At 44.6% G+C, this 72089-nt stretch overlaps 2 protein-coding genes across 2 annotated transcripts; one reads left to right on the forward strand and one right to left on the reverse strand.

Annotated features, from left to right (window-relative positions):
* Positions 1–15100: 15100 nt before the first annotated feature.
* On the forward strand, positions 15101–53885 carry KIF18B (kinesin family member 18B). The gene is made up of 16 exons (XM_073656426.1): positions 15101–15322; positions 16423–16766; positions 18237–18394; positions 19464–19568; positions 25743–25853; positions 27458–27655; positions 29565–29741; positions 30926–31000; positions 31082–31191; positions 37770–37896; positions 44873–44955; positions 45986–46203; positions 50053–50656; positions 51355–51450; positions 51665–51768; positions 51948–53885. The coding sequence occupies exons 2-16, from the start codon at positions 16457–16459 to the stop codon at positions 52073–52075; spliced, it is 2604 nt and encodes an 867-aa protein (XP_073512527.1). The 5' UTR covers positions 15101–15322; positions 16423–16456; the 3' UTR covers positions 52076–53885.
* On the reverse strand, positions 21207–23397 carry LOC141173156 (uncharacterized). The gene is made up of 2 exons (XM_073657792.1): positions 23098–23397; positions 21207–22886 (listed from the first exon to the last, which is right to left on the reverse strand). Exons 1-2 carry the CDS (start codon positions 23297–23299, stop codon positions 21253–21255), a joined length of 1836 nt encoding a protein of 611 aa, XP_073513893.1. The 5' UTR covers positions 23300–23397; the 3' UTR covers positions 21207–21252.
* Positions 53886–72089: the final 18204 nt, after the last annotated feature.

Here is a 72089-nt window from a genome sequence, read left to right on the forward strand (position 1 = left end):
CGGCCATTAACATTAATGAGCAAATTCTCAGGTAACAGAGACGGCATCTTATCTGCTGCTCTCTACAAACCTCCAGACCAAGATTGAAATCAAATATCGTGGCCAAGAATGCGATCAGACATCATTCAGCGCTCACTGATATCACTAGCAGACAATTTGATGTTAGATCTTTTGGCTACCAGGATTGGGAAAAGTGAAACTTTGCTTTGAATGGAGAGTATAAATTTTGATAAAATAAATCTAAAAAAAGCAAAAAACAAGGACTTAAAGAGATTATTTCCATCTTCACAAATGAGTATTGTCGGATAGTGCTTGTCAATACAATCAATTTGGCAATTTGCTCCTTGTTAAAATTTTCAGCCGTTCTTGAGATATTAACATTTTTCTTTTGTTTACATCAGGTTGCCTTGGAAACCGACCACTGATGTTAGACCTCAGAAAATGCACAAACACTTTTCTAATGAGATTATAAGCACTGTTTTTGAAGCTAGAACACACTGTTACCTACTAATCCTGGCCAGCTTCAGTGCAGTGGTTACAAACTAGACAGCAATGGTGGTCGGTTTCCTAGGCAACAAGCTGTAAACAAAATAAAAGTGTTAATATCTTAAGAACGGCTGCAAATTTTAACAAGGAGTAAATAACAAAATTGCTTGTTTTTACATGCACTATCCGACAATATTAATTTGTGAAGATGGAAATAATCCCTTTAAGTCCATGTTTTTTGCTTTTTTTAGACTTAGTTTATCAAAATTTATACTCTCCATTGAAAGCAAAGTTTCACTTTTCCCAATCCTGGTAGCCAAAAGATCTAACATCAGATTGTCTGCTAGTCAGATCAGTGAGCGCTGGATACAGCAATATATGAAGATGAAAAATAACCCTTTAAAGGGGATATCACTTAAAATCATATTGTATAACAGAGAACGGTGTGGATCTTTGAATGTTGATCTCTACTGATTCCATAATAGAAGGAGCCATATTAATCTGTACAAACCCCCCAACTAGAGATGAGAGGATCCTTTATTCCAAAGTTCGGTTCGGATACCAGAACTCTACCCAGACTTGAACCAGAACCCGAACCCAATAGAAGTCAATGATAAGCTGAACTTTGGTACTATAAAATGGTCATAGTAAGGGCGGCTAGGGGTCTCTCTCTCTCTCTCCAGTACGAACCCCGAACTTTACAGTTCAGGTTCGCTCATCTCTACTCCCAACCTCTTTGTTATAGGTGTGTTTTCTTGAAGAGAACCTGTTACCAGGTTTTACACCTATATAACTATTCCCACCACATTGTACAGTCTTGATACATTCTTATATCATCGGTGGTGGTCTCAGGACCCAGACCCCCACCGATATTCTTGCAATTAAAAGAAGAACAACATATAAAAATAATAACAAATGTTTAGTTACTTTTTAAGCACCTTTAAGAACTTTTTTTTTATTTTGGACTGTACACCCTTTTAGCCTAATTTATCAATATATGGACAGTATCTACAAAAACATATCTGGAAATGATGACTTGTCTTGGACAGTCACCTATATACCAGAGTATCAATAATGTCAGGGATAAATAAGTAATTAAAGGGGAATTTTCAAGTTTAAAAGTTATCCCTTATCCATGGAATATGAAATAACTTCATATTTCTTTCCAAACCCAAAGGAAAAGTAAGAGTGAGGACAATTCAGAGATTGTGATGAGAATTTTTACTTCCGGAGAGTCCTGGAAGACACAGCGAGCTCTGCCGTACTGTGATGACTCCTGCAGCTTTAAAAGATTATCTCATTAATAAGTGGGAATCTAAATATGTGTCTAAGACCGTGTTCTAGGGAAGACGTGGAATAGATTAAGCAGGATCCGATGTGTGAAACTCTGATGTTAATGTTTACAAGCCAAATACTAACATGAGGACATCATTTTCTACTTGTCTACTTGGGTGTCTTCCATGAGATTCTCTTGAAAAATTAGAAATTGGCAAAAATAACTGTTCATCAAAGGGGTCGACTTCATGGTTCATGTCTGAGCAAAGTCCACATCACGATACCTCCCGAGAGTCCCTACTTTGGTGGGACACTCCCTTTGTTTTGACATGTCAGATGTTTGATAACCTGAGAAGGACCTGAAGCAGCAGAATAATAGAAAAGATAATTTTTGCTCCTCTTTTTACTTCTGAAATTGATTTATATAAGTATTGTATCGTGTAAAAATGGCCACACACATAAAACTTTTCTTGCTCGAGGCCAATTTGCCATAGTGTTACACGCACACCGCTAAGTTCAGATAGGGCGAGACGGGTTTCATGAATTCTTTGGAATCCTGGGGGAACCGTTACTCAGGGCGACCATAGGCTGCAGCTTCTCTCAGGCACACGATAGATTCAATTGCTGAGCAGACACATCTGACAAGAGTCTTTTTCAACAGTTTAACAGTGGAATTTAATCTGAAGCACGGCCAGTGCAATTCAGGGATATAAGAGCAACACTCTTCATTACAGTACAGTAGTTTCTTCACAAGGCACAGTATTACAGTCTCTTCAGTAGCATAATTCAGCATAGATTAGATCTCTTAGCAGCACACGTCTATGCATACATAACCACAGGCTTTTCCTTCATAAGGACACAATAGTGCACAGCATTCTTTATCCTGCATGGAGATGGAGGGGGGGAGAGTTTGATGAGGGAGATGATCCCTGTGATACAATTCCTTCCAGTCCTTATCTTCCTGCCCGATAATACTCTGCACGGTTAGTTCAGGGGGTTTATCTAACCTGTGTTTAGTTACTCTCCTGATCCGAGTTCCGTTGCCTTCTCTCAGATCCAGATAACACACTGTAGTGTCGGCGTCTCTGCCTCCTGCCCGGCAGAGATGCCGATCCCCTCACCGCCGTGATCCCGGTCTGGCGTCCTTCGGTTCCCTCGCTGCACCTGCCTGGGTGCGCAGATCCCCGGGCACTGTACTTAGAGCAAGCGCGCGCTCCCTCTTAAAGGGGCCACGCGCGCCATCCTAAAGAGTCACCGGCCAATGTCCGGAGGACTGCCCCTATATAAGGCACCTCCTCCAAAATAGAGGTGCCTGTGCAAAGTTGTAGATTTGTGTTCTTACACTTCTCCAGCCCTCAAGTCCCAGTGCTGCCCGCCAGCCTGTCCATCAGCCATGCCCCCCAGCCTGTCCATCAGCTGTGCCCGCCAGCCTGTCCATCAGCCGTGCCTGCCAGCCTGTCCATCAGCCGTGCCCGCCAGCCTGTCCATCAGCCGTGCCCGCCAGCCTTTCTACCAGCCAAGCCTGCCTGCCTACTTGGATCACTTGTCTGTCTACCTGCCGTGACTGTCGGTTTCAGCCATCAGTCCTGTGGGAGTCACCTGCTCTCACACGAGGTCGGTCCCAGAGTGGCACCTGGTCCACCTTCCTGGTCCCTCCTTGGTTCACAGAGTCGGTTAAGACGCTGTGTAGCCAGGGTCGATCCGGGTAGGCACTTAGTTACGCCCCTCTGGTCCCTCCTTGTATCACAGCACAGAGATTCCTCTACCCAGACCTGTAACAGTTTGCACAGGAGATGGAATCCGGTGGCTCCCAGGCTCCTTCGCTCTCAGACCTGTACAAAGAGGTCTCCCGCCAGAGATCTCAACAGAACACTATCCTGTCCTATCTGTGGACTGTCAACTCCTGCTTGGATGCGCTGTCCACCCCGACTGTGTTCGCCTCTAACCAAGCGGCATCCGCTTCGGCAGCATCTCAACCCAGTAGCCTTGTGACACCTGGCTTAGGACCCCGGCTATCTGCTCCACCACGTATTGGCGGTGATCCTGCTCTATGTCGGGGCTTCCTCAACCAGTGCACACTGCACTTCGAGCTATTGGCCCATCAATTCGCTTCTGACCTGGCTAAAGTGGCATTTATCATGTCTCATCTCACAGGAGAGGCATTGGCGTGGCTCAACCCCCTATAGAATAGAGGGGATCCCCTGGTGTCAAATCTTCAGGCTTTCCTTGGGCCTTCCGCAGGGTTTTTGATAAACCAGGCCGCACATCCTCGACTGCCTCCTCTCGTCTTCGTCTTCCTGCCAGGGACAAGCGTAAGTGAAGCGTTTTTCACATGCATTTCCGCATGCGGGCTGTCAAGCGCTTTCGAATCGATTTTAGCATCACTTGGAAAGTGCTTGACAACTTGGTCACACTATATAAATCCATGCAACCGGCATGGATTTATATAGTGTGACCAAGTCATAGTAAAAGAATGGTAAAAAATAAACATTATACTCACCTTCCGATGGCCCCCGGTCTCCTCCGGTGTGTCCGGTGTGTTGGGCGGCTCACGGTGGTCTTTAAAGACCTTCCATGATGTCATTTAGTCATGTGACAGGTCACGCGACCGCCGACGTCAGCTAGGACTCATCACTATGGAGACCGGGGGCCATCAGAAGGTGAGTATAATGTATTTTTTTATTTTAAATACTTTTTTTTTTTTACAGGTACTATGGTACCCGGGTCTGGAGGAGAGTCTCCTCTTCTCCAGACCCAGGTACCATCCGCACATTGAATCGCTTAATATCCGCATGTGCACATGTAGTCATGTGAATATTAAGCGATTCAATGCAAGTCAATGGCGGCGAAAACGCCGTGATTACGCAAAATAATTGGTAGTGCTGCGGATTTTTACGTAATGATAATCCGCAGCGGAAATTTCCGCAGCATGAGCACAGCACATGCGGATTATCATTGGGGAACATAGCAGACCTTCTACCAAGCGTTTTTTAAGCGTTTCTGCAGTGGAATTGCCGCTGCGAAAACGCTTAAAGAACGCATAGTGAGCACACAGCCTAAGATGGGCAAGTCTCGCCAGGAGGTCCGCCGCGCTGAGGGCAGATGTTTCTACTGTGGCAGTTCGGAACACCTAATCCGCTCATCCAGAGAGACGGGGAAACTCCAGTGCCTAGGATCGCTTGGAGAGGTCGTCCTGGGCAAAAATTCTTCCTCTCCATCCCTGACTCTGTTGGTATCGATAACCTGCGAGAAGATACACTTATTTGAGACTGCCTATCTGGACTCCGGTGCCGCTGGGAATCTCATCCAACAGGCCTTTGCGGAACGGTTTCAGATCCCTACCCAACGTCTTTCGGATCCGTTAGCAGTTTCTTCCATGGATGGGAAGCTTCTTTCAGAGTCCATCTTGTTCGTCACCGAGCCTGTAGTTCTTCAGGTGGGAATGCTACACTCGGAGAAAATCTCCTTCTACGTGCTGTCTGGCCTCTCTCATCCTTTGCTGCTGGGACTGCCTTGGCTACAGAGACACAAGTCAGTCTTGAATTGGAGCTCGTGTGAGGTGCTCCGCTGGGGACAGGAGTGTCATAAGACCTGCTTGGTTCCTATCTGTCCTGCTCGACCTCCGTCCACTCCAGTTAACCTACCTGGCTTGCCGACACCTTATTGGTCATATGCGAATGTCTTCGACAAGAAGGAGGCCGGGACACTACCTCCTCATAGGCCGTATGACTGTCCCATCGACCTCATCCCTGGTGCTTCACCTCCTCGTGGTTGAATCTACCCTCTGTCATTGGCTGAGACCCGTGCCATGTCTGAGTACATTGAAGAGAATCTTGCTAGGGGATTTATCCAGAAATTCACCACACGGGCTGGAGCAGGATTCTTCTTTGATAAGAAGAAGGACGGCTCTCTTCGCCCTTGTATCGACTATAGGGGTCTAAATCAGATTACGATCAAGAATAAGTATCCTCTGCCTCTCAATTCGGAGTTGTTTGACTGCCTAAAAGGCGCAAAGATCTTCACTAAACTCGATCTTCGTGGCGCATACAATCTGATCCAGATTTGCCAAGGAGACGAGTGGAAGACGGCATTCAACACTCGAGATGACAACTACGAGTACCACATGATGCCCTTTGGACTCTGCAACACGCTAGCTGTCTTCCAGGAGCTGGTAAACGACATCTTCTGAGATCTCCTATACTCATGCATGGTAGTTTACCTGGACGATATCCTGGTGTTCTCCCCTGATTTGCCTTCTCATCGGAGAGACGTTTGACAGGTATTGCAGAGGCTCAGGAAGAATCATCTGTATGCCAAGTTTGAGAAATTCATCTTTGAACAGACTTCTCTTCCATTTCTGGGATACATAATCTCGGAGACTAGGCTTAGGATGGATCCCGAAAAAGTGTCTGTTGTCCTAAAATGGCCTCGGCCTGAGGGGCTCAAGGCTATTCAGCGGTTTCTGGGATTTGTGAATTATTACCGCCTCTTCATTCCTCATTTCTCTTCCTGGACTGCTCCCATCTCTGCCCGGACCCGCAAAGAGGCTAATCCCAAGGAATGGACTCCCGAGGCGGAAAGTGCCTTTGTGTCCTTGAAGCAACCTTTCTCTTCTGCTCCGGTGCTACATCGTCCTGACTGTAACAAACAGTTTTTCCTCAGGGGCCGGAGCAGTACTCACTCAGAAATCCTCGTCTGGGTGAATGGTGACCTGTGGCTTCTTTTCTAAACTCTTCTCCCCTTCCGAGCGCAATTACTCAATTGGAGATCGGGAGCTGCTTGCCATCAAATTAGCACTAGAGGAGTGGCAGTTCTTACTAGAAGGGGCTCTGCATTCAGTGGTCATCTACACAGACCATAAGAATCTTGCCTACTTGCAGTCTGCTCAAAGACTAAATCCTCATCAGGCCAGATGGTCTCTATTCTTCGCTCGCTTCAACTTCACTCTTCATTATCGCCCGGCAGACAAGAATATTAAGGCTGACGCGTTCTCCCGCTCACTCCTGTCTACCGATCAAAAGGAGGAGCCTCTAGACATCATTGTCCCCTCCAGAATAATGACTGTTGCCCCATTGGACCTGTCTCATCTTCCTCCTGGTAAGACCTTTGTGGCGGCTCCGGATAGGAGGAGGGTCTTACTCTGGGGTCATTCGTCCAAACTGGCTGGACATGCCGGTCAAAGGAAGATGCTTCTGTTAATTTCCCGACATTATTGGTGTCCGACTCTGCGCAAGGATGTTGCGGATTTTGTCTCTGCTTGCTCTTCCTGTGCCCATAATAAGACATCTAGGCAACTTCCGACTGGTTGACTTCTTCATCTACCCGTGCCTTCCACTCCCTGGCAACACATCACTATGGATTTCATCACGGATCTTCCTGTATCAGTCTGCTGTACTGTCATATAGGTGGTTGCTGACCGCTTCTCCAAAATGGCTCATTTCATTTTCGTGCCAGGTCTTCCCTCTGCGCCTGTGCTGGCTAAAGACTTCATCCGTCACATCTTTCGTCTCTACGGCCTACCTCTTCATATTGTCTCAGATAGAGGAGTTCAGTTTACTTCACGCTTTTGGAGAGCCACGTGCAAGCTGCTGGATGTCTCCCTGGATTTCTCTTCAGCCTATCATCCTCAGTCCAATAGCCAGGTGGAAAGTATCAATCAGATCCTAACTAGTTTCCTTCGGCACTTTGTCAACGCTCATCATAGCGATTGGGTAGAACTTCTGCCTTGGGCCGAGTTTTCTTACAAAACCATGTGAGTGAGTCCTCAACCAAGTCTCCGTACGGTCAGCATCCCAATATTCCGTTTCCTGTTTCTACTTCTGTGGACAATCCATCTGCGGAGTCTCTCATTAGAGACTTTTCTGTGATTCGGGAAGACACTAAACCTGCGCTGCTACAGGCCTATGAAGAAGCATGCTGATAAGAGACATCTGGATCCGCCTCTATTTCGTCTGGGAGACAAGTTCTGGCTTTCCTGCAAATATGTCCGTCTCAACATACCATCATACAAGTTGGGCCCGTGGTTCATCGGTCCTTTCGAGATTCTGAACCAAATAAATCCAGTGACATACAAGCTGAAACTCCATACCTCCTTACGGATCCCCAATTCCTTTCATGTGTCTCTCCTGAAGCCTGTTGTCCTTAATCCTTTCTCTGACGATCTAGGTACCACTCCAGCTCCAGTCTCCGCTGAGGACGTCTTTGAGGTACAGAACATTTTGGCCATCAAGAGGGTAAGAGGAAAGACTTTCTTTCTTGTGGATTGGAAAGGGTTTGGTCCTGAGGAGAGGTCTTGGGAGCCCAGGGAGAACATTCATGCTCCTCGTCTTCTAGAAAAATTCCTTGCGGGCTTATAGAAGAGGGGGCGTAAAAGGGGGGGGACTGTAGCATCGGCGTCTCTGCCTCCTGCCCAGCAGAGACGTTGATGCCCTCACCGCCACGGTCCCGGTCCGGCGTCCTCCAGCTCCCCCGCCGCATCTGCATGGGGTGCACGCACCGGCACAGATCCCTGGGCACTGTACTTGGGGCGCGCGCGCTCCCTCCCTCTTAAAGGGGCCACGCACGCTGTCCTAAAGAGTCCCCAGCCAATGGCTGGAGGACTGCCCCTATATAAGGCACCTCCTCCAAAATGGAGGTGTTGTGCAAAGTTGTAGATTTGTGTTCTTACATTTCTCCAGCCCTCAGGTCACAGTGCTGCCCGCCAGCCTGTCCATCAGCCGCGCCCGCCAGCCTATCAGCCGTATCACAGCACAGAGGTTCCACCACCCGGACCCGTAACACACACTAACTTTCTCTTTGGCTTCAGCCAGACTACAATAACAACTTCCCCACAGTACCTCTAGGACTCTGCTAAAACACTCCCTGTCTCCTGTGACTGTGTTAACCCCTCCAGTTGCTGGATGCTTCTGAAGCACAACACTTCCTGTCTCCTGTGCTTGTGTTATTTGTAATAGTTGCTGGATGCTTCTGAAGCACAACACTTCCTGTCTCCTGTGCTTGTGTTATTTGTAATAGTTGCTGGATGCTTCTGAAGCACAACACTTCCTGTCTCCTGTGCTTGTGTTATTTGTAATAGTTGCTGGATGCTTTTGAAGCAACAGCACTATTTCTTCATGTCACAATAGTGAACCACTTACAATAAAATTTAAAGGGTAATTTCCATCTTCACTGATGGATATTATCAGATATTTCTTGTAAAAAACAGCACTTTTGCAATTTACTAGTTAGTAAAATTTGCAATCGTTCTTGAGATATTAACACTTTTTTCTTTTGTTTACAGCTTGTGGCTTGGAGACCGACCACAGCAGCTGTCTATCCTATAAGCTCTGCGCTGAAGCTGGTCAGGATTAGAAAGTAACAGTGCATTCCAGCTTCAAAACTGTGCTTACAAGCTCAATAGAAAAGAGTGTGTAAGCACTGTGCATGTTCTGAGGTCTAGCAGTGGTGGTCGTTCTCCAAGGCAACGAGCTGTAAACAAAAATGTTAATATCTCAAGAACGGCTGAAAATTTTAAAAAGCAGTAAATTGCAAAACTGCTTCTATTTACAAGCCCTATCCAACCATGTCCATTTATGAAGATAGTGACAAAAAATGTGTAATTGGGGGAGAAAGGTTGAACTTGAAGGATCTTCGTTTTTTTTCAACCTATGTAGCTATGTAAGATGGAAATCATCCTTTAAAGGAATATATGCCATACATATCTGACAGGTCAAGTCCTGGAAGAGGAACCTGTATGGGGAGAATGGACGTCCCCTTCTAACCCAATAAGTACTTCATAAAAAGGATCAGGAATGTTGAGTTTCAATATGCCCAATCGTTTTCTTCTCAGGGGGAATAATCCGCTATCAGAGGTGTCTGGCAGCAGTTTATTCCTCTCTCCCTATAAAGAACAAATGGATGCTCGACCAAAACCCAGCATGCATGTGTATGGAAGGGTCAGGGGAATAGCTGAGATCTGAATGAGTATTCGCCCAAAAACATTTGCAAACTTGGAATTTGGGGCTTTTTTAATACAACCAAAGTATTATAGCATCCGTTTTATAAAACGCATGATACACTATATACAGTGGGGAAAATAAGTATTTGATACACTGCCGTTTTTGCAAGTTTTCCCACCTACAAAGAATGAACAGGTCTGTAATTTTTATCGTAGGTACACTTCACCTGTGAGAGACAGAATCTAAAAATAAAAAAACAGAAAATCACATTGTATGATTTTTACATAATTAAATTGAATTTTATTGCATGAAATAAGTATTTGATCACCTACCAACCAGCAAGAATTCTGGTTCTCACGGACCTGTTAGTTTTTCTTTAAGAAGCCCTCTTACTCTGCACTCATTACCTGTAGTAATTGTACCTGTTTTAACTTGTTACCTGTATAAAAGACACCTGTCCACACACTCAATCAATCACACTCCAATCTCTCCACCACGGCCCAGACAAAAGAACTGTCTAAGGACACCAGGGACAAAATTGTAGACCTGCACAGGGCTGGGATGGGTTACAGGACAATAGGCAAACAGCTTGGTGAGAAGGCAACAACTGTTGGCACAATTATTAGAAAATGGAAGAAACACAAGATGACTATCAATCTTCCTTGGTCTGGGGCTCCATGCAAGATCTCGCCTCGTGGGGTAAGGATGATTCTGAGAAAGGTCAGGAATCAGCCCAGAACTACATGGGTGGACCTGGTCAATGATCTGAAGAGAGCTGAGACCACAGTCTCAAACAATACCATTATTAACACACTACGCCGTCATGAATTTAAATCCTACAGGGTATGCAAGGTCCCCCAGCTCATGCCAGCACATGCCCAGGCCCATTTGAAGTTCGCCAATGACGATCTGGATGATCCAGAGGAGGCATGGGAGAAGGTCATGTGGTCAGATGAGACCAAAATAGAACTTTTTGGTATCAACTCCACTCGCTATGTTTGGAGGAAGAGGAAGGATGAGTACAACCCCAAGAACACCGTCCCAACCGTGAAGCATGGTAGGGGAAACATCATTCTTTGGGGGTGGCAAAATGGTCAGTGTATGAAATACTTATTTTCCCCACTATAGAAGTGTACATATTTATAAATACATACAGTATCTATATAGATACATATGCAATATATATTACAGAATTAACAGAAAACAGATGTGCACGGTTCTCATTATTTCTATTGATGCTGTATTATAAACATCTGCAGATCTGGACTGGACATGCTAATATCTTCTTCCGTCTTTGACAGCAGAGACACACATCAAAACGGAGCTCCACCTATTAATTTGGCAATAATTTTAGGTGCCACTGGCAGAACATGAGTCCGGTTGTTCTAATTGTTCTAGTATAGGTACAGCCTATTCCAAGTGATAGAAAACATGCGGCGACTTAATGAATACCGCCATCATTTGCTCTATTAAATGAGGTCATGGTACGAATAACGCTCAGTAAAATCAGGATAATTGAATACATAACAAATGCTTTCCTTCCCATATGGGTCAGTGGTCCGCGTGTCTGTGAAACGCTGCTCGTGCCGGAGATTGGTTCAGTTCACTTGTAAGTGCAATAAATAGGCTCTGCGCAAGTCTGAGAAGTTGGAGAAAACTTTTTTGTGGAGGAAGGCTTTAGTCAATTTGAATTTTCCAATATTAAATGGGTTGTCTACTACAACCCCTTCTGAATCTCTATGTTTCCCCTCAGTAGAATAATAACACCTATACCCACCTCCGATGCCTGCGCCATTCCATTGGTGTCATCACTGGCTCTCCCAGGGCTCCCGTGACATTGTTATGTCACGTGAGCCCCGCGGCACATCAGCCATGGCTTCACTCGCCTACGGACGTAATTGACATTCGGAGGAGGTGAGAAAGCAGCAGCTATCACTTTCACCGGATGTCTTGATTTGTCCAAAGGAGAGGTAAGTGATTGGCAGCAGGGATCGCATGACATAATGTCACAGGAGCCCTGGGAGAGCCAGTGATGACACTGCTGGAACGGCGCCGGCATCGGTGTTATTATTTTACAGGGAGGAAAAGGAGATTCAGAAGGGGTTGTATGAGTAGTGGACAACCCCTTTAATTTAGTTTAACCCCTTGGAGTCCACACAAACAAAAAAAGGAATTTTTTTATGCTAAGATATGTTTATTGTGGAATGTTGCATTGTGCTGTACATTTGTTTTGATGCCCCTGCCCAGCACATTGGTTAAGAGCAGGCAAGCAGCTGCAAGCAGCGTTGTCACCATCTCCTGTCTATGACACCAAAACTTACAGTCTGCTGCAACCATACAGCACTCCACTATAACCATACAGCGCTCCACTATAACCATACAGTGCTCCACTATCCCCAGCAGTCCCACACACAATGAATGCAGCGGAGGTCGAGCATGTGTGCCTTTGTTTTATTCAAGACAAAACTGTAGACTCCGATTCCAAGGATCCAGAGCCCTGATCATGGTCGACCCAGCGTTCGGACCCCCAGCGATCAGTAAGTTATTCCCCTACTTAAAAGTTTTCAGAATAACCCTTTAATGCAAGGGTTAAAATGTTGTTATTTATACTGCACGGTCAAGGTCACAAAAAAAAGGGGGGCAAACATTTTTTTTTCATCTTACCCTCTTTAAAAATAATAAGTACCCCAGAATTGTGCCGTCCTAACATATAAATACTTCAATGTACATTTAAAGGGAATCTAAAATTCAAAGTAAACCCCCGGAATTCATTAAAGGGCTCTTAAAGGGGTATTCCATCTCCAAGATCCTATCCCAATATGCAGTAGGTGCAATAATAATACAACCCCTGGCAAAAATTATGGAATCACCGGACTCGGAGGATGTTCATTCAGTTGTTTAATATTGTTGAAAAAAAGCAGATCACAGACATGGCACAAAACTAAAGTCATTTCAAATGGCAACTTTAGGGCTTTAAGAAACACTAAAAGAAATCAAGATAAAAAATGTGGTAGTCAGTAAGGGTAATTTTTTTCAGACCAAGCAGAGGGAAAAAATTATGGAATCACTCAATTCTGAGGAAAAAATTATGGAATCATGAAAAATAAACACACAAAAGAACACTCCAATACATCACTAGTATTTTGTCGCACCACCTCTGGCTTTAATAACAGCTTGCAGTTTCTGAGGCATGAACTTAATGAGTGACAAACAGTACTCTTCATCAATCTGGCTCCAACTTTCTCTGATTGCTGTTGCCAGATCAGCTTTGCAGGTTCGAGCCTTGTCATGGACCATTTTCTTCAACTTCCACCAAAGATTTTCAATTGGATTGAGATCGGGACTATTTGCAGGCCATGACATTGACCTTATGTGTCTTCTTTCTAGGAATGTTTTCACAGTTTTTGCTCTATGGCAGGATGCATTATCATCTTGAAAAATGATGTCATTGATGTCAAATGATGCCAAACATCCTTTCAATTGATGGGATAAGAAAACTGTCCAAAATATCAATGTACACTTGGGCATTTATTGAAGATGTAATGACAGCCATCTCCCCAGTGCCTTTACCTGACATGCAGCCCCATATCATCAATGACTGTGGAAATTTGCATTTTCTCTTCATGCAGTCATCTTTATAAATCTCATTGGAACGGCACCAAACAAAAGTTCCAGCATCATCACCTTGCCCAATGCAGATTCGCGATTCATCACTGAATATGACTTTCATCCAGTCATCCACAGTCCACGACTGCTTTTCCTTAGCCCATTGCAACCTTGTTTTTTTTCTGTTTAGGTGTTAATGATGGCTTATGTTTAACTTTTCTGTATGTAAATCCCATTTCCTTTAGGCGGTTTCTTACAGTTCGGTCACAGACATTGACTCCAGTTTCCCCCCATTCGTTTCTCATTTGTTTTGTTGTGCATTTCTTGTTTTGGAGATATATTGCTTTAAATTTCCGGTCTTGACGCTTTGATGTCTTCCTTGGTCTACCAGTATGTTTGCCTTTAACAACCTTCCCATGTTGTTTGTATTTGGTCCAGATTTTAGACACAGCTGACTGTGAACAACCAACATCTTTTGCAACATTGCGTGATGATTTACCTTCTTTTAAGAGTTTGATAATCCTCTCCTTTGTTTCAATTGACATCTCTCGTGTTGGAGCCATGATTCATGTCAGTCCACTTGGTGCAACAGCTCTCAAGGTGTGATCACTCCTTTTTAGATGCAGACTAACGAGCAGATCTAATTTGATGCAGGTGTTAGTTTTGGAAATGAAAATTTACAGGGTGATTCCATATTTTTTCCCTCAGAATTGAGTGATTCCATAATTTTTTCCCTCTGCTTGGTCAGAAAAAAATTACCCTTACTGAGTACCACATTTTTAATCTTGATTTCTTTTAGTGTTTCTTAAAGCCCTAAAGTTGTCATTTGAAATTTCTTTAGTTTTGTGCCATGTCTGTGATCTGCTTTTTTTCAACAACATTAAACAACTGAATGAACATCCTCCGAGCCCGGTGATTCCATATTTTTTTGCCAGGGATTGTAATAATATTGGAAAATACCTCCAATTAGAAATGTAGTATAGTTCTTCTGATTCGCTATGTCACTTACCACATGTGCAGGGCATTGCAGTATCTTAGGTATCCATTGTTATGACCACTCATATAGTGAATTAGTTGTGAGTGATCATAACCATGGATACCTAAGCTACTGCAATGCCCTGTACATGGGGTAAGTGACATAGCGAATCAGAAGAACTATCCAACATTTCTAATTAGAGGTAATTGCTAATATTATTATTACTATTACTCCTACTACATACTGGGATAGGATCTTGGAGATGGCAGTAATCCTTAAATTAATTTGGCACCTCTTCTGAGTGGCATGCGACTCTGTATGCCGCGCCAGAAACGCTACTCCAGTCAGAGACCTGAGAAGCATTTCTGGCGGAAAAAAACACTGCCATTTTTCAGGAATGGGAAAGGTCGGGCATCGTCCCACCCTGCTCCACCTTCACCCCAGCTCAGCCATTTCTGTGGAGCTGATCCGAAGTGGGTTTTTTTTGGTGTTGCACATAAAATTTGCGATTTTTCGAAGCTTTTAGCCCACTTTCGTGGCGTAAAAGGACTATAACAGGCACATGTTCCTCGTGTGAAAAAAAAACACTGATAAGAATACACACGTGAAAAATGCACATTTGTGTGAGCCAAGAGAAGCGCCATAGCAACCATGTATCACCATTGAGAGGGGAATATATATATTTTTTTCAAAGTATAATAAATGCAACCTCATTAGGTTTTCCTACAATTAAAATAACAACTGTATTGATTTTTCATCAAAAATACTGCAGCCCAATGAGCAGCATCTAAACGCAACAAAGGACTACAACTCCCGGTACGCACCGCGATTTTCAATACGTCACATCCTCACCTATCAGCGCAGAGGACTGATCGTCCAATCAGAGTCCGCGGAAGGAAGAGCCCGCTTGATTTGAACTGTATTGTGTCGGAAGTGTGGTGGATGGGGGCGTGGCCTGCGCTGCTGCTGGGAGACACCATTGCTGATAGAGCGGAGGATTGATGGAGAGTGGAGACGGTGTTACCCGCTGTATTTATACCAGGTGAACGGTCACATGGGCAGGTGGTCACATGACGCTGTGGTCACTGCAGTGGAGCAGTGCTGTAGCCCCCCCGGCACTGCGGTGACTCCTACCTCCAGGACTATGGCGCCTGAGCTAGGCGGTGCCGGCAGATTCCCGCGGCAGCTCTGCTCCCTGTACACGTCTGTGGTCACGTCAGATACCACACAGGCTTCTATTGACTTCTATGGAACTCCGCCTTTAAGTGCTCAATACTGGAATATGGCCATTGCTTTCTATGGAGGAGGGTGTGTGTCTGCCCTGACTGGCTGGAAACCTCCCATAGGGGTCAATAGTGCCCGGCAAACATTATCCAAACTGATATTGTACATTATATAGTAGAAAATCAATGTAAAAATAAGAGGGGACCTATCATCTCTGTTATGGCACCTGATCTGGGACTATCTGCAATTAAGAACGCCCCCTACCCCCAAAACCAGACCCCCCACCCCTGTACAGTAGAATCACTTTGCATAAACTCTAAAATTTAGCAATTAGCCCCAAGTCCAGGGCTACCTAGCGACTTTGGGGGTGCAAGATGAATGGTGATGTGGCCGCCAATCATCGCTCCATGAGGACCAGCGGCCTACTTTAGGGTTTTATTTCGTTTTACAGCCATGTTGCCTTTCTAAAATGAAATCCCATCAATGTTTTTGTCGTGTGGTTCATTCAAAAGTATATGGGCACCTTAAAGGGGTTGTGTCAAAATGAATGTTCAGTAGCGCACCACTCCCTTACCTTCTGGCGCGGTTGCCACGGGCTGAGAGTGGGGGGGCGGGGGTTGACGCCGTCTCCCCGGCTTAGGGTAGGGCGCATCTCTGTAGTATGGGAGAATTGTGGCCCGAGACTGGTTAGATCCAGCAATGCGGCCAATCTTTAAAGCATAGGGATAAATTGCAAAAAGTTGCTTGTTTGTAATTTCACCCTTTTTAAAGGGAACCTGTCTAGTCCCCAACCTGAAAGAGACGCAGTGTGCACATAGCCTTAATGTGACGTCATCAGTGTGTACAAGGTCTTCACCCAGGGACCTGGATGTAAGCTAGGGGGCCATAACCAAAGACCCTTTCTATCATCCCCCTCAGGACCGTCTGACTCCAGCTGCCATATAACTTTAATATGGCCACCGAAGAGGGGAACGTCTCCGTGGTGGTCCGTGTCCGTCCCCCAAACTCCAGAGAACAAGAAGGAAACCAGAATTCAGTAGTGCAAGTCGTGGATCACAACATCCTGATATTTGACCCCGAGGAGCCCGACACATCCGGCGTCTTCTCCAACCTCCGAGGTCATGAAGGAACGAGGCGTAAAGGAAAGGACCTGAAGTTCATATTCGACCGGGTCTTTGATGAAAGGAGCCTCCAGAGAGACGTGTTTGAACACACGACCAAGCAGATCCTCGACGGAGTCCTGAACGGCTACAACTGTTCTGGTAAGAGATCAAGTTATTTTACCCTTTATCCTAACCCAATCTTTGTTTGCTAATCGTGTGTACATCATGGAGCCGCCTCGTCCCTGTTATTAGGGCCGTTTACTGGGTATTGAATTCATGTGAGCAGTAATCCCCAACAATGGATTTATTTTGAGCCGCCGGCCGTGTAACCATCACGTCTGCTTGTTCTCAGCTACGCTTCATTAACGCCATAGTCAATAATCCCGGCCGTCTGTTATTCATTGCGTCTCGTCCGGTGGTACGCGGCAGCGGCGTCTGCTGCTTTGTAACCGCCGGTAGACAAAGTGGTCGGAGACTGATTGTTAGTCTGTCAGGAGAGGTGTTTACAGAGTCACGGTCGTCAGCGTCGGGTTATTGGATCCCGTCTTTGTGCGACTGCATGGAATGTTCCCCATGTAGTCACCGGTATTGTATTTAATCCCCGTAAAAAGGTTTAATTCAGGCAGGAATTCTCTACAAAGGTGAGTGCTGATCCTAAACATCAGATCGGTCAAGGTTGGCCACCCGGCACCACCACCGGTCAGATGTAGACGGCATTATGTGTAGGGGTTCGATATAATAAAGCTCCAACTTGCCCAATTCTCCTTTTTCCTGACGTACGCCGGACATCTGTAGCCAATGTTTAGTAGTATTGATCGGTGGACGGGACTGGTCCTAAGACCCCACCGATGGCTGAAAGGAAGGAGGGCAAGAAGAGCTGAAAGTTTATAGCTCAGCTCGTCCGCTAAGGATGCGCCGAAAACTTCTGTGTGGTCAATGGGGGTCCTGAAGCCCCACAATCTAAAGTTATTGAAAATCTCAAAAGTTAAGTCATATTTCTTTTCAATAAGGGGAGACCTGCTACTGGGAACTTATATGGTCAAGCTTACTTAAAGGGTTTTTCCCATCTTTATAGATGGATCTTGTTGGATAGAGCTCGTAGAAACAAGCACTTTTGCAATTTACTGCTTATTAAAATTTGCAGCCGTTCTTGAGATATTAACATTTTTCTTTTTTTTATACCTCGTTACCTAGGAGACCGACCACCGCTGCTGTCTAATTTCTAAGCACTGCGATGAAGCTGGCCGGGATTAGGAGATAAAAGCGGTCCTAGCCAGCTTCAAAGCAGCGCTTACAAGCTTAATAATAAAAGACTGTGTATGTTTTGATGTCTAGCAGCGGTGGTCGGTGTCCAAGGTAACGAGATGTAAACAAAAGAAAACTTTTAATATCTCAAGAACGGCTGAAAATTTTAAAAAGCAGTAAATTGCAATATTGCTTGTATTTACAAGCTTTATCAGGCAATACCCATTTCTGAATATGGAAAAAAAAACCTTTACGGAAGACCCATTATTTTTTTTTTTCGTCCATAATAAGAGTTTTTTAAAAGAAAAAAACATACCCAATGACACTTTACCTTTTGCATGTGAACAATTTATTGCATTTCCGTCTTTGATTTTATTTTTCTAGTTTTTGCTTATGGGGCCACTGGAGCGGGGAAGACTCACACGATGCTGGGAAGTGAAGCCGACCCTGGAGTCATGTATCTCACCATGATCGAACTCTATCAGCGGATAGAAGCCGTCAAGGAGGAGAAGTCGTGTGAGGTTCTCATCTCCTACCTGGAGGTAAGACCTGACTTCTACCAGAAGTCATAACATTTCTATTTTCTTCTGGGACGGTTGTAGTTGTAGTTTTGACATTTAGTTTTACCATATAATGTGCTGTAAAAAAATTCCAGTGGGGTGAAATGCAAAAAAAAAAACCCCCAAAATGTCCTCTTCTCTATGAAAAGGCAATTTGCATATTAAAATTTCTCAGAAGAGCATGCATGGCCTATAAGTCTCCTTACACTGGCATGCCAGGCTTGGTTTGTCACACTCCTCAAGAAGAGATGTTACCCCATAGACCTCAGATATGTCACTGTCTACAAGAAGAGACTTTACCCCCTTAGACCCCAGTCAGAGGCCTCAAATACATCCAAATCAGATCTCAAATTCTTTGCACTGAGGAGGGGCAAACGCCAAGAAACACGTCTGGTTTGTTTTTTTATCCTAAGTCATTTGGCAACGCTTGTTTATATGGTCGATATTGACTTTTAGGATTGCTTCTTCCAGTTGGTGGCATTATATTGCCTCTGAAGAGGCAATTTGCATATTTAAATTTCCCAGAGGAGCATTGCATGGCCTTTAAGTCTCCTTACATTGGCATGTCACTCTCCATAAGGCAAGATGTTACCTCTTAGAACTTTGGGAAAAAAATTGCCGTGTGGCTCAATTTTTCTGAAACCTGTAGTTTTATTTTAAGTGCTGTATTTACGGCACGTGGTCTTGGGCTTTAACCCCGTACTATTTGCAAAGTTACAGCACAGGGTTAAAGCTTCTGCTCCTGCAATCTAGCAGGAGCAGGTCCTGTCGCTGGCCGTCATATACCGCCAGGGATCCTAATGATAAGACAGAAGCTTTTTATTATTGTGTCTGTAGAGCTATAGAGCGCTCAATGATGCTTCTGTAGGATCTGCTGATCGCTGGGTGCTTGCACAACTTAACCGAGCTGCTAGATCCTAGAAGATCCAAATCGGCTCTTCTGGTGGTGGGTGACATAGCACGAGATGGTTTGGATGCATGTATGGCAAATGTTGGGAAAGAGGTTGAAGAAATTGCCCGAGTAGTTTATTCTTTCGCTTTGGTTTTTCAGGTCTACAATGAGCAGATCCAGGACCTCCTAGAACCCAAAGGGTTTTTGGCAATCAGAGAAGATTCTCAGAAAGGGGTTGTAGTTCAGGGCCTCTCCTTTCATCAGGTAAGTGATTCCGCGTCCATCTCCAAAGCCCAAGCCTGGTGTGATCATGTCGTTCATTAATAGCAGTGCTGGCAGTGGGCTTGTGCGCTGGTTTATACAATGGGGCCACTTTTTTTGGAAGTAAACATATTCATTAAAGGGGTTCTACGGTGATAACTTGTCCTTTTTATCCCCATTAGAATGGAGGGCAGTGCCCACACTCGACCTCCGCTCCATTCATTCCCTATGGGGCCGCCCTGTAGAGAATGAATGGAGGGCAGTGCCCACACTCGACCTCCGCTCCATTCATTCCCTGTGGGGCCGTAGCAGTATATATTACGGACAATCACAGGTTAAAAAACTTGAACCATTTTGTGCAGATTTTCTGGGAAATCTGCAGCAGAAAAGGCTCGTGTTCACATATCCAATAAAGATGTATTTTGGAAACTTGCACCTCCTGTGCCACAAATGGGAGTGTGATTTGTACAAATTGTTTAGATGTATCCACAATATTCCTTGTGATGCACACACTTAGTTTTCCTTCCACTGTACTCTATGGTGTCTTTTTTTTATTGGAATTTTTTTTCTGGTCTTTTGGGCGTTTGTGTTTTATTTGTAAACCATCTATAAAAGCTTATATCCTTGCTGGCCATTATCCACCGCAGTGCATCAATGTGTTATACTTCTCTTATCAGCCTGGTGGGATTGGTTCTGGGCAGATAGACATCTAGACAAAACTTGGAGATACAAAATCTTTGTGAAAACTTCTTTTGTCATTCCTGGTGACCATAAACCCTTTATCTAATATCCCCCACAGGGACCTGCCATCCATCCTTTTGCCTTACCCTCTATTGCTATAAACCCTTTATCTAATATTCCTCATGGGGGCTTGCGATCCATCCTTTTGCCTTACCCCCTATAAACTCTTTATCTAATACCCCCCACACACAGGGACCTGCTATCCACCCTTTTGTGTTACCCTTTATCTAATATCTCCCACAGGGATCTGAAATCCATCCTTTTGCCTTAGGCTATGTGCCCACGATGCAGAAATGCTCTGGATTTTTCCTGAGCGTTTCTGCATCTCCCTGGCAGAAAAAACTCATGCGGATTGCACATGCGGATTGCACATGCGGATTGTACATGCGTTTTCCTGCCAGGGACAAGCGGAAGTGAAGCGTTCACTTGCATTTCCGCATGCGGGTTGACAAGCACTTTCCAAGCGATTTTTAGCATCACTCAGGGTGGATTTGATTTAAATCGAACGGATTTAAATCATGATTTAAATCACGATTTAAATCAGTAGTCAGTAAGGCTTGATTTAAATCAGTGATTTAAATCAAAGTTTCTACCTAAACTAGTTCTTGCTACTTTACTTTAACATGCAAGTAGATGAAGATTTTTAGAATCACTTTTTATATTACTTTTTTCTCCTCAGTTTAATGGGTTAATCATTCATATTTGGACACCACTGTTCTGTTGTACTTAGAAAGGAGAAAAATAATCCTGACCTTAATAACAATTTAAATAGATTTATTCAACTGAAACAATAACAACATTACAGCATAAGCTATTTGCTTAAACAAACATCCATGTTTGTTAACTAATTTGGCTAAACAAAATATATATTTTAAGAAACTTAGACTGTCAGCTCAGCCGACACATGAAAAACTTAAATACTACTGTCCCTGCTGTCCTCTGTAGCTCACTCGTCGTCATCTTCATCATCATCTTCTTCTTTGTTCCTATTCATAATCTGGAAAAGAAAAACAAGCTTTCCTGCTTTATTGGGTCCCAACCGATTTCTCAATTTAGAATGAATGAGTCCAAAGGAAGAGAATATTCTTTCAACGCCTGCAGAAGAAGCTACTGCTGTTAAAAGTGAAATCATTACTTGAACAGTCTCTAAATCCAAGTGCTTAAGTGACTTCCACCAGTTTACTGGTGTGACCTTCCTTAAAATATCTTCAACAAACATATATTTCTTGAATGGTTCCCACTTAGCTCTGAAGTTTATTATAGTTGGCATTAAAGATGGATGATTGCTGGATACCCATGTCATAGCTAACTCCTCTTCCTCAGCACTTAGGTTTTGACCCTGATATTGGATATTGACAATAGTTGCCAAAAAATGAGCTGGAGTCAGTGCTTGTCCCATTCGTTTGTTTACTGCTGGTAATTTAATTCTGTCCATGTGTAGTTCTGTTTTTAAGTGTTCACTCAGTTCCTTCCAAATTTCAACAGCATCCGCAATAAAGCAGCTATTTTTCTGTATTTTGTTTAAAGCTTGAGAGATGGGTTTCAGGAAGCTCAGCATATGTTCAACATTTCTCTTAAGCCCAATGTTGAGGATTTTGGACGTGACAGTGCCATCTATTTTATCTCGATTTTCTTCACAAAGTGTCATCAGAATAGGCCAGTTTTTGATATACTGCTCAAAACAGTCCACCACAGAGTTCCATCTAACATCTTGTGGGAGCGTTAGCTTGGTTCCACCCATCCTTTTCAGAGCTGCTGCAGCAAAATGATTATTACGGAAGTAGTTAGCAATTTCAACAACATTAGCCTTTATTTCTGGAACACTTAAGTCTTTGGCTAAGAGGTGCAGCAAATGAGCACTGCAACCATATGTTATTAGCAGCTTTGTATTCCCTCCCTGCTCTTCTAAATTTCTTCTCATCTTGGATACGTTTGCAGCATTGTCAGTGACCAAACTGCGTACTAGACATTTGAATTTTTGTTCACATGTTGTTATAGCTTTTACTGCCACTTCTTGTAAGTATTCTGCTGTGTGTGCATTTCCTGACGTATCAGTTGTTTGTGCAAGGAAGACTTTACCTTCTTCTGTTGTTATACAAGCACATACAATAGGATCATTGTGGACATTACTCCACTCATCAATACTTAGGTTAACAATTTTACCCTCCAGAGCTGTTGCACATTGCTCCATTTCTCTGTCATACACTTGATCCAGCAGTTTCCCTGCAACATCAGCTCTGCTGGGTGGACTGTATCCTGGTCTCAGTGACTGAACCATATTAATGAAATGTGGGTTCTCAGTCAGACGGAAAGAAGAGTTCATTGCATAAATAAACTGGGCAATTTTTTCATCAATCAACTCTTTTTCTAATCTGCTAGTTCTTATCACAAATCTATCTATGGTGGTTCCAGGAGGTAAAGGTTTTTTCTTCCTTTTGGGTGATGGTGATATGTGGCTGTGGGTGTCTGATGATGATGCTGCTGCTAATGAAGCACTATCCTGGATGGATAACTCTGAAACTGTAGAACAGGATGATGGTGATCTTGGAGGTGGATAGTTTCCAGAATCCATGAATTCCCCTAAACAAAAAAAGTCAATGCTGTTATTTTATTGGTTATACAATTTCTGCTTATTGTACACAACACATCACTTCCCCTGCCCCAAAAGGAATATTTGTTTTTCTTCATAACTGTACCAAATGACAGTAACATGCAGTAATAATAAGAAATATAATTTTTCTCACACATGACAGTTCAGTCTTTAGAAATAGGATTCAATAAAAATGTTTACCAACAGATCCTGCCTGTTCAGAAGTGTTTCTTTGGTCATCTTCATCACCGCACTTCTCATGATGTTGCCTCATTCGCGCCACCAGGCCTTGCATCTCTTTGTTGCATCGTTTGCATTTTGCACGCATGCCTGCCTTACCGATAGGCGAAGGAGCTTCATTAAAATATTCATAAACTGGGTCTCTTTTACGGCCTGCTACCATTATAAGGAAAGAATGTAATAAACCTCAGATTGTACACACAAACAGATCCAGACTTGTCTGTCTGTGGCTATGCTGCAGTATTGTGCTCAAAGTTTCACTTTCATTTTCTTGTCTGTTTGCCCTTCCTCCTCACACTTAGATTCACATTCTTCTTGTGTTGTGCAGATCTATTCCACTCCAAACAATCAGAAACATATTGTCTAACTTCTTGGACTTGGCACTGAAGGGGTTGATTCTGTATTCATAGGTTTGTAGAACAATAGGATTAAGGTCTTTTTCTCAACTCTGTTCATGTTGTAACATTTTTGCCGTGAAGAAGAGGCTGGGATCTCTGCGGAGTCAAATTCAGTTTTGAGAACTGCGTAAGTAAAGCGAGTGTCTGTGATAATATAGGAGAGAAACTGCCCACTAATCCTTCAGAAACCTCTGGAAGAGCATGGCATTGTGAATGTTTCACATATACAGCCTTTATTCTACTGAGTTAAACAACTCAGCTTTATCTCATGATGGAAGAACCTTTGGATGGTAAAATATTTTCCTCAAAAAGCAGTTTATTGAAAAAAATCCGATTTAAATCAAAAAAATCCGATTTAAATCAAAAAAATCCGATTTTTTTTTGATTTTTTAAAAAAAAACATTGATTTTTATCCACCCTGGCATCACTTGGAAAGTGCTTGTCAACTTGGTCCCACTATATAAATCCATGCAACGGGCATGGATTTATATAGAGTGACCGTAAAAGAATGGTAAAAATTAAATCTATACTTACCTTCTGATGGCCCCCGCTGTCTTGCTTCGCTCCGTGCTGGCTTGCCGGCAGCTCGCGGTACACTACACTGAAGGACCTGCCATCACATGACTATGACGCCAGCGCAGGTCCTTCAGTCCACCGCCATCCGCCGGCAAGTGAAGACAAGCACACCGCGGGCCATCAGAAGGTAAGTATCATATTTTATTTTTTATTTTATTCTTTTTTTTTTTTTTTTTTTTTTTTTACAGGTACTATGGTACCCGGGTCTGGAGGAGAGTCTCCTGTCCTCCAAACCCGGGTACCATCCGCACATTGGAACGCTTGGATTCCACATGTACAGATCCAGTGATGCAGAATCCATGCGTTCCAATGAAAGTCAATGGCGGCGAAAACGCTGAGCTTCCGCAAAATAATTGGTAGTGCTGGTTTTTTTTCCGCAATGATAACCCGCTGCGGAAATTTCCGCAGCATGTGCACATGCGGATTATCATTGGGGAACATGGCAGGCCTTCTACCATGCGTTTTTTAAGCGTTTCTGAAGCGTTTTTGCCGCTGCGGTAACGCGTAAAAAACGCATTGTGGGCACACAGCCTTTCTCTCTATCATTATAAACCCTTTTTCTGATATCCCCCACGGGGAACTGCGATTCATCCTCTTGCCTTACCCTCTATCGGTATAAATCCTTTATCTACAACCCCTGGCAAAAATTATGGAATCACCGGGCTCAGAGTATGTTCATTCAGTTGTTAAATGTTGTTGAAAAAAAAAAGCAGATCACAGACATGGCACAAAACTAAAGTAATTTAAAATGGCAACTTTAGGGCTTTAAAAAACACTAAAGGATAATGCATCCTGCCATAGAGCAAAAACTGTGAAAACATTCCTTGAAAGAAGACACATAAGGTCAATGTCATGGCCTGCAAATAGTCCGGATCTCAATCCAATTGAAAATCTTTGGTGAAAGTTGAAGAAAATGGTCCATGACAAGGCTTCAACCTGCAAAGCTGATCTGGCAACAGCAATCAGAGAAAGTTGGAGCCAGATTGATGAAGAGTACTGTTTGTCACTCATTATGTCCATGCCTCAGAAACTGCAAGCTGTTATTAAAGCCAGAGGTGGTGCAACAAAATACTAGTGATGTATTGGAGTGTTCTTTTGTGTGTTTGTTTTTCATGATTCCATAATTTTGTCCCTCTGCTTGGTCTGAAAAAAATTACCCTTACTGAGTACCACATTTTTTATCTTGATTTCTTTTAGTGTTTCTTAAAGCCCTAAAGTTGCCATTTGAAATGACTTTAGTTTTGTGCCATGTCTGTGATCTGCTTTTTTTCAACAACATTAACAACTGAATGAACATCCTCTGAGCCCGGTGATTCCATAATTTTTGCCAGGGGTTGTAATATCCCCCACAGGACCTGCAATCCATCCTTTTGCCTTACCCTCTATCGCTATAAACCCTTTATCTAATATCCCACACAGGGAACTGCGATCCGTCCTTTTGCCTTACCCTCTTTCACTAAAAGCCCTTTATCTAATATCCCGCACAGGGACCTTTTGCCTTACCCTTTATTGCTCTGTATGTTGGAGGAGACATGTGGCACATCTTGGATTCCAGCTAATAGATTATGTAATTAGACATATTTCCAAAAATCAACAGATTTTCTAATAGTTTTGTTTTCTTGATATGCAAAGCCCAAATCTGCAAAGCAGCTACTGCAAATGTTGGCTAACGGAAACCTGAATCGTACGCAGCATCCGACAGACGCTAATGCAACGTCATCCCGCTCACACGCTGTTTTCCAGGTAAGTTTTTTTTACTTTTAAATTCACTAACTTTTATTTTTTTTTGTCCCCATCCCTTCCACTTCACTCGTTGTATTCCTTCTTAGTAGCCCAATTTCATGAGTCATTTTGACGAAAATTAGGCTTAATGCCCTTTTGCGTTACGGGCAGTTCAAGGGGTTTTCCGGTGAAAATAAGTTAGGTGATAGCTTATCGATCAGTGGGGGTCCAATCGATCGGCTGAACGGACACTTTTATCCTGAAAGTAGCGGCAGAGCTCATGCTTGACCGCTGCTCCATTCATTCTCTATGGGGTTCACAAGCGTTGCATTCAGCTTTTTCCAGCAGCCTCATCAAGCGGCGATGGGGTGTCCAACCTACTGCTTCATTTTCTAACAGGAATAAAAATTGAAAAATTTTTCCTCCTGCCTATTGGTGCGGGTCCAATAAGAGTCAGACCACCACCGATTAGAAAGCTATCGACTATCATATGGAAAAGTGATGACTTGTTTTCTCTGGACAACCCCTTTAAAGAGTTGGAAACTAAGCAGTGTAAAGTCAATCTATCCAGTACTTATCCCCGCCCTATAAGGCTTGATTGATATCCCTGAGGAAAGGGCTTATAATGACATTCCCTGTTCTCAGGGTTGTCAATCCAGCCTGAAAATGCATGTACTTTATAGCCCACCCACCAGCGACAAGGTGACGTCATCGGATGGACCCTAAAGGCTGGCATGCACATTAGATGGCTGTCGGACGATCGTTCGGCAAGCAGCCATCTTGGCTATCTCTTCCGTACACTGGAGCACTTGTTCGGCCAAACCCTTCTGTGTTCTTTATTAGAGAGCTGTCTAGCATAGGTTGATCTACGGGAGAACAAAGTGATCGGCAATTCAAAATCCGATATTTCTGATCGATCGAGGCTACGTTCACACGTGACCGCAGTGTGGTTTTTTTTTTCTATGAACTACAGGATAACATTATCATTCCAGACAGCTATCAGATCCTTTGCCACTCAGTATAAGCCCCCCATGTAATGTAGCTAAGGATACAATTTATGCTCTATGTATGATAGCAGTGATATAGTAGGATGAGTTCATACGATGATTAGCTGCAGAGATGTATACTATTTGTCTATATTATCTTTGCATGCTGTGTGCAGATTTCCCTAGTATCTTAAGTCACAGCTTCAGCCTGTCTTCCCCTGCCTCCTGCTTGTAAGAAGTGACAGGACAGGGAGAAACCTTTCACAAGCAGGAGGCAGGGGGAGTTGGTCAGACGCTGTTTCTCATGATATTGATGACCTATGCTAATAATGAATAGGCACTGATCACTGATGGACGGAGCTGTGGTGTTCCACATAGTGCACTAGTTACATATCTGTCCACTAGCTTCAGCTGGTAATAGCTGATCAGTCGGGGTGGCCCCCACCACCAATCTGATACTGATGACCTATGAACATTAGATCATCAGTATCGTCGTAGAGGGAAAACCCCCTTCTGATGTGTTTTTGCAGTTATTGTCACAATGCTCAATAGATTAAAAAGTTTCAACCATCTTTTCAAACTTGCATGATGCCTGACCTGTGACCACCCCCCCCCCTCATCTTGTCTGTTCTCTTCTAGATTTATGTCAAGCAGAAAGACCGTACAGCCAGCATCAACCAGGACATTCGCGTGGCCAAAATGAGCCTAATTGATTTAGCCGGGTCTGAACGAGCCTCGACCACCAACGCTAAAGGCGAGCGGCAGAGAGAGGGCGCCAACATCAATCGTTCCCTCTTGGCGCTTATAAATGTCATTAATGCGCTGGCTGATGCCAAGGTACCCGCCGTCCTTTCATCTCGCATGCCTTTGGTGCTTGGCGCTGATTTTTTTCATATGATCGCGTTGCTTGATTAGTATCTTGTTGTGTTCAGAGAGTCATGAAAAAGCCTTCAGCGTCTGCTGTGTATTAATTTAATCTGCAGTTCCTGGGCACAAAGCAAACAAGAGTAATCTTTTCCTTGCGTAGACCGATGGGACACTTGGCGCAGATTCGCTCTGTTTATGTTGAGATGTTCCACGACTAGAGGGACAGCATCACATCTGTAACACATGGTTCTTGTTTGTCACTTTTTATTTCCTTCAGGACTGTAGAACTCCCAAGAACTGTGTTTTGGAGATTTCCCATATTGTCTGTGATTCTATAAATACGACTCGTTTCTTCTTCCTCCAATATATTCTATTTCCGATTTTTAAAGGGGTTGTGCCACCAATATTGTTGAGCAAATCTATCATTGGTCTAGTGCTGAGACTCCCTCCAATCATGAGATCGAGGGTCACGTCTTCCCCTTTGGAATGGAATAGTAGTGACAAGTACTAGTTTATTTTCTATGAGAACGGTGGTCCATCCATGAAAATGAATAGAGTGGTGGTCACCCATACGAATTCACTTGGATTTTGGGACCCATCAGCTGGCCCCCCACAATCATACATTTATCATTAGAGTTGGTACAAATCCATTGGCCACTGTCGTGAGATCCGACTCTTACCTGTCGACATTTGTCGCTCTTCTGTTGACTGGCCGATTAATCAAAAGAAGAACCGCGGATGCTTCAGGGCTCCCATCAAGTGTCATTGTTGATGGACTGGGTTGTCCTCTGGATGAGTATTCTATGTCTTTCATGGGTTAACCCCATTTAAAGACCTTTTCCCACCACCGTAGATAATTACATATTTAGATGTTCTGATTTCAGCCCATTAACACATCTTTATCGCTCGCCAATTGACTACTCCCAAGTCGTTCTGTAATCGTTAAAAGGTTGAACTCTCACTGATCTTGGGGATCTATTGTAGAATGATGAAAATACCTCTTTAACTACTTTCGGACCACCCATAGACTATAAAAATATCCAGGTAGTCCACTTTGTACTGTGCAGTGACATCCTAAAACGTTACTTCATAGTATATCAGCTGCAGAAGATTGGGGAACCGGCTGCCAGACACAGCCAGACTCCCCATAGAGAGGACAGAGAGGGTTTATTACTATCTCTGCCTTCCCAATTGCTGTATACAAAAGGATGAAGAAGCCCTGTGTATGCAGTACAGGAAGCACTCACAGTGCTTCTTTTTCCGAACCCAGAGATCACGTGATGGCTGGGTGTATGGAGAGAGCAGTAGATGCTGGGTGCTAGTAGACTTGATCAGCTCTGCTATTCAGGAAGGAGGTTAAGTTTCTTCCTCTGTAACTGGGGCTAATATACACAGAAGGAAATAAATATTTGATCCCTTGCTGTTTTTGTAAGTTTGCCCACTGACAAAGACATGAACAGTCTATAACTTTAAGGGAAGGTTAATTTTAACATTGAGAGATAGAATATCAAAAAAAAAAAAAAAACAAGAAAATCACATTGTATAAATTAAATAAATTTATTTGCATTTTGCAGTGAGAAATAAGTATTTGATCCCTCTGGCAAACAACACTTAATGCTTGGTGGCAAAACCCTTTCTTTTCTTATAACTGTGTGTTGTACTGTTCCTCTGTTATACTTCTTAGAAGTTTATGAATAAATTGACAACTGGGTGTTATCCTTCCCATACCTCGGGGGCGTGTCCCTACACAGCGTAACTGTTCAGCAGTGATTGGGCAGTGTCAGGTTATGTAGGGACACACCCCCAGCTGGTGTCTTTCTTCTCTTTTTCCATCTTTAGCGACTTGTCATTGTCTAATACACATTTTCTTCTGTTGTAGAATAAGAAGACTCACATCCCCTACAGGGACAGTAAACTCACCCGGCTCCTGAAAGACTCCATTGGAGGTAACTGTAGGACAGTCATGATTGCCGCAATCAGCCCTTCGTGTCTAAGTTATGATGACACCTATAACACGCTAAAGTATGCCAATCGGGCCAAAGAAATAAAGTTATCGGTGAGTTCAGAAGAGAAGAAAACCTGTCACTAGGTGAAAAGTGACCATTTTTATTCATCCCCAATGCTCCCTTGAGTACCCGTTTATTTATAGGAGTCCAGAGATGTCTTTTTTATTTAATCATTTTTTAATAGTCTTTACTAAGTGGGTGTGGCTCAGGTTCCTCATGGGCGTGTCTTTAGGCTGCTCTGCATAATTACCCTGTTAGCCACGGGCATTATTATTAATAATTATATATATTATTAAGCCCATATCTCTGAAACCATATGGGGGATTTTTAAAAAAAACAAAAAGTGGAAAACTCAGGGGAGCAACTGGAATAAAGTAAGAAGAAAAACTTGTCACATTTAGCTTCTTTAAAGGTGCCCTGAATCTAGACATTAAAGGGCTTGCATTCTAGTGAATCACCCCACGTGCATCATAAAATAAAATGTTGCTTTCCAAATTGGCACCCATCCTCCGATGTCAGCGCTGTGACCCGGGCAGTCAGTTGACATTATGTCCTTTGACCGCTGCAGTTAATCATTGTGCACTGTTCTGCTGCAACCTTTCTATATTCCATCAGTGTCTAATAGTGGTCAGCCCCTTTAATATTCTGCTAATCAGTTCCATCTACAGTTGGTGGCTGACTGATGCCACATCCCTCTCAGTCAAGCGGCGTGACTTACAATATTTTGCAGGGGGAGGCTCCTGCCGCAGAAGGGGACGGGTGGGGAGGCTCCTGCCGCAGAAGGGGACGGGTGGGGAGGCTCCTGCCGCAGAAGGGGACGGGTGGGGAGGCTCCTGCCGCAGAAGGGGACGGGTGGGGAGGCTCCTGCCGCAGAAGGGGACGGGTGGGGAGGCTCCTGCCGCAGAAGGGGACGGGTGGGGAGGCTCCTGCCGCAGAAGGGGACGGGTGGGGAGGCTCCTGCCGCAGAAGGGGACGGGTGGGGAGGCTCCTGCCGCAGAAGGGGACGGGTGGGGAGGCTTATTTTACAGCCACATAATGACAGGGAGGAAGAGGAGGTTTTGAGACACTACCTATTTCTCAGTTTTGCTTGTAATATTAAATATAAAAGCATTAGAGAAAAGGAGGAAATTAAGTGCTGATATTTTGAATTTTTGGATATAAAAAGGTAATAAAATCCCAGAAGACCCTCTTTTTCTTTTCATTTACTGTTATTTTTGTTTTGTGTCGTATATAGCTGAAGAGCAATGTGATCAATTTGGACTGTCATATCAGCAAATATGCCGCCGTGTGCGAGGAACTGAAAGCGGAGGTGGGATGCCTGAATACAGCCCTGGTGGTGCAGGTAACAGGGCGGCGGTCAGTCCTGACATTTTGCCTCTTCTATGAATAGGTGGCTGAACTGAAGGCCAAGCTGAGGTCCTATGAAATGAAGGAATCCAACCAGGACACTACTGAAGTGTCGTCTCTGTGCCACAGCCCTGTGCTGAGGAAGTCCCCTAGGTAATCTTATTACATACAGGCCTGAGAGTAATACTAGGCAAATTACTTTGCAAATTATAATATAATACGTAGTGTCTGTAGTAAAAAAAAATGGAGCAAATAAGGTTCATGAATGTCATTTTCTGCAACATTTTTTATTTCTCTATAGCATATGAAATAAGATAAATAGCTTGGTCTTAATTAAAGGTATTGTCCAGGCTTGGGGTTCGAGTATGCAGTCCCTCTATGCGACTGCAAACTTGTGAATCTTCACAGAGCCGGCAGTCATCTGACCGCAAGTGTTCAATTTGCGTACTTTTGGCCACATTCCGACTAGACTTGTCCGACAGCACACTTCTAGTTGGCACTTGACCGCATGTATGCAAATCGCGGATTTGTGGTCACGCACCCGCCTAAGGCCGGCACCAGAGAATCCTGATGGGGAGCGCTGTGAGGTTTCACAAGTCTGCAGTCACTGCCATCTTTGTGCTACCCCTTCCGTCACTGCCATCTTTGTGCTCCCCGCCCCCTGTCGCTCCCATCTTTGTGCTCCTTTGAGGACTTACCATTAGTCTGGGCTTCATAGAAGATGGCCATTTCTTCTATATACTGCAATACTGTGTTATGTGGAACAAACAATCTCAAGTTGAAGCCCCCCAGAGTAACGAAAAAAAAATAAAAGTGAAATAAAAAAAATGTTTTTAGAAATATAAAAAAATCTCTAAGTTTTGCTAGTTCAAAAATAAAGGGAAAAAAAGCATTCAGTATTGCTATCTAAGAAAACATAATTTTAATTAATTTGTACGATTAATACCATAGTATTACCATAGTACCATATGGTACTGTCATTTTCCGGTGTCTACTCTTCAATCAAAAAATGCAATAGAAATTAATCTAAATCGGCTATGTTCCTCAAAATAGTATCAATAAAAACATGAGCTAGCCACGCAAAAAAAAAAAAAAAAAAAGCCATTTTTTGTTTTTGCAAACATCGCGATTATTTTTTAATCGATAAAAAAATGGAAAAAAGAAACTATACAAGTTTGGTATCACCATAATCCTACTGACACGAAGACGTCATTTTTACTGCAGAACACCGTAAAAGCAATACCTAAATAACCAATGGCGGAACGCTGGAATTTTTCACCCTTTCACTGCTATTGGAATTTTTTTTTCCATTTCTCCGATAAAGTGAAGAGGTATGGCTGTATAGGTTTTAACTTCACAATAAAAATGACACCTGTCTTGTAGTAATCCGATGTACCAGCGCTGAGAAATCAAGCTTTGAAGCAAAATTAGCCGGGAAGTGCATTGGGGCGTGTCAAAGCACTCCCCGGCTAATTTTATATGTAGCTTCAAAGCTTGATTTCTCAGCGCTGGTACATCGGATTACTACAAGACAGGTGTCATTTTTTATTGCTGAGCTAAGACCTATACAGCCATACCTGTCATAAAATGGTCCTGGCAAGTTAGATGGTGGTAAAATTGTGGGATGTTTACAGTGTAACTTAATTGTTTCTTTCTAAGAAACAAAGTTGTTGATGACCATTGCAAAACAATCTTCTCCTTCACACTTGCAGTCAGTAATCCGATGCGTCCCATACATCACTCGGACCCTTTCCTATATGTCCTCCTGTCCGCAGTACTTACATTCTCATTTATCTTGTCTGCTGCTCACATGTTTGTACTCCTCTCTCCCATCCACTGTTATTCTTTACGACAGGAACGTTCCTCCACCCAGGGGATCTGGGATTATTTAGCCGAAAATGTATTACATATGCATCAGCTGCAGGGCGTCGGAAACATTTCTCCTTTAAGTTCTCATCTCTCCCTTTTTTATTTCTGGCCATTAACATCAAATCTGGAACAAGTAAAACAACAAAATAAAAGCGAAAAAATGTATAAAATGAAAATCCCGGGTAAGCAGGGGGCGCTGGGGAATTATGCTTTGTTCTTTTAGAAAAAAAAAATCATTTAGATTGGTTTTTCTTTTTTAGTTTTTTAATATTTCATGGAAAGTAGATTCCCAGCTGGGAAATACGACATTTCGCTGCTTGTGGTCGAGGGTAACGTTTTTGAAGCTGCTTTCATAACCACGGCGATGGGGTTATTGAAAAATGACCTAATATTGTAAGTTCAACCTATTACTACTTCCCGCAGCGGCCATATTTCTCTTTAGACGCTCCCCATTTCTACCGTAGTGATTGGCAGAGCAGCGTCTGGTCTAGGTTAACTTACTGTGCTCTGTGTATATACAGTGCCTTTCAAAAAGTATTCCTACCCCATGAACTTTTTCACGTTACACCCACAAACGTAAATGTATTTTACTTTCGATTTTATGTGATACCAACACAAAGTATCAAGTATTTGTGACATGTAAAGGAAATGATACATAGATATTTTAAAAATAGAAATCTGAAAATTGTGTTGTGCATTTGTATTCAGCCCCCCCCCACCCCCCTCCGGAGTCAAACCTACAGTCTCAAGTCTTTTGCGATCTCTAAGAGGTTTTCTTCCAGGATTGTTATGTATTTAGCTCCGTCCTTCTTCCCATTAACTTTGACCAGCTTCTCTGTCCCTGCTGAATAAAAACATCCCCACAGCATGATGCTGCCGCCACCATGTTTGATGGTGGGTATGGTGTTTTCAGGGTGATGTGCAGTGTTCGTTTTCTGCCACACATAGCGTTTTGCATTTAGCCCAAAAAGCTCTACTTTGCTGTCATTTGACCAGAGCACCTTCTTCCACAAGCTCGCTGTGTCCACTACATGGCTTTTTGCAAAGTGGAAACGGGACTTCCTATGGCTTACTTTCATAAATTGCTTTCTTCTTGCAAATCTTCCATAAAGGCCAGATTTGTGGCATATACGACTAATAGTTGTCATGTGGACAGATTCTCCCACCTGAACCGTGGATCTCTGCAGCTCCTCCAGAGTGACCATGAGCCTCTTGGCTGCTTCTCTAATTAGTGCTCCTCTTGCTTGCGATGTCCGTTTAGGTGGACGGCCATATCTTCGTATGTTTGCGGTTGTGCCATACTCCTTCCATTACTGGATGATGGATTGAACAGTGCTCTGTCAGATATTCAGAGCTTGGGCTGTTTTTTATAACCTAACCCTGCTTTACTCTTCTCTGCAACTTTATCTCTGACCTGTCTGGTGTGCTCCTTGGTTTTCATGAGGCTATTTGATGCCTAATGTTCTTAAACAAACCTCTGAGGACATAACAGAACAGAACGGCTGTAGGTATACTAAGAATAAATCACACACAAGTGGACTTAATTTACTAATTATGTGACTTCTAGAGGCAATTGGTCGCTCAGGATTTTATTTATAGGTATCAGACTTCAGGGGGCTGAATACAAATGCATGTCACAATTTTCAGATTTATATTTTTAAGATGTTTAGCAAACCATGTATCATTTCCTTTACACTTCACAAATACTTGCTACTTTGTGTAAAAATCCAAATAAAATACATTTAAGTTTGTGGGTGTAACCTGAAAAAAATGTGGGGTATGAATACTTTTTTCACTACACTGTATAATTTGTGCTCTCCATCGCACTTGTCGCCTTCTGATGCACAGCTATAGGTTTTGGTACATGATGCACATAGCTCCGGATGTTTTTACTTTTGGCATCTGACATTTTTATCAGGTGCACTTCTGCTGCCTCTTCCCCCACATACGTTTTTTTCTTGTAATATATCTATTCACTAGTTAAAAACATCTGTGGAAGGGAGTAAAGCGACCGTCCATCCCCAGACACAGGATTTCCTTATACATTACTTTACCTGGTGCCCTCTTTTTGATCTTTGCTGCAGGCAGCCATTCCCAAGTTTTGCGGTTTCTTTCCCTGCTCCCATAATTTTAAGCGTAGTGGAAAAACCGCTTCTTAGTCGTCATACGCTCCCTTCCTTCCATCTGTAGATGAGCAAGACCCAAATACACATAAAATAAAAGTTGGCTGACTTTCTGATGTTTTTGGGGCTTAAGTTCCGACTTTCCTTCTACGGTAGAGGGAAGCGTCGGGCAGTTGGAATTTCAGCCACCAATACTTTTCAGGTCAGGTACACCGCGGTCAGCCTTCTCCTCTTACACCGCTGAAAACTCATGAGCACTTGGTCAAGCCAACACCCCTGGAATGCCACCGGAGGTAAATACACTGCTCAAAAAAATAAAGGGAACACTCAAATAACACATCCTAGATCTGAATGAATGAAATATTCTTGTTGAATACTTTGTTCTGTATAAAGTTGAATGTGCTGACAACAAAATCACACAAAAATCATCAATGGAAATCAAATTTATTAACCAATGGAGGCCTGGATTTGGAGTCACCCCCAAAATTAAAGTGGAAAAACACTACAGGCTGATCCAACTTTGATGTAATGTCCTTAAAACAAGTCAAAATGAGGCTCAGTATTGTGTGTGGCCTCCACGTGCCTGTATGACCTCCCTACAATGCCTGGGCATGCTCCTGATGAGGTTGCGGATGGTCTCCTGTGGGATCTCCTCCCAGACCTGGACTAAAGCATCCGCCAACTCCTGGACAATCTGTGGTGCAACGTGACGTTGGTGAATGGAGCGAGACATGATGTCCCAGATGTGCTTAATCGGATTCAGGTCTGGGGAACGGGCGGGCTTCAATGCCTTCATCTTGCAGGAACAGCTGACACACTCCAGCCACATGAGGTCTGGCATTGTCCTGCATTAGGAGGAACCCAGGGCCAACTGCACCAGTATATGGTCTCACAAGCGGTCTGGGGATCTCATCTCGGTACCTAATGGCAGTCAGGCTACCTCTGGTGAGCACATGGAGGGCTGTGCGGCCCTCCAAAGAAATGCCACCCCACACCATTACTGACTCACTGCCAAACCGGTCATGCTGAAGGATGTTGCAAGCAGCAGATCGCTCTCCACAGTGTCTCCAGACTCTGTCACGTCTGTCACATGTGCTCAGTGTGAACCTGCTTTGATCTGTGAAGAGCACAGGGCGCCATTGGCGACTTTGCCAATCCTGGTGTTCTGGGGCTAATGCCAAGCGTCCTGCACGGTGTTGGGCTGTGAGCACAACTCCCATCTGTGGACGCCGGGCCCTCATACCACCCTCATGGAGTCAGTTTGTAACCGTTTGTGCAGACACATGCACATTTGTGGCCTGCTGGAGGTCATTTTGCTGGGCTCTGCAGTGCTCCTCCTGTTCCTCCTTGCACAAAGGCGGAGGTAGCGGTCCTGCTGCTGGGTTGTTGCCCTCCTACGGCCCCCTCCACGTCTCCTGGTGTACTGGCCTGTCTCCTGGTAGCGCCTCCAGCCTCTGGACACTACGCTGTCAGACACCGCAAACCTTCTTGCCACAGCTCGCATTGATATGCCATTCTGGATGAGGTGCACTACCTGAGCAACTTCTGTGGGTTGTAGAGTCCTTCTCATGCTACCACGAGTGTGAAGGCACAACCAACATTCAAAAGTGACCAAAACATCAGCCAGAAAGCATTGGTACTGAGATGTGGTCTGTGGTCCCCACCTGCAGAAGCACTCCTTTATTGAGGGTGTCTTGATAATTGCCAATAATTTCCATCTATTGTCTATTCCATTTGCACAACAGCATGTGAAATTGATTGTCAATCAGTGTTGCTTCCTAAGTGGACAGTTTGATTTCACAGAAGTTTGATATCCTTGGAGTTATATTCTGTTGTTTAAGTGTTCCTTTATTTTTTTGAGCAGTGTATTTTATAAGGGGGAAACAAGGGGTTTTCCAAATAGTGGACAACCCCTTTAACTCTGTCATGGAACATGTCAGGGACCTTGGAGCGGACCCAAAAACAGAGCCTGCTCCAGAGAGGACAGATGCTGGCTATATTATAGCCCCATGATTTTTGCTATATACAGCAGTATTGCTGTTTATAGTAGAAGTGATAAGACAATCTCAGGTTTAAGTCCTCTAAGGGGACTAATAATAAAGTAAAAAGTAAAGAAAAAAGGTTTCTAATGTGAAGAAAGAAAAAAAAAAAAGATCTAAAAATTCAAATCACCCCCCCTATATTTCCCAGTTATAACAAAGAAAAGTAAAAAAAAATTCTATGTATTTAGTGTCTACATGTCCAGAAAAGTCTGATCTATGAAAATATGACATTGGGTAAATTAATCTGAAAACTGTAAAGGAGGAAAAAAAAATGGGAATGACAAAATTGTGGGTTTTTTGTTGCCACAGCTCCACTTCACTGGGAGTATTTTTCCCATTTTCCACTAAAACCGTATGATAAAATGAATGATGTCATTCAAAAGTAAAACTAGTCCCACAAAGGAAGGAAAATAAGCATGCCCCTCACATGGCTTTGGAAGTTACAGCTCTTGGAAGAAGGGGCAGGAAAATGAAAAATTGCTCTGTCCTTAAGGAGTTAAACCAAGCCTATTTTGTTAAACTTGCTTTATTTAATAGATTTAATTAGATGCCTGGGTTTATTTCTGTTCTGCTGTCTGACTCGTGTCCTATTTTATGTAGAATTATTATTTTTTTCAGCATGTGCACTTTTTTCTGTTATTTTTGGATGATTATTTTACCAATTTAAAAATTCTATTTTCTTTTTATTGGGTTACAGTTTGGAAGAGCCTTTAGATACATCCAGTCCAGAGCAAGGCTGGAAGAAGCGGCTGCAATCCCTGAGCGATCTGTCCTCAGAGCACTTACATTACAAGCGGCATTACAAGAAGAAGAAAGAAAATCGGGTAAATGAGTATAAAATATCTAAATATTACAGGGGCTGTTCACGTTCGGATGAGCCCTCATTAAATGGGACTTTCTGGTTTAGGAAAAGCCCTTTTCCCCTTCTGTAGTTTTTATTTAAAAAAAAAAAAAAAGTACTTTACTCACTCTCCCCAGGTCCAACGCTGAGTCTCCACTGCTGCTTTCTGTGTCTGCAGCTCTGATGTCATATCCACAAGGTCAATCAGTGAGTTCAACGGCTCAGAGAGGCTCGTCCTGTAAACTAATGAGCTGACTCGTGTGACGTCAGTCCTGCAATCAATTACATATAATGGGAGCAGCAGCGGAGACCCATCACTGGACCCCGGGAGGGTGAGTAAAGAACAACTTTAACACAAACTGCAGCCAGGGAACAGGTATTTTCCAAGACCAGAAAACTAATTTTAAAGGGGTTGTCTACTAGTCAGATGATGGCAGTGCTTATTTTAGAAAATTTATATTTTAGAGCAAATTTTGCAAAATAAAAACACCACCCATAGTAGGTTAAAACTGTGGACAACGATGTTTTTTTGCACCTTGCTATCCCTCTCTCCAAAGTCTTGTTTAGCCATATTCCTGGTCCAGATTCATCTGTTATTTATGGCTTGGGACTGGACAGGAAGTAGAGGTACAATATGGCTGACGCGTGAGAAGACTTGGCGGCTGTGTTTCCCCCTGGTAGTGTGTTATTCGCATATCTCTGCTTTAGCCAGTGCTTTCAGACATGTCGGAATTTCTCCTGAATGTGTAGATGCATTTATGGAGGGTGTGGGAGTCGCGGGCCGGCTCAGCACTGAAATCCTGCCCTGATTTATAGGGCACTGCAATCCCTTCTGTTCTCTCCGTGTGCCAGTCCACTTATCACCCGTCTAAAGCTCGGCAGCCGCTCCAGACAGGAGGTAATGCTTTTCATATGATGGGATGTATTACAAATCACTACAGACAGGGTCGACACTCGGAAGATCTACTGCCGAAAGAAATGCAGCTTGTGTTGGACTGGATTCTTCTTGGCTTCTAACGGGGCTTAAATATTTCAGTAAGACGGGATAAAGAATTTGTGCTTATTCTTTAATAATAATAAAAAAAAAAAAAAAATGGGTATTACCTATATTATATATTTTTGTGCAATGGGGGTCACTATGGTGGATAGATGGCACGGCCTCCTTCATGTATCTCATGGCTATATACCCCTAAAAGCGCAGCGGACACTTGGCTAAATGCAACTTGCTTCTTCTGCTCCTCTCAGCAATTTAGTGCAAACACAAGTTTTTGGGTCGTGACTGCTGCAACCAGTCAATGCTCGCAGCGGTTAGATGCCGCACTATTAGCATCACTGCTAAGCGTTGATGCTAGCAGTCAGTGGCGTAACTTGAAGCTTGCAGGCTACAATGCAAAATCTCCAACATGGCTCTCAACTATCATTTTAATAGTATGTCTTCTCAAAAGGGACCTTTTGGGCTCCCCTAGACTCCGCATCTAGTATGGCATGTGACTTCTGAAGCCATTGATTGGCTGCAGTGGTCACGTTTTTGTTTCGGGAGGAGCACTGGAGCATATGCCCAGGATCGGAGAGGGAAAGGAGAGGTGAATAGTGTGTTTTCTTTGTTTTTCTTTTTGCTTGTTATTTTTCCTCCTGACTTCATCATGGGCATGCAGGATCTGATTGGCTGAGCGTGCATTTTTATTTTCAATAGGGGAAAGGGAAATAAGCTGCTGCCTGGATACCGCTTATCTCCTGTTGGAAAAAGGAGATGCAAAAATGCTGAACCTTTTTGTCCCTCAATGGCAGAAGTTGGGAGGACAATCATTCTGCCCTCGTGTGTGTGTGTGTGTATATATATATATATATATATATATATATATATATATATATATATATATATATATATATATATATATATATATATATATATATATATATATATATATATATATATATATATATATATATATATATATACATATACACATACACATACACATACACATACACATACACACACACATACACATACACATACACATACACACACACACATAACTATTTGATACACTGCTGATTTTGCAAGCTTTCCCACCTACAAAGAATGGAGAGGTCTGTATTTTTTATCATAGGTACACTTCACCTGTGAGAGCCAGAATCTTAAAAGAAAAAACAGAAAATCACATTTGTATGATTTTTACATAATTAATTTGCATTTTATTTCATGAAATAAGTATTTGATACAATAGAAAAACAGAACTTAATATTTGGTACAGAAACCTTTGTTTGCAATTCCAGAGGTCAGACGCTTTCTGTAGTTCTTGACCAGGTTTGCACACACTGCAGCAGGGATTTTGGCCCCCTCCTCCATACAGATCTTCTCCAGATCTTTCAGGTGTGGGTGCTGTCCCTGGGCAATATTGAGTTTCAGTTCCCTCCAAAGATTTTCTATTGTGTTCAGGTTTGGAGACTGGCTAGGCCACTCCAGGACCTTGAAATGCTTCTTATGGAGCCACTCCTTATTTGCCCTGGCTGTGTGTTTCGAGTCATTGTCATGCTGGAAGACCCAGCCATGACCCATCTTACTGAGGGAAGGCAGTTGTTGACCAAGATCTCGCGATACGTGACCCCATCCTTCAATATGGTGCAGTCGTCCTGTCCCCTTTGCAGAAAAGCACCCCCAAAGTATGATGTTTCCCCCATCATGCTTCACGGTTGGGACGGTGTTCTTGGGCTTGAACTCATCCTTCTTCCTTCAAAAACAACGAGTGGAGTTGATATATTTCTATTTTGGTCTCATCTGACCACATGACCTTCTCCCATGCCTCCTCTGGATCATCCAGATGGTCATTGGCGAACTTCAATCGAGCCTGGGCATGTGCTGGCGTGAGCAGGGGGACCTTGCATGCCCTGCAGGATTTTAATCCATGACGGCATAGTGTGTTACTAAGGGTATTGTTTGAGACTGTGGTCCCAGCTCTCTTCAGGTCATTGACCAGATCCTTCCGTGTAGTTCTTGGCTGATTCCTGACCTTTCTCAGAATCATCCTTACCCCACGAGGCGAGATCTTGCATGGAGCCCCAGACCGAGAAAGATTGACAGTCATCTTGTGTTTCTTCCATTTTCTAATAATTGTACCAACAGTTGTTGCTTTCTCACCAAGCTGTTTGCCTATTGTCCTGTAGCTCATCCCAGCCTTGTGCAGGTCTACAATTTTGTCCCTGGTGTCCTTGGACAGCTGTTTGGTCTGGGCCATGGTGGAGCGGTTGGATTGTAATTGATTGAATGTGTGGACAGGTGTCTTTTATACAGGTAACGAGTTCAAACAGGTACAGTTACTACAGGTAATGAGTGCAGAGTAAGAGGGCTTATTAAAGAAAAACTAACAGGTCTGTGAGAGCCAGAATTCTTGCTGGTTGGTCGGTGATCAAATACTTATTTCATGCAATAAAATGCAATTTAATTATGTGAAAATCATACAATGTGATTTTCTGTTTTTTATTTTTAGATTGTCTCTCACAGGTGAAGTGTACCTACGATAAAAATTACAGACCTCCCCATCCTTTGTAGGTGGGAAAAACTTGCAAAATCAGCAGAGAATCAAATACTTAATTCCCCACTGTAAGAAGTGGTCACGTGTAGGCGTCAGCCCCAGCAGATGTCTGCATGACCGTCATACATCACGCTGTGGATGCAAAAGCGATTGGAGAGAGAAATTCCTGATGAAGGTGTCCTTGCTGTAGAAGTAATTCATCAGGCCGTAGCTTCAGAGATAATGTCCTGGCCATTTGTATACGTTCTCCTGATCTCTTTAGCATCTGTCAGTTGTTTTTGGCTTTCCGAGGAAGTCGGGTTCCAGCGGCCTCCTCTTTATACCATGTGGGTTGAACAAGGTCACTTTCTTAGGTTACTCCTGCCTGGATCCTCTTTTTTAACTCCTTCAGCAGAAGAATATTCTCATGTGACCTCCATCAATGCTCCTGTCAGCACTCCCGATAATACAACAACCCTAGGGGTGGTGGAAGTAGTCACCCCCCCCCCCCTTTTCCATAGACTGGTTTGTCCACCTTCAAGGACACTTTTTTTTTTTTTCAATAGATTAAAATCCTTTTTGTAATTGGATTCCATTAAAAATGTTGCACCGGTTGCTTTTTTTCAACCTCTAGGTTGCACTTTCTATTGTTTGCAGAATGGGTTAACTGAGAAACCTTCAGTGAGCTCTATGACCCTCTAATGGGAGAGTTTGTAACTTTTGTTTTATTTTTCTGAGCTCCTCACAGCTGATTTATGACTACAGATCACATAAAAGTTAAATGTACAGGGAAAAAAAGAAACCGTGCAAGATTTTTAAGGAAACCCAATTGCAAAAAATACATGCATTTACGTAAAATTCATGGGGCACACGAAATGGATAGGCTCAGTTAATATTTATCTAGGCAGGAGGCTGGCAATACACATTGGAAATGGTTGACAAATGTAGGAGGAAATAGGGAAGGTTTTCCATTTGAGGAGGCTAGGAAAGCTGGGTGGTAGCAACCTCATAAAAACCAAGGAACCCACCAGACAGGTCAGGGATAAAGTTGTGGGAAAGAGTAAAGCAGGGTTAGGTTATAAAAAAAAAAAAAAATAAAAATAACCCAAGCTCTAAACAAATTGCTGAGCATATATGGGAATCTATAGTGGCAGCAATATTGTCATCAGCAGTCCTGTGTATGGACCCAGACAATAAGTTTGTGCCAGATGTCATCCATCCTGTGCTTAAAAAATACCTAATTTCGAATCCATAGAATGTCAGGTGTGCTGTGGATTTAATCAAAAAAATCCTCTGCAAATTCACTTGCAACTAGTGCAATTTTTTTATATTATTATTATTATTATTATTATTATTACATTTTTTTTATTTTTTGCATCGAATGTCTGCCTTCAATTTAAAGGGGTTATCCATTTTCGGATTTTGCAGTTAGATTTTAAATAATAAACTGCTTTAGTCTCCCTACCTGGGTCCAGCACTGAGTATTGCACCCTGTGTCAACAGCACTGCAGCCAATCAGCTTGTGCCGCTGAGCTTAAAAGTTGACTGAAGCAGTGTCGAAGTGATGACGATAACAGATACCGGGATATCACTGGACCTGGGGAGGGTGAGTAAGGCACACTTTATTTTTTTTTATTTTTTTTTAAAGGAAACCAGAAAATCCCATTAATTCCAGGCAATGCGCAGATATCACAAGGAATATCTCTGATTTATAACCTTAGGTGAACTGGCACATGCTTCTTTTTGCAACCGCCCCACCAGAGCTGCTCTTACAGGACGTACGGACCCTGGTAGTCCCTATGGGACCACTAGCCTTGGGAGGAGAAGTGCATCTACTTACCTGGCTAATTTGCCCCCTTGTCGCCATGCTGATGGCTAAATTGCCCTCATTATCGTCTTGTCCCACTACCTTTTCGAAGTATCGCGCGTCTAACAGTAGACGTAGGCCCCTGCATTGGGCGACGCCGGCTATTGCATAACCAAAATATTCATAAATTATATTATTAAAACCCTTTTCTGTCAATTCTTCCTAAATGAGAGAGAATGCAATTAATGCGCCATAAAATGTATAATTGGCCGCTGTTCTGACGGATTTGCGGTGGGCGCTGGGATGCAGCTGGGACTAATAATTGGGTACATGATGCCGCGTACCAGTGACCAGCATCATTACCAATGTGTTTCCTATTACTCCGCTTCTCCGAAGACATTCATCATCCCTGCAATGTGCTCCTATATACACTCTTACCAATTTTCTTATACATCACTCATTCATATTACTCTATAAGTATGTGAACCCTACCTAACGCAACGAGATCCACACTGTAATTAAATCCCCACCTCATGGGAAGTTATTGGGGGCCATCATCTGCCTTGTGTTAATATAAAGCCCCCCTCCCTTGGTCATTTATGGTCCGTACACATGTTCCCTATGTACAACCTAATTGCCCATCTTCTAGTCTGAATTATAGGCTCTGTGCACTTTTACAAGCATACATAGCTTTGCAGATACCCTGCTGTTTTTTTGTAGACCTGGTCTATAGGGTTATATGGTAATTTAAAGGGGGCTGGACACACTTTTTTTAGTACTTAAATTTATGCATTTAGGTCTAAAAATCATTTTTACAATTGGATTTCATTAAAAATTTTGCTCCGTTTGCCTTCTATAGCCTCTGTATTGCTCTATATTTTGCTGGCTGTAGATTGAGTTAACTGAGAATTTGTCAGTCAGCTCGCCCCTATGGCCTAGCATGGAGTTTGTAACTTTTATCTGTCTTTTTCTGAGCCCCTGTCAGCTGGTTTATGACCACAGACCACATCAAAGTTGACTATGCAGGGAAACAAAGAGCCTGTAAAAGCCAAACGGTGCAGAATTTTTAATGAAATCCAACTGCAAAAATGATTTTTAGCCCCAAATACATGCATTTAAGTGGAAAATAAAAAATTGTCAACAGATGTGGACAATCCTTTTAAGCTCGGTCAGGTAGAGTCTGGCTATTGAAAGAGTAATATGGGTGCTACAATTTATCGTTGGAAAAATCTGACTATAGATGACAATAGTAATAGGATACGGCACAGTGCGTCAGTGGGCATATTGGGGCATGAACCCATAACCAAGGCATGAATTGCATGTTTTTTTTGCATGTGTATCCTGCCATTTCTGCACTGATTACTTCCCATCTGTCAGTTATGTGACCGTTGCAGACAATCACTGGCCTCTGTGGTTATGTGCCATACATGCAAAATGTCACCACCCTTGATTGTCTGTAGTGGTCAGGTGACTGATAGATGGGACATTATCACCCTAAAGACCCCCAAGGTGTCTGGAGAAAATCTACAGTAAGCATTTGCTATTTTTATTTTACAACATTCCCTTACCTGGGGCAGATTTTCTAAAATTCTGGAAAATCCCTTTTAATAGTCCTTATTTTGTCTTCTTTTTTTTAGGATTCTGGGTCTGAGAGCTTTGAAAGTGGAATTGGAGAGACCAATGTAAGTCTCCTGGCTCCCCACCATCAGAACACAGAAAAGTAAGTGGCTTAGTAAAGTCATCATGTTCTTTTGATGCCGTAATAATAATTTCTATAGTCAGTCACTCGCGGTAAAATCTTGGAATTGGTAGCCACTAGTTTTTATTTTGTTAGCCATGGCGTAATTTCTGAAGTGAACTGGTTGGTGCGTTCCTGTAAACTCCGGTTCAGATCTATGATCCAGAACTTTTGCCGGTGTTCACTTTACATTGGAAAAAGTTATGAATTTACATAAAATAGATCTGCCCTTACTGCTGTAATGTGACTTTTTATAGTCTTATTCCTATATTGGTAAGTAGTGGCTAAGAGATGCCATCACTGTCGAAAGTGGTCAGCCTTTTCCTCTTATTTTATTCCTGCTCCTCCCCTGAGTATTATTTTATTTCATTTTTTTAAATCGTCCATACGGTTCCCGAGATATCTGCATTTTTAGCAAGTGGGCGGTGTTCACAGGATCCTCAGGGGTGTGTCTTTTGGCTGCCACGCCCCCAAAGAACATAAATATGCTCACCAAATTAAAAAGGCCCATATCTCTGGAACCGTATGGCGGATTTTTACATTTTTTTTTTAAATTTATACATATTTACCGGTGGCCAGAAGCAGCACTGTGAAAGTGACGCATCTATATTCTCAATGATCGGGGTGGGTTTGACCTCTAGGACCCCACTGATCCTAAGTGATGGCATATCCATTACTTCCTGAGACTGATAAAACCCCCTTTATTAATCATATAATGGAGACTAATGCCATTTTCTAAATCTTTGTGTTTTATTTCCTCACTTTTCCTCTGCTTGCTGTCAGCGAGTAGAAACATTCATGTTTACATCCCGACGTTGGAAAAGAGCTACAATCAGCACTTGCCCTGTGTTCACATTTTGCATTTGTTTACAAAAAAAACTTTTTCCAACATTGAGCATATTGTACAGCCAATTAACGCAATGTACTTTTGTTTATTTTTTTGTTGTGCAGTATAAAAAGAATGTTTATCGCAAAGTGTGAACGCGACTTTAACGTTCTTGTTTGTTCCCAGACTGGTCACTGCCCTCCTGAATGTTGCGCGCAGACAGCATGCCATCCTGAAACATGCCAACCTGCAGACCCCGGAAATGGATGTGGAGCTTCAAGCACTGGAGCTGTTAATCGCGGGGGATCGAGGGGTCACTCATACGACAAAAAAAGCGGATCTGGATGAAGAAGACGGCAGTAAAAGCCTCAAGGAAGGCGATTGCCAGATGCCACCAATGAAGGGTGAGTTGGGTGTGGGAATATGGAGGAGCGGATTTTGGGGCATGAAATAAATGCATAAGCTCCGGGAAAGTGACCTCTGATTCTGCGCTGCAACCACTTAGTCCGCCTGCTGTGCGGGGGAACTACAGCACGATCCCATTCAGAAGACTGGAGGTTTGCGCAGCCATGTGCCCAGGGGCTGTGCTGTGCAAAGAAATGGTACTGGCTTCAAGGCTCTACACAGCAGGTGGCTGGGGTTGGCGGTGCACAGGGCTCTGCACAGCGGGTGGCTGGGGTTGGCGGTGCACAGGGCTCTGCACAGCGGGTGGCTGGGGTTGGCGGTGCACAGGGCTCTGCACAGCGGGTGGCTGGGGTTGGCGGTGCACAGGGCTCTGCACAGCGGGTGGCTGGGGTTGGCGGTGCACAGGGCTCTGCACAGCGGGTGGCGGTGCACAGGGCTCTGCACAGCGGGTGGCTGGGGTTGGCGGTGCACAGGGCTCTGCACAGCGGGTGGCTGGGGTTGGCGGTGCACAGGGCTCTGCACAGCGGGTGGCTGGGGTTGGCGGTGCACAGGGCTCTGCACAGCGGGTGGCTGGGGTTGGCGGTGCACAGGGCTCTGCACAGCTGGTGGCCAGAGATGGCGGTGCACAGGGCTCTGCACAGCAAGTGACCAGGGATGGCGGTGCACAGGGCTCTGCATGGTGGGATGACCAGAGATGGCGGTGCACAGGGCTCTGCACAGCGGGTGGCTGGGGATGGCGGTGCTCAGGGCTCTGCACAGCGGGTGGCCGGGGATGGCGGTGCACAGGGCTCTGCACAGCGGGTGGCTGGGGTTGGCGGTGCACAGGGCTCTGCACAGCGGGTGGCTGGGGTTGGCGGTGCACAGGGCTCTGCACAGCGGGTGGCTGGGGTTGGCGGTGCACAGGGCTCTGCACAGCGGGTGGCTGGGGTTGGCGGTGCACAGGGCTCTGCACAGCGGGTGGCTGGGGTTGGCGGTGCACAGGGCTCTGCACAGCGGGTGGCTGGGGTTGGCGGTGCACAGGGCTCTGCACAGCGGGTGGCTGGGGTTGGCGGTGCACAGGGCTCTGCACAGCGGGTGGCTGGGGTTGGCGGTGCACAGGGCTCTGCACAGCGGGTGGCTGGGGTTGGCGGTGCACAGGGCTCTGCACAGCGGGTGGCTGGGGTTGGCGGTGCACAGGGCTCTGCACAGCGGGTGGCTGGGGTTGGCGGCGCACAGGGCTCTGCACAGCGGGTGGCTGGGGTTGGCGGCGCACAGGGCTCTGCACAGCGGGTGGCTGGGGTTGGCGGCGCACAGGGCTCTGCACAGCTGGTGGCCGGAGATGGCGGTGCACAGGGCTCTGCACAGTGGGTGGTTGGGGATGGCGGTGCACAGGGCTCTGCACAGCAAGTGACCAGGGATGGCGGTGCACAGGGCTCTGCATGGTGGGATGGCTAGGGATGGCGGTGCACAGGGCTCTGCACAGCGGGTGGCCAGAGATGTCGGTGCACAGGGCTCTGCACAGTGGGTGGTTGGGGATGGCGGTGCACAGGGCTCTGCACAGCGGGTGGCTGGGGTTGGCGGTGCACAGGGCTCTGCACAGCTGGTGGCCAGAGATGGCGGTGCACAGGGCTCTGCACAGTGGGTGGCTGGGGTTGGCGGTGCACAGGGCTCTGCACAGCGGGTGGCTGGGGTTGGCGGTGCACAGGGCTCTGCACAGCTGGTGGCCAGAGATGGCGGTGCACAGGGCTCTACACAGTGGGTGGTTGGGGATGGCGGTGCACAGGGCTCTGCACAGCAAGTGACCAGGGATGGCGGTGCACAGGGCTCTGCATGGTGGGATGACCAGAGATGGCGGTGCTCAGGGCTCTGCACAGCGGGTGGCCGGGGATGGCGGTGCACAGGGCTCTGCACAGCGGGTGGCTGGGGTTGGCGGTGCACAGGGCTCTGCACAGCGGGTGGCTGGGGTTGGCGGTGCACAGGGCTCTGCACAGCGGGTGGCTGGGGTTGGCGGTGCACAGGGCTCTGCACAGCGGGTGGCTGGGGTTGGCGGTGCACAGGGCTCTGCACAGCGGGTGGCTGGGGTTGGCGGTGCACAGGGCTCTGCATGGTGGGATGACCAGAGATGGTGGTGCTCAGGGCTCTGCACAGCGGGTGGCCGGGGATGGCGGTGCACTGGGCTCTGCACAGCGGGTGGCCGGGGATGGCGGTGCACTGGGCTCTGCACAGCGGGTGGCTAGGGATGGCGGTGCACAGGGCTCTGCACAGCGGGTGGCCGGGGATGGCGGTGCACAGGGCTCTGCACAGCGGGTGGCCTGGCATGGCGGTGCACAGGGCTCTGCACAGCGGGTGGCCTGGCATGGTGGTGCACAGGGCTCTGCACAGCGGGTGGCCGGGGATGGTGGTGCACAGGGCTCTGCACAGCGGGTGGCTGGGGATGGTGGTGCACAGGGCTCTGCACAGCGGGTGGCTGGGGATGGTGGTGCACAGGGCTCTGCACAGCGGGTGGCCGGGGATGGTGGTGCACAGGGCTCTGCACAGCGGGTGGCCGGGGATGGTGGTGCACAGGGTTCTGCACAGCGGGTGGCCTGGCATGGTGGTGCACAGGGCTCTGCACAGTGGGTGGCCTGGCATGGTGGTGCACAGGGCTCTGCACAGCGGGTGGCCTGGCATGGTGGTGCACAGGGCTCTGCACAGCGGGTGGCCTGGCATGGCGGTGCACAGGGCTCTGCACAGCGGGTGGCCTGGCATGGTGGTGCACAGGGCTCTGCACAGTGGGTGGCTGGGGATGGCGGTACACAGGGCTCTGCACAGCATATGGCCGGGGATGGCGGTGCATAGGGCTCTACACAGCGGGTGGCCTGGCATGGTGGTGCACAGGGCTCTGCACAGCGGGTGGCTGGGGATGGCGGTACACAGGGCTCTGCACAGCGGGTGGCCGGGGATGGCGGTGCACAGGGCTCTACGTCAGTGCTGTGGCCCCTTTTATTCTCTGCATCGGTGGAGACTGAGTATGACCACACTAGTGGCCGGAGGGAAAGTAAAGCTGACCTGCTGGGATAGCTGGGAGCGATGCACGTTGTGATCCGTACACTGATCCGTCAGATGATGGATATATACGGGAGATTTACCGCAGCTATTCCCGCGGCAGCTGTAGATTACGGCTCTGCGTGCGCTGATTCTTGTAGTTGTTCCCTTTTTTCGCAGTGGACGCTTTTGATGACACTTTTATTTTATGATTTGCTTTTCATCTATAATGCTCCATTTTCAATAATGGCTGGAAAGCCGTAAAACAGTCCCTTCCCGATGGAGCAGATCCAAACCCTCCGGCCCGTACAGGTTCAGGTCTAGATGAGCCGAGACGTGGCGGTTATGTGGAATTTATTGCCGCAGATTAAAACAACCTGGACCCGAGGGAATCTGATCAGAAAATGGAGATTATTTCTATTGTTTATATACTTATTCTGCTGTGTTATCTTAAAGGAGTTGTGCAAAATGACAAACATTTTTATTTTAGGCAAAAAAAAAGACATAATCCCCTACCAGCGATCCAGTGGCTCTGGAAGCGATGTGTCTCCATTCAGACCATTGAAACATGTGATCACCTGCAGCGGTCGGGTGACTAGAAGAGCGCATGATTGGATGTTTCTCTGATGACTTGCATTTCTAGTGACCTAACCGCTGCAGGCAATCACAGGCTTCCCAACGGAGCAGGCGTCACTGTGGAGCGGCCTGTGAAGGATCCGCAGGGGCTGGTGGGTGCATATGTCATTGTTTCATGGGGAATACATGGTTGTTACATGTCAGGAGTGGAGATCGATCCCCCGTTAAACAGACTTTTAATATATACTTTGTTTTTTGTTGTATTTTAGATATTTTTCCAGATATTAAGGTTGAGGAGCCAGTTGTCCAAGAACCTGCTACCAGGAAAAGGCAGCCAACAAAACGCAGCCGCCAGGCGCTTCTTCCAGACACCAGCCCCACGCTCCGCAGCCCTGTGGTGCCAATAAAAAGGAGAAGACAAGATGCCTACACCCCATCTAAACCCAGCCTAGTCCTCCCCAGCACCCCGGAGGTTCAGGTCAAAAGACTAAGGAAGGTCTCCATCCCCAGCCGACCGAACCTCAGATCTAGCGCCAGTGTGCTCCCCAATAAAGCCCCTGAGCCCCTTGCCGCCAGTCAGTCTAAGCTGTCCTTCTGCACTCCTGCTCCAAAGCAGCTCTCTCAATCCACCGCAAGCGTGCCCCCCCAGCCACTCGCAAAGGGCCGGGTACCGCTGGGTACATCTTCCCTCCAGAACAGCACCAGGGTGACCGCGGCAGCTCTTAACGTCAGGGACATGAACACCACATTCGACTTGTCTGAAGACGCCTGGATGACGTCCGAGAGGGGAAAACCCGTCACTTCTGCACCCTCTGAATTCCCCGGCTGGGAAAATGTTGGACTATCACAGATTGATTACACATTCGTAAAAAGGTTGGTAATTGACTGCAGAACCTTTTACATTTCTGACCAATCAGCTGGAGACCCTTGTGAGAAGACAGAAGTGGTTTATTACCATTTCTGTCTTCTATTTTGCTGGCTTCAGTGAGCACCATGCAATGAACTGAAGAATCAGCAGTGCCAATGCTTCTGTAGGACCCAGCAATCATATGATCGCCGGGTCCTAGATCACCTCTGATAGTGAAGCCTGACACAGCCGGGGGCTGTTTGCTCCTATGAACGCCCCAGTCACACAGTGGGGAAAAAAATTAAGAAGAAAAACAAAATGTTCTATAGAGATCTCTTGGGTGTCATGTTTTATAAAATAAACAATCTTCTTCAGGAGCATATAGCTACTGGCCCCCGTCTCCCTGCTTTGCTGGGGGTCAGTGCCTGGCTCCCCTGCTTTGCTGGGGGGCGGCGCCTGGCTCTCCCCTGCTTTGCGTGGGGGCGGGGGGGGGGGCAGCGCACTACTGATGATTAACAGTTCAGATCAGCGGTATGGTCATGCTGATGGCCCGAACTGTGGCTATCTCCAATGCTTGTACTTTCTGGCTTCTTGCCTAGCAGACTGTCCACTGCTGATATACTGCAGAGGTGGCCAGAACTAGCAGCACATGAGAAAATGTAAAAATCCCTCCACTTTTGGGAACAGAAAGGACGGTGATAACAAAAGTCTCCTTTACTTACAGCTCGGAGATTCCTGTGTTTAGCACAAAGGGCCCCACTTCTGCTTCATGTGCTTCAAGTAAGAAGTTGTACTCTCAGAGAAGAAGGCGATCTATGAGGTGAGTGCTCAGTGAGTAAGTGACCCATTACATGGGTTTGCCGGTAATGTATTTGGGTGTTTGGAGACAGTATTTTTTTTCCCCGTGACTGATCCTGTGTAACCAGCAACATAGTCCTAATAGACCAGTAATGATCCAGACCACAAATACTCTCCTATGTTAGTAACTTGCGTCGACCACTTCATGGACCTCACTAATGTCTGTTCTCCTCCAGCACCTCTTCCGCCCGTGTGGGCAGCGGGACGATCAGCCAAAGCCGTATCGCCAGGTTGCAGCTGAGCACAACAAAGCCTATACAACGGCCGCCAACCATTGCGGGTCAGTGGGTTTGTTTCCTGATTTAAAGCCTTAAAACTCACCGTATTGTTTCGGACTACGATCCTCGCAGCGGATCTGGTGGTTGCTCTGGAGCATGGTGCCTCGCAGACTTGCTCCACTCTGAGCACCGTGATAAGTGCTTACAGATATATATTACTAATTGTGACTTCTCCTTACAGAGAAAATATCCTGCAGCCCCAGGAGGCAATGTACCAAGAAGACAGGAAAAGGGACTGTGGCCTTTGGCCGGTCATTAGGAGGCGCTCCAATGACTCGATTAATGCAGCTGACAGCAACCAGGACATGAAGAGTTTGTGCTGTCCGAATACTCCCAAGACCCCCCATACCTCAACCACTCATCTCTGCCTCCTCCTCGCTTTTATTCTACAAGACTCTCTTGCACTTAAACGTGTTTTACCGCAGCGCTGCCTCTCGTTAAATCCCCCGCCTCCAAATGTTTATGGTAAAAGTCGTCCGTCGCCATACTTTTTAGATTTTGCTCATTTGTCGTCTGATGGCTGCCATGTTTACACACTGGAAGGGATCGGGAACGAGCGTGTAGTGATTAAACATTATGATGTATCGGCCACTGATCATTACCATCTCCTCTGCGGGGAAGCAGCACTGGTGATCGATTCCCGTCCCTTAGTCATGGGATACATCCGTAGGGGAATGTGTTTTATTTGTAGGGTCATAGATCAGTGCTGTGCATATGATAATGTCTATCGGAAACGCTGCCCCAAAAATCATTCATATGAGCACAGGGTCCCCAATCATGGAAGTTTCTTTCTGAGCTCTTCCAAGTATAAACAGTTGCAAAAGAGGAAATGTAATATTTTGTAGGTTTTTAAGCGCTAATTAAAAGGTTTGTTCACTACTCGCACAACCCCTTTTAAGAAAATGCTATTTTATCTGCTGCAGCTCTGCTAGTCTTCTCCTTGATGTGCTCCTGATATGTTATCCTCCATATTCACGAGCGCCTGCTATTTCTCACCACTGATTCAACGACTTTCTGTCTATGTGCAGTGCAGGAAGCTGACAATCAGAGTTATTCAGAACTAATCACTGAGAAAACTAGCAGATCTGCAGCAGATAAAACAGTGATTTTTATCAAAACTACAGCAAAAAGCTCAGTAAGTGATACATCCCCACAATCAGGATCAGATTAGGACATACTCCAATCAGATTGCCTTACTAATGAATTAAATTTTTATCATGATGGGTAGTGACATTCTTCTATCCCATAGGAGCTTTCTCACTATCGACCTCCATAGTATTATCCGTTCACATAATACATGATTTATATTTAATGTTATTTTTAGGAAGCTTAAAATTGGAACAAATGTGATATTTTCTACATTTTTTTTATTTTTTTTTTTTTTAGACCAACATTAACTTTTTTAATTCTCAAAGCTGTTAATCCTCCTCACTAAAGTATAATGCTGTGATAACTATCTGGTTGCCTGCAGCCACCACTAGAGGGAGCTCACAGTATGTCTTATAATGGAGTTCAATGTATACCGTTGTATACAGTGAGCTCCCCCTGGTGGCGGCTGCAGGCAGCCACACTTGTATCATTATACTGCTGTGCAAAAAGTTGTTGTAGTTGGATGCAGCACTTTGACAGCTAAAAAGATATATATTGAGAAATTGGCAGAGTGACTATGATATTCCACATTTAGAAATCTGATTAATTTTTTTTTTTTTTTTAATAAATACTCTTAAATTTGAGTCTCATAAGCTGTCCTAACCGGATCCCTTCAATGGCCCGACACAAAAAAAATTAAAGGTTTACACGTGTAACCACTCCGCCGGACGTCCTCGGTCTGCAGTGTTTGCTTTTCCATGTGTCATGGAGAGATGTCTGTGTATATTATTTTGTGGGCATTGCAGTCTCCTGCTTGGCTTGCTCTAAATCCATGTTGTTATCCATCCTGTGATTTTTGTAAAACTTTCATTTTTCCTGTGTTCTGTCGGACCTGTAAATATTTAATTGTAGATCCCTCATGGCTACGTTTTTTTTTACAAATGTCTCTTTCCATGTATATCCGATTGCTTTGTTTTGTGCATATGTTTCGTGTAATTGCTCGGATAAATCTTATGCATATTTTACAATATTTACTGTGTTTTTTGTCTATATTTATTTATTTAACGGCCTTTGGCTCAATCTTGAGCCATGGTGACTTGATGGATGAACAATCTGTAGGAAGATCGATCTTGTGTAAGCCTAGATAGGTCCACCAGGGTCTTCTCCATTATCTTGATTGTATCAAGCCATTGGGTTGCTGGTCTTCCACTTCACCTTGTTTCTTCCATTCTTCTCACCATGATGTCCTTCTCCAGTGATTGATTGCTTTCTTCATATGATGTGTCCAAAGTAGTCAAGTCGTAGCTTGGTGATCCTTGCTTCCAGTGACATGTCTGACTTGATTTGTTCCAAAATTGCTTTATATGTTCTCACCATCCATGGTATTGATAACATCCTTCTCCAGCACCACATTTCAAAGGCGTAGATTCTTCTTCTGTCTTGTCTCTTTATCGTAAAGGTTTCATGTCCATATGCTACCACAGAGAAGACCAAACTATGTACGAGTCATGTCTTTGTTACCAGTGAAACATTCCTCGATTTGAAGACCTTGTTCAGTGACTTCATTGTTGATTTGCCATAGTTATTCTCCTATTGACTTCCAGTGTGGTTGCTGCATCTTGACTGATCATTGATCCAAGTAGGTTGAAGTTCTTTACAAGTTCCAGCTCATCGTCATCCATCTCCAATGATTCCCGTCCTACCTGACACTAGTCAATATCTTTGTGTTGAGTAGCAGTCCCATGTTCGAGCTTTCCATCTTGACACTCCGTAATAACTCCTTCATTCCTTCTATGCTTGTTGCTATCAATGTTGTATCGTCTGCGTATTTAAGATCGTTGATGATTCGTCCAGCAATTTTGATTTCTTCTTTCTTTTTTGGAAAGTCCAGCCTTCCTGAAAATAGCTTCTGCATATAAACTGAAGAGAAATGGTGACAGGACGCAGCCTTGTCTGACGTCTCACTCTACTTTGAACCATGCCATGTCACCGTGTTCCATTCGGACTGTTGCTTCTTGGTCGATGTAAAGGTTCCTAATGAGGATGATCAGATGGTTCGGCACACCCACATCCTTTATGGTATTCCAAAGTTTCTGGTTATCAACACAGTCAAAGGCTTTTCTTAAATTATTTTCTATGCCAAACAATAACTACTCAGGCCCAAAGACTGCGATTCTAGAGACATGTCCTGTCATGATACCCGTCCATCACAATGTCATCATGGAGAATCACCAAATAACTGATGTTCCCACATCCTACACACACAACTTTCACTATTTATACCAGTTGGGGATGTAGAGAGCCATGTGATCCAGTGCCACTTTGTAACAGGGCCCCCAACAACCATGTGCCTACTGTACCGATACCACAGCCAAGTGTGACAGCTACATCTTCAGAGCCACCTAAGGTGTAAGTAATACATGTATGATTGGTGGAACATCCGATCACAGGGACGAAGCTCTATGTCAGTAGTGTATATGTTACAGCAACCCCTAACTCCAGCTTAGAAGTTTCTGGGAATCTGTTCACGGGCATTGAGAACAGAACAAATCCACGGGCTTGAGATTTCCAACAATCTCCAGGAATTGCTGGAATGTTCATTTCTTTTATACCCTTCATAACTATAGGTGTTCTGTACATACATTTTAGGCTGTTCATCCATAATAACAGAATTCATAGCTGTATAATAAGTAAGACCCTCCTTCTATCTACCCAACTTGGTCACACCCCTGATTATTTCTTGGTTGTATGAATTTCCACAAACTGGCCCATTGGCTCAGATGATGTGGCGAAGTTGCCTATTGCAGTTAGAGAGGGTCTGTGTTTAATTTACGTTACAGTAGTTAAGAAAATGAAAGATTGGTTAAGACGTTGTTCAAAACTATCCAGTTGTTGCTTTTTATTTTATTTCCGCTGTTCCCTACATTATTCTGTGAGGTATTGTTTTAAATCCACAATACCGTTCCAGCGATATGGGCCTCTTTTATTCAGTGCTAATTTCTATGATATTTACAAAAGGATGTTGCTCACGGAGTATTTACGCCCCTGAGAATGTGAACCACACCCCCAAAGATCTGTGAGACACGCCCCTGAGGATCCCGCGAACCATGTCACGAGGCTCTGTAAGACATGCCCCTGATGATCTGTGAGCCACACCCATGAGGATCTGTGAGACACGCCCCTGATGATGTGAGCCACGCCCCTTTTAAAGACCAATACAAATTTTTACTGAATAAAAAGGCCCATATCTCTGGAACCGTATGATGGATTTTAGAGGGGAAAAAAACTGAATACTAAGGGGAGCCATGGGAATAAAATGATAGCAAAAACTGACCACTTTTGAACTGGTGACCGGTTTTCTTTAAGGGGGTGAAGTTTTTTTGTTTGTTTTTTTTTAAATCTCAAAATTAGCATTCGTCCTTATATTTTCCCTGCAATTATTATTTTGCATGATAAATATGGCTTTGGTACATGAGGCCCCCCTGGCGTACAGAGGAAACATAATTTTTATCATATTTTGTCATGCTATCGCAATTTGTCTGTGTTTTGTATTATTATACTAATTATAGGGGATGCTGATATTAATCGGAAGAGAATGGAAATCCTTTAGATGTTATGGGAGAACATGTAACTTATTTCCCTTCATTTAAGGGTAATGTTCTGCCTGGAAAATGTGATTTTCTGACTGCAGATATCAGCGGGCTGCGGTGGAGTGGATTAGACCCATATGTGCTTTAGTTCTGCAGCCTCCAGTGGTGCGATGATGGCCACGATCATAAAAATGATGCCATCTGGGCCGCCGAGACTACCAAAGTTCTACCTTGTGAACTTCCACCCATTCATAACCCAAGTGTGATTTCTGCTTTATCAAAGCCATGCTGAAAGGGCCTGGCATGTGTGGGGCTGTTAAACGACGGCGCGTGTTGCTGTACTTTTTCCGTAAATCTAGCCCCTTCCTCCCTTACACGAAACAGATGTGAATGATTTTTTTTTTCTTTTTTGCTATAAAATGTTTTAAAACAAAATCAAATTGTTTGGAGGTTTTTCAGGTCTTGTTTGTACGGTGTCTTTGTTCCTGGCGCTCGCTTATTACCTTTATTCATAAGTCGGAATCTAGCACATGTAGCGTTACCCAAATTATACGGACCTTATTTAAGACTTTTCCTGAATAAAGATGATCACTAATTTCTTTACTCGATTTTTTTTTTTTTGTTTTTATAGGTTTCCTTCAAGGCTAAGATTTGAAGAATAAAACAGAAAAAGTCTAAATTTTTAAAAAAAAAAAAAAGGCGTATTTTTCACAAATCTTTAGTGCAGACCGTATTGATCATATGTCACACCTTAAAGAGAATAAAGAAAAATGTGAGTTCAGCATCAAAGTCCTCTTCCAAAAATAATTTTATTATAAAACATTAAAAGCCACAATTTTCGTTCACTTCTAACAGGTGAGCTTGATTTTCCCTGCCTAAATACCTTAAAGGGGTGGTCCTAAATACAACTTAAATTTCATCCTAAATGCCTATGTATTTAATGCCATAATCTAATCTATTTTCTAATATACTTTAATTAATAATTCCCTATCCTTCTCTAACTACACTACCTGCTTTTCTATTTCTTTCCTTTTTTTAACAAATTCCTTTTTTTATGACGCTTAGTTTGGGTTACTCAAACTAAGCTTCATCAGAGGCTGCGGTCACTGCCCCAACCCGTGCCCCATCCCTGGTCATCAGTGATGCTCATTTCGAGGGGTTGGCTAGTCACAGCTCTATTACTGTGCGATGTGCACAAAGACAGTGCGCTCTGTCTTGCTGGCTCAAATAATTAGCAACAAGCTGGAAACAGAGCGCACTGTCAGTGCACATTGTAAAAGATATCTGACAGATTTAGCCAGTATCAATATAAAAATATTATTATATTCCATTATTCACATCTGCCCACCTAGGACCCCAGATATATATGAATCATCATAAAGCAATAGGATAATCAGGAAGAGCCACAAGGCTCAAAAAATGATGATCCAAAGAAAAATATTTTTATCAAAAAAATAGAAATTTTATTATTATGCAGATACAAATAAGTAATTTAGTGGATAAACATATACAGAAACTACAAAGTGTATTAAAATGACGCGCATAGTGGAAGCAATCTCTCCATAGTCCTATAGAAAATCATTAGGACTCCTGAGGATAACTGGTATATATTATATAATATAATGAGATGTGACACCACCAGGTGTCATAACAGTAATAAGTACATAATTGATACATAATTATACATCATGCACATCTATGAGGAGTAATATACCTGTAAACAGAAGAGTCACCCATCAGTCACTGAAACCTGCGCGCCAGCCCCGACGTGCGTTTCGGCAAACGAGCTTTTGTCATGGGGTATACATCATAGAAAAATGTGTCCAGTATAAAAAGGGACCGCCAACCAATAAGATTGCCCGGTTAACAACAAGCCTCCATGCGTCTGCAGCTGAGGATACAATTATGGCGCTAAGAAAAACCTACACAGGGATGCTATGCGCTGACAGGAAGTGACATCTGGTGCCCATGGTAACCAGAATGCCTGCCAGCAGAGATGTAAATGCTAGTAGCGCCAACCGCATTACCAAGGGATGCTGTGCGCCAGCCGGAAGTGACACGTGCGTACCCATGGTAACCGGGACGCACACCAGCGGCGGCATCAACCTGAATGACAGTTAAGTCACACAGGATGGAGATGCTGCAAGCGGGCGGGCGCACCGGGACCATGGGACACACGTGCGAAGAGGCAAGGCTGCAACCACATGGGTGGGGTAACTTAGAAACAATAAGATATTATAGATATTCTAAACATGGAGGGGTTTTTTTACACTCAGTATCACCATCATCAAATACCCATCTTAGATCATCCCTCATGTTTGTTACTCTATCTCTAATCATATTCATGGGCAATCTGGACATACGACTACAAAGAATAATATGAGTGATATATGCAGCGGCGCAAGCAACAAATAATATATATAAAAGTATCCGTACATCATATTATACCCTCTACATAAAACATATCACAAAGGTAATAACTAATGTAGACATATGTATATCTATAAAAAGGAAATTGATATATGATCAATAAGAATAAGGGAACATGTACTGGGGATAACAGCAGCATCAGAACAGACGGATGTATTTTCTTTAAAAACTATCCCACGCCATTTTAAATCACACCTAATGATTTTCTATAGGACTATGGAGAGATTGCTTCCACTATGCGCGTCATTTTAATACACTTTGTAGTTTCTTTGTATGTCTATCCACTAAATTACTTATTTGTATCTGCATAATAATAAAATTTATATTTTTTTGGTAAAAATATTTTTCTTTGGATCATCATTTTTTGAGCCTGGTGGCTCTTCCTGATTATCCAGTGCGCATTGTAAGAAAAATAACCAGCCTGCACGTGACGTTACTTGCGGGGTCAGCACTGATGACTGCACGCCAGGTATATACGTCTTGCAACACTCACTAACGGTATATCATACAGGTGATAATTATAATCATTTTCACATGTAGGTTGAAATAGTTATTAACTGAAAGCGAAACAGTTGTGGAGAAGGCTGGGTGAGGAAGAGTGAAATTTTGCTACAATGGTGAGCTTGTGAAAGACAGTTTCATATCATCATAGGTCATACATCGTGACAAGATTGAACACAGCAAAAAACTTCAAGGTAGTTATACTGCATCAGCAAGGTCTCTCCCAGGCAAAAATTTAAAAGAATGGGGTTTTAAGGTTTTCTGTTCAAGCTCTTTTGAAGAAACACCAAGAAATGGGCAACATTAAGGACCGCAGATACAGTTAGTCGGCCATGGAAACTTAGTGCTGCAGATGAAAAACACGTCATGTTACTTCCTTTCAAAATCAGAAGATGTCCAGCAGTGCCATCAATTTAGACCCGACAGTAACCAGTGGGACTCAGCTATAATCATCTACCGTTTGAAGAAATCTGTCCAAAGTGGTCTTCATGAAAGGATTGCTGCCAAAAAGCCAGAACAACATGGAAACAGAGCCAAGTGACTCATCTATGCACAAAAACATAGGAACTGGGATGATAGAAAAATTGCAGTGCTCTGACTGATGAACCAAATTGTGAAATATTTGGCTGTAACAAAAGAAAGTTTTATCATGAAAGGTCTGGAAAGCGGCACAATAATGAGGGTCTGCAGAAACAGTGAAGCAGAGTAGAGGGTCCTTGCAGGTTTGTAGCTGCATTTCAAGCAAATGGAGTTGGGGATTTGTTCAAGGTTCAAGATTAATGTGTCGTCCAAACTGAGAAAGATAGACACTTACCCCTCAGTCAATACTATCAGGGAGACGTATGTTGTCCTGGTGCAGAAAAAAATTTGAGCCAATGTCATTAGGAACAATCTTCAGCGTAAAGAACATCAAGGATTCCTGGAAGTGATGGTCCGGCCCCCACAGATCCCTGATCTCACATCATCCAGTCTGGCTGCAATTACATGAAAGATTTGCACAAGTAACATCCACTGAAGATTTGTGGTTAGTTCTCCAAGATGTTTGGAACAACCTCCTGCTAAGTTCCTTCAAAAACAGTGTGCGAGTACCGAAAAAAATGGATGCTGTTTTGAAGGCAAATGGTGGTCACAAAATATATTGATGGGATTTAGATTTTCTTTTGTTCATTCACTTTGCATTTTGTTAATTGATAGTTTATTTATCACTTCTATGTTTGAAAGCTACTTACTTTGCAGCATTTTTTCCACACCTGGCTAAAACTTTGGCATAATATACACTCGATGCTTTAGCAGACGCTGAGGAAGCTAAATGCTTTTGTATTTTTTAAGTAGAACAGTAGCCTCAAAACACTTCTGATGTGTCATGGTGATACTGATAATAAGTGGGGGTCCGAGGATTGAGATCTCTGCCAATTGCACATTTATGTACTTGAAAATGTCACAAAAGGACCAACATTTGCTTAAACAGTCTTTGTGTAAAATGTCAGGATTACACCAAAAGTTGCAAATTGTGTTTTTTTTCAAAGACTGAATTTTGACATTTCCTGCCATCGCCTGATCTCATTCTTGAGCACCAAGGTGTAGACATCCTACATGTTGGAGTTCCTGAATACTGGGTGTGATTTTCTCAAAAGGTGAGGAGTAATTGAATTAAATTACTGCCCTGCAGACCTCACACTCTCTTAAGCTCGAATTTGCTTCTACTTGCTAAGCAATGTGTTATAAACCCCTCCAGCAGCAAGGGGATTACCTGCAAAGTGTTATTTACAGAGTGCTACATAGCTGTCAGTAGATTTTTTATTCCCCCCCCCCACCACCCCATATTTGTGCAAACGATTGCTTAGGAATGTCTACATAGATTTTCCATCTTCCCCTGAAGAGTCACGGAGTGCCGTAATTACTATTAATACTAATACGTATGCGATGGGGAATTAGGGAGGCACTTGTGTCATTGTCTTCATCATCACTTGGTCGTTCTCTCTCCCCGATGGGTTGGAGATGCGAAAAACAACAAAGCACCATCCTACAAATTTTTGGGAATTTTAGAAAATCATCTGAATTCTAGTCATCAGTGTATTGTCTCTAAATTCATGGACATCACTGCACCAAAGTCCTCTGTCCAGTTTCTTGGTCGTTCTCTCTCCCCGATGGGTTGGAGATACGAAAAAGAACAAAGCACCATCCTACAAATTTTTGGGAATTTTACAAAATCGGCTGAATTCTAGTCATCAGTGTATTGTCTCTAAATTCATGGACATCACTGCATCAAAGTCCCCTGTCCAGTTTCTTGGTTGTTCTCTCTCCCCGATAGGTTGGAGATACGAAAAAGAACAAAGCACCATCCTACACATTCTTGAGAATTTTACAAAATCGGCTGGATTCTAGTCATCAGTGTATTGTCTCTAAATTCATGGACATCACTGCACCAAAGTCCCCTGTCCAGTTTCTTGGTTGTTCTCTCTCTTCGATGGGTTGGAGATACGAAAACGAACAAAGCACCATTCTCATTCTACACATTCTTGAGAATTTTACAAAATTGGCTGAATTCTGAGGACCTGTCACCAAATCAAAAGATGCCAAGCCTTACTCTTATTTTATTTCCGCTTCTACCCCTGAGTATTCCACTGTTTGTTTTTTTTAAATCCGCCCTACGCTTCCGGAGATATGAATCTTTTTATTTAGTACTGATTTATGGTATTATCAGCCTTAAAACATGCCCCCTAAGACACGCCCCCGAGGATCCTGTGAATCACACCCCCTAGGAAAGACCATAAAAATTAGTACTAAACAAAAAGGCCCATATCTCTGGTACCGTATGGTGGACTTACAAAAAAAAAAACTTCTATACTCAGGGGAGCAAGAGGACTAAAATAAGAGCAACAACTGACCACTTTTGACCTGATGGACAATCATTTTAAGCTCTTTAACAACTAGGTGGTTTCAAGTAAGGTCGCTTAGGGTTAGGTAAGACTTTATCCTTTTAGGTTAGTTAGACCCCTGTCTTATGAGGTCTTTTACGTTCTGCTGAATCATTAAGGGAAAATTAGTGTTTTTTTTTTCATATTACTCCCATCCATCTGGGATCAGAATAGTCATAGCCTACACGATCAATATCAGATCTAGGTGAGGTTGAGGCTTGAGTCTTGGCAGACCCACCAATCCACTGTTTAAGGGAACTACTGCATGCTGCGGTCTGTTCTTCTTAATATCGCTCTATCTAGTTGCATGTTGTCTTTTTAGCCATGGCAGTGCAAGATATTGAACCATTGTTGCACTGACGCGAAGGGGACAGCGCTGCAATACCCTGCACCGCCACTAGGTAGACAGCATGCGGGAAGATGGTTAAAACTAAGCATTGAAGAATGTGCAGCACTCACATGATAATTTCCCATCAATATTCAGTTTTTTACCCCAGGAACATAACACGGGAACTGTACTGGGCCTTGTGCCAGTCTGGAATGCTAATAATCAAAGTAAGAATGAGGGAGGAATGAATGTAGCTGGGAGCGATCTGACAATCATCCAGATCCAGTAATGAGGTATCTTCCCAACCGAAAATGCAAAAAATGTAGATGTTTTTCAGCACACGTTCATGTTATCCACAAAGCCCCACTTAGGCTCTGTGCAGACTACATCTGAGTCATTCATTGGAGGCCTACTACCGGACCGGTACAGGTGTATAGTGGCATGCGTCACCCATTTATCCTAAACCATATGGTATACGATATTTTGGGGGGATAGTCCTCATGGTCTACTATGCTTTTCCATAAAGATATAAAAAAGTTATGACAACAGAGTCCAAAGATAAAATATTTTTGGCCACCACTGGGTTATTGAACCCCTATGGAAAAAATTTCCCAATACGCTTGGAACTTATTTGTAAGCCAAACATACATCTTGAATGAAGCGTACAAAGACCCAGGAAACCATTCCATGCACAAAAACTTTAACCCCAGAGCCTAATATTTCACTACCCACAGCAGCCATAAAGGTGGTCCATGTCCTAGGATTCATATAAGTTTTACATAAAGTCACATACACGTCTTATCTGGGCTTTTCAAGGATAGAACACAGATCTATGATTTTCAATGGCGCTGTTCGCATATCCTTGTTTTCTTTGTTGACCGCACGTCTGCAAAAAATTGCGGAGACCTGTCCGATTTTGATCAAAATCGTCCATACAAGTCTATGGGTCCATGATAATTGCACACTGCACTCGGATAGCATCTATCCTGCATGTTTTTTAACATTGAAATGGGTAATAGAAGTTTTCCACAAATTTTTATTTTTTTATGTGTACAAGAAAATTCACACAGTGACCAAACACTGATGAAAATTGGACTTTTTTTTTGGCGTATGAGAAAAATCATGGATGTATGAACATTTCATTTTCCATAGAGGATTTTGCAGGTTAAAAGAAGTAACAAGTTTGTCAGGATTTCCAACACACAGGCGCGATGACACTGGGGAGATCACACAATATCTCACCGTGCCGTCACGCTGTCCGTATTTCGTCTGTAGTCGCGAGCACGTGATCCAGACTACTCTCTACGTAGGTATCGGTAAGCGATCAGTGAGCGCATGGCATAGCACCCTGGGTTCCAAAGCCTGGAATCCATGTTTAACGCCCTTCGTACGGTCACTGTCAGCTTCACAATAGCCCAATTATTATTATTTTCTGCCACCACTGGCCGAGTTTAAATATAATACAGGCCTGGCCGGACGCCCGCATTTTGGTAGCGTATATGGCTTCGGGGACGGGAACGATTACAGAACAAAAGAAACAGAACTATTAAATTTTATATTTAATCCAAAAGGGAGGCAGTGTTTAGGAAAAATATATACAAGGATGTTACAAAGGAGACATTAAAATACATAAGCAGTTACATAAAATAAACAGAGTAAAAAAGAAGATAACTTACTTACACTATATGATCGCGGACACGATTCAATATAGGTTGAGGAGGGGCTCTCCAGTCGGATTATGCTGTTATTGAACAGGACCGTTGCTTATAATTCTTATTCCATCCCGGCAATGAGTGCTTCTGTACTGTCCATGAGTTCTCTTATACCTAAGGTGAGATCTGGCCACACGCCCCTGGTGGTGACATCATGTGGGCCGGTCTCTAGGCTGTACATTTTTATTAAAAGTGCTAACTTCTGCGATAACTCATCGCTCGTTGATCGCAGAAGCTTGCAAACTATGTCATTTTTTCCCTTATGATTTTATCTTTATTTAGAGACCACACATCGCATAGCAGCAGTCTGCTATTCTGGTGTTTTTGCGCTACAGCTCCCTGATTTTGCCTACAGCCCTGGAAAACGACCTATTCATTCCTGGGCTGATTTGGTCACTAAACATATGGGTCCCATTACTGTCGGACGTATGGAACTCATAATATTTCAGATTTCATATCGGAGTCAGTTTGTCTGCAAATTTCCCTTTGAGGCTCGGAAAGCAGCCTCACGGTTACACGCAAATTAGTGCAAGCCAGCGTTTTAATTACCTCCTGTGTCTTTCAGAGACAAGATGCTTGCTTTATAACAAAGTTATAACACTCCTTGCCTGGCATCGTTAGCATAAGCTATTTCTCAGGTGTGTGCTAATTGGGGCTTTTGTGCTGAGGAAAATGAGACAGCTCGGTGCTGACAAGTGGTGATAATTTGCAGTAAGACACTGTATAATTGTCATCTCTGGACAAACACTACAGCAGAGGGCATGGGAGAAGGGGCTAATATTCTGTTAATATGTCCCTGACATTAATATTTCCCTGACAAGTTCATTATTTTGGCAGCTTAATTCGGAAAATGCCCACTCTTTAAAGTTGAAAGTTTTGCTGACAAAAACGATGGAAAAACCGCCAGAGAAACTTCTACAAGAAAAAGACTGCTGGCTTTTTCCTGAAGTACAGTGGGTACGGAAAGTATTCAGACCCCTCTAAATTTTTCACTCTTTGTTTCATTACAGCCATTTGGTAAATTCTAAAAAGTTCATTTTTTTCTCATTAAAGTACACTCTGCACCCCATCTTGACTGAAAAAAACAGAAATGTAGAATTTTTTGCAAATTTATTAAAAAAGAAAAACGGAAATATCACGTGGGCATAAGTATTCAGACCCTTTGCTCAGACACTTATATTTATTTCACAAGCTGTCCATTTCCTTGTGATCCTCCTTGAGATGGTTCTACTCCTTCATTGGAGTCCAGCCGTGTTTAATTAAACTGATAGGACTTGATTTGGAAAGGCACACACCGTCTATGTAAGACCTCACAGCTCACAGCGCATGTCAGACCAAATGAGAATCATGAGCTCAAAGGAACAGCCCAAGGAGCTCAGAGACAGAATTGTGGCAAGACACAGATCTGGGCAAGGTTACAAAAGAATTTCTGCATTACTCACATTTCCTAAGAGCACAGTGGCCTCCATAATCCTTAAATGAGTAAATGATTAAAAGGGAACCATAAGAATAGAATTGGATCAAAAAATCAGTCGTCTCTCCATGATGAAATTCCTCCACAACCCAAAATATTGGCTCCAATATGACCAATATGTTGGTTCTTCCTTCATCCTTACCAGCCAAGTGACTCCTCTTGCACTTGAGGTGTCACGCAAGGTGTGGGAAAGACTAACTGCAACACGAAGGGAAGAGGGGGAGGAAGCTCAAACACTAGGGAAAGGGGGAGTGGAGACCCATAGGCAGATGTAATATCACCCTGCCTATCCTACTATCCCTATATAGGTTCCACACCTATTGCGGAGCAGGACTCTAAACCCTTGATGACCCTAGAGCTTGGCCCTAGATAGAGAGGGGGAGGGGTGAGCACTGGTCAGGCCCCACTACAAACTAAAGACAACAAGGTGGACAAACAAAGGGGATAAATTTAGCTTGAGCAGACACCAGAGGAGTAACGCCAACTGTCCTCCAAGGGCACCTGAGAAGACGCTAGCCAACTGCTAGTGCTCCAAGCCTGTACATAGAAGTATTTCTGGCAATTCCCTGGAGCAAACTGAGTGTTTTTAACTCCCAGGCAAGGGTGTGTCAATCAGCAGCAGGAGGCAGGTCGCCGCTGGGTCCTAAAGGCAGAACGATTAAGAAGGAGTCTGTAATGCCAAGCACAATGAGCTTCTACAGCCAGATCCAGAGCCACTGTCTATTATACCTGACACACCCATGACACGAGGACCCAACGTGTCAATGCTTTATATGGACAGCCCATTAATTAAAAAAAAAATAAGGTGTAATGCTTCATTTGACCTGCGGGGTTGCTGCAGGAGAACTGATCAGGTTTCAAGTTTACAATTCGTCAGTAGGACACTCTTATTGTCTGCAGATTCCAAAAAAAAAGAAAGCTTGAAAGGAGTGGAGAAACTTTGTGATCTTATTCCGGGGATTAAGTATTTTGTATTCCCTGCACTATGGTATTACTAATGCATGAGTATCAGGGATGCCTGCACTGTAATTGAGCTTCTGATTCACTGTGCAGTGATGTACTTCCTGTCTTGTCACAATGACCGGCATTAGTCCTGGGGCAGAATTCTTTCCTCCACCTAGAACATTTTTTTTTGCTTACTGAATGTATAGCACATAAATTACTACACCAGGAAGGCTCAGGATCCCCATGCAAGTGTGATATCTACTGTATCTTTCCTTCTCATACCATTTACAAACTTCTTTTTTGAGACCTTATAGCCTATGGCTCCAATTCAACATTTTGCATTATTTTAGGTCACTTCCTTTTTTTTTGTCTTGTAGTATGTGTTGAGGGGTTTTTTTGGCACCACATTCTTCAAAATGGCGCAAGACGTTCATGAATTTTGCCCAAAATGAAAAATGCTCTTTATTTTTTGGACATTAACATTTTTTGCAACTTTTTGTAAACATGTTTTTTTTTTTTGCAAAATGATCTACTGAAATATTGCAAAATTTGCAGAAAATTTTCAGATACCCAAAATCACTCCCAGGTGAGAAGTGTTATGATCAGCAAGTACTAAGGAAAGATAGGGGAAAGCTGTCCCTACAGTAAGACTAAGCTGAATTCCTACGATGTAGCGGGCTGACTGTTCCTAGCGAACAGACCCGCCTTAGTCCTCGGCTAGTCTGAACAAAGACCTATAGCATAAGGGGAGGGGTCCCTAAAAAAACTAAGGACTGGGACAAAAATGGGACACCTCCTAAACAGAGAAGTTGTTGCAGAACACAAAAAGACAAACTGACAAAAAGGTACTAAAGGTCCCAGAAGGACTAAGCGAACTGACAGAGAAAGGCACCAAAGCACCTGGCTAGAGAAACAGTCAAACACTGAAGTCCAGCACAGCCAGGAGGGCGGAGCTGGAATATAAAGGCAGATGGTCACGTGACCGCAAAACACAAGATGGAAAAAACAAACAGGAGGGTTCTAACAGTAACCCCTCTTTTATGAGGATCCTCCGTATTCTCCAGGCCCAGGCCTATCCGGAAACCTCCTGTGGAAAGCTTTAACGAGCCTAGGAGCAGAGACATCATCCGTCCTTACCCAGGAGTTGTCTTCGGGACCGAAACCCTTCCAGGAGACAAGATACTGTAATCTCCCTCTACGACATCTAGAATTCAAGATACGAGAAATTTCATATTCGCCGTCTTCCACCACAGGAGGAACTGTGACAGTGGCATCCCTATCAGATACATCAGCCTTTTTCAACAAGGAAACATGAAACACAGGATTAATCTTCCAGGAAGTAGGGACATCCAACCTAACAGCAGACCGGTTAACAACCTGAAGCACTTTAAATGGACCCACAAACTTAGGACCCAGTTTTTTAGAGGGAATCCTCAACCGCAGGTTCTTTGAGGACAACCAAACCATGTCACCCACAGTATACAAAACCTCCTTACTGTAGCGTCGGCGTCCCTGCCTCCTGCTAGGCAGGGACGCTGTTCCCCTCACCTCTCTGCTGAAGACGAGTTTGAGGTAGAGAACATTCTGGCCACCAAAAGGGTAAGAGGAAAGACCTTTTCTCTAGTGGATTGGAAGGGGTTTGGTCCTGAGGAGAGAACATGGGAGCCCCGGGAGAACATCCATGCCCCTCTCATCCTTGCTAAATTTCTGTCTGGCCTAAAAAAGGGGGGGCCTAAAGGGGGGGTACTGTAGCGTCGGAGTCCCTGCCTCCTGCTAGGCGGCCTAAAAAAGGGGGGGCCTAAAGGGGGGGTACTGTAGCGTCGGAGTCCCTGCCTCCTGCTAGGCAGGGACGCTGTTCCCATCACCTCTCTGCTCCGTGCCCGGCGGCTTCCTCCCGCTCTGCCTGCAGCGCCCGCTCTCCCCCGGTCACTGTGCTTAGGGCCCGCGCGCTCCCCCTCTCTTACAGGGGCCGCGCGCGTCGCCCTAAGGAGTCCCCGGCCAATGGCCGGAGGATCCCTCCATATATAAGGCACCTCCTCCAAAATGGAGGGGCCCAAGCAATGTTGTTGCACTGTTCACTACTCTGCTTCAGCCCTCAGGTCCCGTTGCCAGTTACCTGCCAGTCTCATGCCAGTTTGCTGCCTGATTCCTGCCTGTCATCCGCTTTCCTGCTTGCTAGCCTGAGGTCCGACGGTCTGCCTTCCGACACCTGTCAGTCTGTCTATGGACCAGCTTGCCCGCTCACCTGGGAGCGCTCACCTGCTACCTGCCTGATAGCCTACCTGGAGGCTCCGCCGTCACGTGCTGTGACCACCTGCCAGTCCAGAGACTCTTGCCCGCTCACCTGGGAGCGCTCACCTGCTACCTGCCTGATAGCCTACCTGGAGGCTCCGCCGTCACGTGCTGTGACCACCTGCCAGTCCAGAGACTCTTGCCCGCTCACCTGGGAGCGCTCATCTGCTACCTGCCTGTTAGCCTACCTAGAGGCTCCGCCGTCACGTGCTGTGACCACCTGCCAGTCCAGAGACTCTTGCCCGCTCACCTGGGAGCGCTCATCTGCTACCTGCCTGTTAGCCTACCTGGAGGCTCCGCCGTCACATGCTGTGACCACCTGCTTATCCTGAGACTCTCGCCTGCTCACCTGGGAGTACTCATCTGCCATCTGCCTGCTAGCCTACCTGGAGGCTCTGCCGTCACAGGTCGTACCTGCCCGTTTACCCAGAGACTGCCCCGGTTACTTGCCGTGACCTCCTGCCCGTTTACCCAGAGACTGCCCTGGTCACTTGCCGTGACCTCCTGCCCGTTTACCCAGAGACTGTCTCGGTCACTTGCTGTGACCTCCTGCCCGTTTACCCAGAGACTGTCCCGGTAACTTGCCGTGACCTCCTGCCCGTTTGCCCAGAGACTGTCCCGGTCACCTGCTGTGACCGCCTGCCTGTCTTCCCTGGTCGCCACCCGCTTCCTTACAAGGACTGCCCCCTTGTGTAAGTTGCTCAGAGGTTCCGCCTCCCAGACCTGTTACAGTTTGCTCGGGCCATGGAACACGGTGGCACCCAAGCTCCCTCGCTCTCGGACCTTTGTCATGAACTGTCCCGACAGAGGTCCCAACAGGAGTCCATCCTGGGTCACCTGCGGAATGTCAATACTCGCCTGGACACTTTGACTGCCCCACCAGCAACCACCAATACCATAGTATCCTGCTCTGGAATCCGGCTTTCTGCACCTCCTCGCTTCGGAGGCGACTCCGCTGAAGCTCGGGGCTTCATTAACCAGTGCACCCTGCACTTTGAACACCAGTCCCACCAGTTTAATTCCGACCGGGCCAAAGTAGCCTTCATCATGTCCCATCTCACGGGAGAGGCACTGGCTTGGCTAAATCCTCTATGGGAGAGAGGAGACCCTCTGGTGTCCGACCTGCCAGCCTTTCTCACGGCTTTCCGGAAAGTCTTCGACGAACCCGGACGGAAGACCTCATCCGCCTCATCTCTGCTACGCCTCCGTCAAGGGAGTCTCACCGTGGGCCAATATGCCATACGGTTCCGTACTCTTGCTTCGGAGCTGGCCTGGGATAACGACGCTCTGGTGTCCGTCTTCTGGGAGGGTCTGTCCGGCCGTATTAAAGATGAACTCGCCGGTCGGGACATTCCTACCACTTTCGACGACTTGATTACACTTGCCACCCGGATTGACATCCGGTTCCAGGAGCACGCTAGGGAGGTCACCCATGAGAGGAGGATTCCACGTCTAGTCCCTACCTTCCAGAGACCCGTCACTCCCCCTGTTACTCCCCAGGCACACTCACCTGAGCCTATGCAGGTCGACCAGACCAAGATGGTCAAGACCCGTCAAGACTTACGTCGTGCCGAGGGGAGCTGTTTCTACTGTGGCAGTAAGGAGCACCGGATCCGTTCCTGCCCTGAGAGGTCGGGAAACGCCTGTGTCTAGGATCGCTCAGAGAGGTCGCCCTAGACAAAAGTAAACCCTCTCCATCCCTGATGCTGTCTGTTTCTATCCTCTGCGGAGAGAACCGCTATTTTGAACTGGCTCAACTTGACTCTGGAGCTGCTGGAAATCTCATCTCTCAATCCCTGGTAGAGAAATATCACATTCCCACCAAACCTCTGGCCGTACCTATATCTGTCGCCGCCGTGGATGGGGGCCTCTTACCACATCCCATCCAACTCATCACCGAATCTCTGACTCTACAGGTGGGAATGCTGCATTCCGAGAGCATCTCCTTTCATGTTCTGCCTGGACTCTCTCACGCACTATTGCTTGGCCTGCCTTGGCTCCAGAGACATGCACCCGTGCTTGACTGGCAGACCGGAGAGGTCCTTCGCTGGGGACAGGACTGCCATAAGACTTGTCTAGTTCCCGTTCATCCTGCCCGTCCTACTCCTACCCCAGCCAATCTGCCCGGTCTTCCGGTTCCCTATTGGTCTTATGCGGATGTCTTCGATAAAAAAGAGGCAGAGACTTTACCTCCTCATAGACCATACGACTGCCCAATCGACCTGATGCCCGGCTCTACTCCTCCCCGTGGGCGAATCTACCCTTTGTCCGCTGCTGAAACCCGGTCCATGTCTGAATATATTGAGGAGAACCTGGCCCGGGGATTTATCCGGAAATCTACCTCCCCGGCGGGAGCAGGCTTCTTCTTTGTCAAAAAGAAGGACGGCTCACTCCGTCCATGTATAGACTGTAGAGGCCTAAACCAGATTACTGTGAAGAATAAATACCCCCTTCCGCTTATTCCTGAATTATTTGACCATCTGAGGGGGGCTAGAATCTTCACCAAACTGGATCTCCGTGGGGCATATAACCTGGTCCGTATCCGTCAGGGGGATGAGTGGAAGACGGCATTCAATACCCGGGACGGCCACTATGAGTACCTTGTGATGCCCTTCGGTCTCTGTAACGCTCCTGCCGTCTTTCAAGAGTTGGTCAATGACATCTTCCGTGATCTTCTCTACTCCTGCGTGGTGGTTTACATGGACGATATCTTGGTCTTCTCTCCGGATCTTCCTACTCACCGGAGGGACGTTCGTCAGGTCCTGCTCAGGCTCAGGCAGAACCACCTCTACGCTAAATATGAGAAGTGCATCTTTGAGCAGACCTCTCTTCCATTTCTGGGCTACATAATCTCTCAGACTGGTCTACAAATGGATCCTGAGAAACTGTCTGCCATCCAGAAGTGGCCCCGACCAGAGGGGTTGAAGGCTATTCAGCGGTTCCTGGGCTTCGCCAACTATTACCGCCTGTTCATACCGCACTTCTCTTCCCGGACTGCCCCTATCTCTGCTCTCACCCGTAAAGGTACGAACCCCAGAGAATGG

The sequence above is a fragment of the Phyllobates terribilis genome, unplaced genomic scaffold (genome assembly GCF_046119375.1).
Source record: "Phyllobates terribilis strain yellow unplaced genomic scaffold, ASM4611937v1 Scaffold_12__6_contigs__length_324123572, whole genome shotgun sequence".
NCBI classification, from domain to species: Eukaryota; Metazoa; Chordata; class Amphibia; order Anura; family Dendrobatidae; genus Phyllobates; species Phyllobates terribilis.

Coding starts and splice junctions, on each gene's coding strand:
- LOC141173156 (XM_073657792.1), bottom strand. CDS start 23,299: ATGGTAGCAGGCCGTAAAAGAGACCCAGTTTATGAATATTTTAATGAA. Junction 22,887..23,097: donor TGAACAGGCAGGATCTGTTG/GTAAACATTTTT, acceptor TTTTTTGTTTAG/GGGAATTCATGGATTCTGGA.
- KIF18B (XM_073656426.1), top strand. CDS start 16,457: ATGGCCACCGAAGAGGGGAACGTCTCCGTGGTGGTCCGTGTCCGTCCC. Junction 19,569..25,742: donor AGGGCCTCTCCTTTCATCAG/GTAAGTGATTCC, acceptor TGATATGCAAAG/CCCAAATCTGCAAAGCAGCT. Junction 51,451..51,664: donor AGAAGAAGGCGATCTATGAG/GTGAGTGCTCAG, acceptor GTTCTCCTCCAG/CACCTCTTCCGCCCGTGTGG.